Source organism: Rhea pennata, chromosome 16 (genome assembly GCF_028389875.1).
Source record: "Rhea pennata isolate bPtePen1 chromosome 16, bPtePen1.pri, whole genome shotgun sequence".
Lineage (NCBI taxonomy): Eukaryota > Metazoa > Chordata > Aves > Rheiformes > Rheidae > Rhea > Rhea pennata.
The window spans coordinates 11840794-11912882 of record NC_084678.1 but is presented as its reverse complement, the minus strand read 5'-3'; the positions used below and the strand labels follow the sequence as shown (position 1 = coordinate 11912882).

Here is a 72089-nt window from a genome sequence, read left to right as displayed (position 1 = left end):
AGGAAAAAGGAGGGTCCTTTTGCTTTGGATGAAAATATATATATATATATAAAATTAACTACTCTTTCTTCCTCAGGCTAAACATGTGGTTAATCTCACTAAAATTATTCAACAACTTTACAGGTTGCATCCCTATTTGCTTTAGCTTTTAGATTGATAAATGAGTAAGTAAAAAAGCTGTCAAGTATATTAAATTGCATTCTCAGCCTGGACTTCTACCTATCCTATGTTAAATTACTTCCTGCCACCAACTGAAACTGTACTGACGGGAAAATTTGAAGCACCTTTAAAATGAAAAAAGCCTTCAAAACTTTTGAGGATGTGTAACCCACCGAACCCAACATATTTTGCATCTAGACTTACATACACCATCTGGTCACAGTGAAAGGTCTTTCTTTGCAACATAATTCAATGTCAATTGAAGAGGCAATAGTTTTACTCAACAGCAGAATAAAGCTGGACAGATTATTAATACCTTGTTGCTGAATACTAGGTCATCACAGAAATTAAAAGTTTTAATCACATGAAATTACCAGCAAATTGATAAGAATTGGACACAGCATGTTCCCCATGATCTTCTAAGCTTCGTTTCATGGGCCTGACAAAAACATCTGGAGGATCTGGTGGCTTCATCCTTCAGCAAACTTCTCACAACTGGGCATTTTCCTGGTTCCTCAAGCAAAAAAACCCCAGCTTTCATGTAGTCTTAAAAAGAAAATTAGCTGTGTAAGCAGTCAGAATAAATTTTTATGTCAAAATAGACACGTAAATATCAAAAAATTTGCCCTTTTCTCTTCCTTCTATTTTTCTATTGAGACATGCCAGAATTATTTATTTATTTGGAAACAAAATGAGGTTTCTTATGTCACTGGAGAAAAGAACACTGTTTTTGTTTAAACTGATTTTTCCTTCTGAAGATTTTCCACTGCACAAATACTTACCATTTTTGACTAGCCCCGAATAGACCCTACCAACCACAGTGAAGCAAACACATGCAACCAAGTGCTGAAGCAACGTTGTCTCAGGATTGCTTAAAGCAGTACAAAGATTAAAGCGCCTGAGCTCTACCTTGCTCAATCGACAAGATTACAGACTCCTACTTTAAGGCACGTGTGGTACTGCATTGCTTGGGACCTGTGTATCCCAAGAAAAGGTCAAAGGGACTGACATCCTGTTAAGCAACATTTTCTATGACTGAGACAAGTGAAACATCAGATCAAAAGCGAGTGGGCTGAGTGAAGGATCAACTTGTTATCAATTTGAAAACACAAGAAAGACAAAGCTATTTCATCAAGAAAAATTAACTAGCTAGATAAGAGATAAATGATGAAACTACTTTGAGATACATCAATAGTCCTATTCCATCAGAATGCTAAACTGACTATAAAAAGAAATCTCTCACTGAATTTGGACAACTTCTTTTTCCCCAGCAAAACAATTTCCATTTTAAAGAACACCATTTGTTTTTCCAGCCCCAAATTTCTTTTTACAACCTCTCATTTTGTAACAAATTTTCTTTCTGAAGTTTTTTGAGTTTGAAATAGTTCAAATTGAAACAATATCTTAAAGCGTTTTAATTTTGTCAAATAACTGTTTTAGAAATTTTTAACTGATGTGTCACATTTCCCACTTTTCCCACAATTGAGAAAAACAGAACCACCACCAAATTCCGTTGTCCTTAAAACCTTCATGCAATGAACCAGGCTTTTTCACTGCACTAACGAACAGGCATCACAGGCAGGCATGAACATCACTATGTTACCTCTTTGTGGAAGACAGCAATATGAATCTTTAAGGAATCTGCTAGGAAAATAAGTTTTCCCACAAGCTGAGCTGCACCAGCTCAGCAACTGCATGAGTCTGTGCCCTTAGTTTTCACTTGAAAGGGAGACTGTCTCCACTTTGGAGTTGGGGGAGGGCTGAGGAGCAAAAATTCCATATTTTTTCCAATACTAAATTCTGGAAAAAGACAGCAACCCAAGGAGATGTCTAGATCTACAAGCCTAACTGTTTATTTGTCTCGGCAGCTACACCCCAGCTAGCGCTCAATGGCAGAGTGGTTTGCTTACCAACAACATGCCAAAGGTGCTTCTTGTTGATTAAGCTGCATGAGTGAGAGCAATTCCTCCATGCTCTTGACCAGAAGAATGAGAGCCACCTTTGGAAAGATTATGCGTAAGGGGAGCTGTTAAGCTCTAGCCCAGCAGGGTTTTTTCCCCCTCTACTCCATTCTAATCAAGAGTATTGGGCAGCAATTAGAACCACCGTCAACAGCTGCTCCCACGCTGCTGAGAAGCCTTCATCCTGCTGGGGCTCTGAAAAGTGGGACTCATGTTGCAATTAACACCACTGGGAGCTCTCTTGCAGGACTACAAACTATAACTGCACTGGGAAAAAGATGCTGGCCTGATTCATTTTCACAATTGTAAAGATAAGCTGCAGTATTCAAAACCAATAGTGAATTTAGAAAAAAAAAATGCTTAGGAAGCTCTCTAGAAGGGCAAAGGTACCCTCATCTTCTTGTATCCCCAGTGGTATTTTGCAAATATTTTTCAGTGGTGACAGTAATATTAAAAAAATACTTGGATAAAAATGTGGAAATCATTACACTTGTATATACAGTAAGCCCGACATTAGAACAAGGCATTCAGATACTGAATAATCCATGATTCTTTTAAGGACTAGGCAAAGTTAGCATATTCCGTATTTGTCATTCACACACATAGTAAGAGGTGATATACATCTACTTGTCAATACCTTGATTAAGCCTCCCACCTCCAATTTTGGTAGAAGGCAGGAAGCTGAATGTCTAGCTCCAGTGAATGCCCTGACTATGGGAGATCAGGACATAACAGCTGCAAAGTAGTCTGAAAAGGAGAGCATTTCCATGACAGTAATTTCCCAGGAACTTTCAAATATTTATTTTGTCCTCAAGTCTTGTGTGTCTGGAAACACAGACATGCAAAAGCTTTTGTAAATTAATGTAAACAGTGCTGAGCACAGAGTATTAGGATTCAGGCCCCTCTAGCTACCTGCAAATGTAAAGGAAGTTCAGGATTACTAGCACATAATTGTAGAGTTAGGAGAGCCAGCCTAGCATCTGACTTTTCCCTTGATTCAGATTTCCCTGCATATAGAAAGAGTAGGTGGATACGGCAAGATGCGTAGTATTTATATATCAGCTGATATCACATCTGAATGCAATTCTAGATTTACTATTACAACTCTTGCTTCATCTAGGCAATAACTACTTGCCTGCTAAAAGGCATCAGATTCTTTATTGTTAATATGAAACCGGACCTGGTACCCTGGAGCAATTGATTTCAATCTCCAGGTTCATATGGTTTTTCTTGCTGACAAGACTGGTTTGAAGGAGAGCCAAAGAGCCAGAGGCAGTTACCCTTGCTAAGAAGAACCTTGAAAGACATTATGATGATTGTTAGTAGAGTACGCACACACACACACACACAAAACTTTCTACAATAAACTGGCAGATAACTAGTTCCCGCAAAACTGAAGTGGCCAGAAGCACGTGGGCTTTATGTGAGGAGGCTACAGGAGGCAGTTTCTGTCCTATTGTGGAAGAGACAGGAAATCTCGAGTTTGCAGGAAGTCAAACAAGTTGGCTCTCAAGAGCCACGTTGCACTGCCAGCTGGTTATCCCTCGTATGCAAGCAGTGCTGTGCTGCTGGCTGATCATCTACACATGCAAATATCAGATTTTCATGTAGTCTTGGGACTCTCTTACACAAAATCAACAACAGCTTGGTGCATTTGGCTTGTGTATGCACCATCATCTGACCAGTTTCTTTGAACAGCAGACTTGATACTTTAAGGTAGAAAACATGCAGAATCACTAATTTTAAAGCAATCAAAAAGTTGGAAGCTATGTTACTCAGGATTTTTGGAAAAATTTAAAATACAGAATCAGAGAATCATTGAGGTTGGAAGGGACCTCTGGAGGCTCAAGCAGGACCTGCTCAAGCAGGTAATAGCAGTATTCCTGCTCCGCAGTCTTGAGTATGCTGGCAGACAGCTCTTGTTCCCAAAGCTGTTTCCACACGGTAGTTGTGCTGCACTATCTTACCATGTGCTGTAAGAACACAAATGCTTAACTGCTGCACGGGGCGTAATTGCAAATTTTCCAGGCAACATATGCGATCCTGGAGGAACAATTTAACTTTCCTCCTCTATTTTCCCTGCATTCAATGGACCTATGTTCTGTACGGATCCCTGCACTCCTTGAAAAGAAATTGCACACCCTCCTCATCTTAAGTTAAGCTTCTTTTTGAGCTCTAGTTTCTCTTAAAAGAGGATGACAGTTACTAAAAAGCGCAGTTTTTCTTACTGTTCAATTGCTGTATTTGCAGTTTTTTCTAGGAGGAGGTCTAATATGGTAGGTTTGTCTGTACTAAGCAGTTGCTTTAAATGATTGCACCAAATAGTTCCAGTTTTTCTGGACCTGCTACATTTTTCTGCATTTTGCAAACACTTTAGGGGGAAAAAAAAGAAAAGAAAAGGAAAAAGAAAAGGCAACAGCAGCTCGTACAATCCTCAGGGTGCTGGGCAGCTCAGGGAGCTCCTGACCCATGGAGCCTCCCAGAGACCTATGAGCCTGTATGATTTTCTCTGTCCTAAAATTCTTTGCATGTTTTTCCCCTCTGCTGGGGCTCAGAGACCTGCACAGATGCAAGTTCTTGGCTACCTAAAGCAGTTACCATGCTTAGCTGGGATTGATTTCAATCACTGTTGTTCTGAGATGAAACTGCCCTTATGAAAACTTAAAGCAAGATAACTCCATTGGTTTCCATTCACAATTTCTGTTATTCTGGCGCAAAAGAAAGACTTTGTATGCAATCACTCAACAAATATGACTTTTAGCTCTTGATTTTAATTTGTAAATGATAATGTTTAGTTTTCCCAGCACTGTTAGATCACTGCAAAACTGGCACTGTCTGATATAACTGTTGTTAGCAGTAACAGAGATGGACAGCATCTTACTTCTGACTTCTCTAGCATTTCCTATGCAGAAAAATTAAGAGTCTTCCAGAGATGCTCTGCATAAGACTTGGCACAACATATTTACCAACATCAGGCTTTATTAGAGAAAGGCAACAGCCACAGGCATGCCCTACACCCTGGGTTTTGTGTGTTTCTGGGTAACCAAGCTAAACATTTTGGGGAATACGGTTGCTCAGCCAGCTTAGTTTCTTAAGCACTCTTAAAAGATCAGATATAGCTTGTGCCTGTTCTTACCAGAATTCATACGTCTCTTCACTCTTTTGTTCCCTAAACAAAACAAATAAGCGAATTGCTAGCTTCAGAGATTTAATGCAGACTACTCCAGCTCAGCACATGGTTCTCTCTCTGGTATCCACATTTTCATAACAAACTTTGTTTCAGCTCCTAACATTTGGAATAAATGTTCTCCAGATCAATACAAACCCAGGGGGTTTAGCCCTCCTAGCTCGCCACAGAGCCTCTTTTTTTCACCTTTCACTTTAAGGATCTGGGCTGTGGAAGTGACTGCTCAGCAATGTGGGATTCTGATGGAAAAGACAATTAATTCCTGTTACCAGAGTATTTTGTATTTGTATATGTGTAAATAGTCTGTTAATAGATAGCAACAGATGGCCCTTAACTTAGCAACAACATAAATAACAAGTTTTATTTGATCTGATCTGAGGTGGCTGATGGAGCCATTTGTTTACTGGTGTATTTTTTAAATAAGATCATCCGTGGTGCCCAGAGCATTGTCTGGGTGCCTTTTTATTGTAGTTTGTAAAATTCCAAATAAAAAATAGGAGGCGAGCCGATCGTTCTTTGGAGCTTTGCCTGAGTAACAACCGGGTTCTGGTTGCATCATTAAGTATTCAAAACAAAGCAAAAAGAATCAAAATAGCAGATTTTCACAGCTATGAATTTGTGCTCGTAGCTTACACATATTTGTACTATTGCTGTTCACAGGGAATAAACAAGGGTATGGTGACAATTAGCCAACTAAGGACTGGGGACATGCATATTAGCGCAGTCTCTCACACTGCCTACACACACCCTCTACTCAAGTATATTTAGGTTACATCAAATAAAGCCACAGTTTCATATATGCTAGCACCCTAGGTTGCTTATCTACTTTTCTTCTCTCCCCTAAATAGGATCATAATCAAGCTGTAAATTTCTAATAGAACAACTTAAGAGAGATGGAAGAGCATTAGTGGACATCAAGGCCTCTTGCTTGCAGCATCCAAAAATATGTTGAATTTATTTACAATTCTAAGCTGTAAATTCCTCCCTCATTTCTGATTGCTCACATGCTGGCAGCCAAGCCCTCTGCATTTTGGCATGCAGGGCCACATGTGCGCATGCACAAAGTCATTCTTTCCACTAACAGTTGTCACTACCACACACACTCAGACATTGCCCCAGGACACAGTATAACTGCCTTACCTCTAACAGATGCAGCCAGCACAGACACAGAACTTGTGCTCACCCCCCCCCCCCCCCCGCAATACGAGTGCAATAAACACTCGCAACACTCACAATAATAGAGAGCAGAGAATACAGAATTAGTCTGGAGTGCACTGGCATTCAGATATCGGTATAGTTGCTTCCTAAGCAAATTAAAAAGCAGATGAAACGCAACTTGTGAAAATAGCTCTCCTTCCATCCCATCTGCTAATTTTTAAGCAAAATGCTTCTAAAAACCAATATGTGCAGTCAGCGCAGGCACACAATTCACAGTCTCCATTCCTGAAGCTTAAGTCGTCTTTGCAAGATAGAATTTTGCACGCACTGAGCATAGTTGTGCAAGCAAACGAAGGCATCGAGTCATTGCAGCTAGAGGGGACGCAGTCGCACTAGCCTCAGCCTGGGGGGGGGGGTTAAATGTTGCCTGAGTTTTGCTGGTGTCTCGAGCAGGTTTGGCAAGCCTCTCGCTCTTCCATGCATCTATGGCACTGTAGGCACCTGAGCTAGCCGTCAAGGCTGCCGCCTGGAGCCTTCTACACGGGCTACTCGAGTGACCAACTTGCTCAGACCTCTTGCTCAATACTCTGAAAGCTCCCTTAGATTTTCAGTTTAGTGGCTCTCAGGAAGATACCTCTGCCAGGTTTGGTCATCCCACCATCTTCAAATGATTCCTGCTCAAAAACATTTCCTTAATCCACTTGTAAACTTTACTTTGAATGAAAATTTACAGAAAATGGAAAAAGAAATGTGTTTTACTACTATCAACCTGTAACTTTACAGCACAGGAAGGAACCAACCCAAAACATCCTAAATTTTATCTGTGGAGTAAATTGCAACAGGAGTATGATTTTATTGCAGCTAATAGAAGAACGTCTCCCAGTCTTAAGTAGCACACATCTAGACTTTAAAAAACAAAACAGTTGTTCAAAGAGATTCACTTTTCTTCACTCATCTCTTAGCCCCTGTCTTTCTAGATTTTTCTCGTGTCAAGTATGTGGGATGAGCTGGTTGGTTCACAAATGATAAGTGCTTCAGTTTTATCCCAGGTGTGGAGGGTTGCTCTTAATCTTCCTAACCTGAAGTTTTCAGTATTCTGTTGGAATATTTTATTCTGAAAAGTAGAAATTATTCTGCTTTATTTCGAGAAAAACAAGAGAAGAGAGTAAATGAAGAGGAAAATATGTGATTTTTTTTTTAAAAAAAGTCTTCTTTTGACAGAAAGGTGCATAAATTTAAAAATCAACTTGAAATAGAAATTTCCCCTTGCAATTTCAAAAGCAAAAATATCCAAGTTTCTTCTCTACATTTTTAAACAGAAAAAATGTTTTCCTGTGAAATACTGAACACACTATCCCTCATTAAGCATCCCTTCCCATGCCGTGGCAGGTGACAGGGGGCCAGCCCACCCCCATACAACGTGCGTGGTTTGCCTTTAGTCTGCTTTCACATTGAAACAAGGTTTGTGAATGCGTGGGCTGTACACATGAGCTGTTCTTGCTGCCCTCAACAGCTTTTGAGCCTGTTGGCCAAGTCCAAGCAACTCAGAAAAACCTGCAAAGTGCAAGATCACACTTTAAAAAGTACCAGAAATCAGGTACCTAATAAACGCTCAGCTGATTTCCAGAGCGAAGCAGGGAAACAGAGTCTTTACGCTGAACCTAAGCGGATTCAAAAACAATAGTAAAATATTTATCCTCTCCTTAAAGTTAAGCCAGAAGCATGTGCTTAAGGGTCCACCTCAGCAGCAGTACGACAATCCGATGAACCTGAGACTGTACCCAAACAGCTACCTGATGTTAGAGCTGCAAACGAGCTCTTGGTCTTTACCTGTGTGGGGGGGGAAATAGCATCATGGCCACGTCCTCAGCAGCTCTCCCACTCACGGCTCTCGTTAGCCCGTTTTTCTGGAGGATGTTCCTTCAGGGCAGAGGACATGTCTCGGAACCATCTCTCTCCTGTGTCAGCCTTGTGCATTTCGTAGGCAGCACCAAAACTGCTGCGTGCACCCTGTGCCCTGCTCCTTCGGTGCTCTCTGTCCTTGATGCGGTGACATTGATAGCTGTATTTCAGACGCCTATGGCGACGGACACCCTCTTACAGCGAGACAAATTGGAAGTGGCACGTGGAGCATGATTGACACTGCATGTAAGTTCTTATTCTGTCAAAGCTTTGCAATGTTGTTAGTTGTCAAACCCAACCACCCTGCCATGGCTTTGCCACAATCCTACATGATGCCCAATGTCTATCAGGCTTTCCATCCGCTCCCGAGGACGGCTGTTTGCAAATTCCATTCTCAGGGTTGTACATATACCTTATGCATAGCCTAAAGTCATGCAGTCTTGCAAAAGTTCATTTGCTTTGCAGACTGTGCCGCAAAAATATTTTCACTTGTTGGACTTGCAAGAGCGGAGGTTATCCTAAATCCCTTTTTAAAAAAAATAGATTTAGAATGAAAACTACTCATACTACCAAACTCTGCATTTAATGAATAAAACTGAAAAAAAAAAAAACAAACAAAAAAAAACTTAGAATTTACCCTTCTCAAGATTTGGTAAATTTGCAAAGTTTAGCCAGCACAGAGATTACCATATCAGCTCACCTGATGATCTGTACAGTTCCTCATCCCGACCCTCATGAAGACCCACATCTGGCCACATGTAGCCAGAAACCTGCAGTACCTAGCTACTGAATTACCTCTCTGCAATGAAAAAACTCCCATTCAGCATTCAAGAAAAGTCTTGCATCTGCTCTGGCACAAGAAGATTTAAACCCCTCCAAAAAAACCCAACCGTTTTGTTAGGAGGGATCTTTTTTATTTTTTTTTTTTTCAGTGGGGTGTGGGAGGGGAGGGGGTCTCATTCTTTTGGTTAATTTTTAACATAAAAAAATGAATGCTCACATTATCCAGAGGACCACTGTAGAGATAAAGCTTAAAACACACTGGGAATGCTCTGACTTGTGCAACTTCAAGCTTTATTTGTGATCTTACAAGGTTTATTTTATACATGTTCAGCTGAGCCAGCCCCTGCTATCAAAGCTGACTTCACCAGTCTTGTGAACCCATTAAGGCAACTTCAGCAGTCATTTCCCACAGTTAACATCTACAGAATCAGAAATAGCTATGTATCCTAGTGAACTTACTAAAATGTATGTCTTAAAATGACACAAAACTTTTTTTTTTTAAAAAAAAAATCTAGTATGCATTAGAACATCTTGTTAATGAGAACTTCCCCACTCTTTCTGTTCAGGCATTAAAATGCAAAACAAACATATCCTTCTTAGATAATCAATAAGTCCAACATAACCAGTGAAAGAGCAAAGATAATTTGAACGGAGATTCAGTTACTTCCTTGGACTATAAGTGCATTTACAATTCATGCTGTGCATATTGGTCTACAAGGCATCCCTCTGTCCTCACCAAGGGTTTGGTTCATAGGTGTTGAACATCTAAGCATTATGCCAGCTATCATGTGCCTCAGAGTAAACCTTCCTTCCAGGAAAGCCAGAAACATCTTTTCCTACCTAATTAAATGAAAGAAGCCAGGCTCTTTCTCGTAAAGCTATCTGCAAAGGTCAATGGAAAGATTTGCAGTTAATAAGAGTTCGTTGAATCCTCAACTGTTTTTCAAATCTGCAAAGTTGAGAGAAGCATGTTTCATGCACCAAGTGCTCTTTGCTCCTGCTTTTTCGTATGAAATTCAGTTTGGGTCAGGCTAGGAGAAGGGGAGAAACAGAGCCTTGGAGAAGAAATGGGCCACAGATCTCCTGCACTGAGGTTTCAAAGCTGGAATCAAGATGCAGATCTAGCAAGGCTGCCACTCAAAGACGACTCCTCTTGTGACAGTGTGCACTGACCACACCTGCGCCACGCTGCGTGGTAAATGTTACGTAAACACAGAGATGTGTTAAATCATGCCTGATTTAAAGAGGGGATTGCACAGGTTTCCGAGGTACTATACTGTTTTGTTTGGGAGAACTCAGCAAAACTCAGGGTAAACTGCATGATTTACTGCCTTGCCAGTATCTGCTAAAATGGGACGGATACCATGGGGCTGTGGTATTTATCCACGCCCCACACAGCGCTGTGCCCACCTAGGTCCAAGTGTACTGGCAAAGAAAAACAAACAAATCTGGGAAACTGCATTAGACAAAGAGTGTATTTTGACTTAAAAAACAATCACAGGATATTTAACAACTGATATGTAAAACTTGAGCAGCACATTCAGCCTTTGGAGAGGTCAGTCGCATGAGACACATTCATGCAGCACTACCCACTGCCATCTTAGCTCAGGCTAGTACAAACAGTTCAAACACAGTACAGCCACATTTTTTCCTGAAGAAAGGCTGGGCTGGACTGCTTCTGGTTGTAAAGTTAATTTTTCTGTGTGTCTCTGCCTAGTCCCTCTTGCAGGGTACTGGCAAGGAGTCTCCGTTTCCTGAGTAAATTGCTCAATTTTGAAAATTCACATATAGGAGGGTTTTTTTGTTTTGTTTTTTAATTATAGTAGGTATATTAAGAGGAATCAGAAGAACAAAAATAACCAAGTATATGCAGAAGTCTTATCATTAAAAAGGATTTCATCAGAAAAACATCTACAAGTCAGGGCAGGAACTGCACCTTGCTTTGTGTTTGGAACGCAGCTTCTGCCTCCTCAGTACTACCAGAGCGCAAATATTTAGTTACTCAGTGAAAGAGGAAGAAAACGATGTTCTACAGTTGCATAACCAGGACTCCAGAAGCTTGGAGATGCTTGAATTAACAAACGTTTTAATTTTTAAAAGCCTGAGTGAACTAATTAAACTCCCCTGTGCTTCAATCCTGTTCCACTGTCCCCACAGGACCTTGTTCCTCAGCACAGGGGGAGATGGTGCTGGTGGAACAGGAAATCTCTCCACGCGTGGGATAACCCAAGCCTTATTTACAACCTGTTATTCAAAAAAATCTTGGCAAAATAAGGTTGTTCCTAAGTGTTTCGTGGGCCTTTTAATGGCCCCTGTTACTGCTCTATGAGATTGTTTCCTAGACTTTAATGAATTTATCTTTACACCACCTTTATATGATGAACTGTTTTTTATAGCTAGAATACAAAGCAAGACTAAAATCCTGAAGAATTAACTACTTTTGGATGCCCTGAGACACCCGAGGTCTAATGTACTTACAACAGTATTTAGTATTTTTATAGCTTGTTATATGTCCAATGTGCAATTCCTCAAGCTTAGCTCAGATTGGTGGTTATGAGGTAATTCCGAAATGAGAAGCCAAAAGCCTCAGACAAGGTAGTGAGAGGGTCAGAAACACGTATTTCTGGGTTAAACAAGCAGGACAGATATTTGATATGAGAAATTCATTTCAAGCTGTTCATAGAACGTAATTTTTTTAATCTTAGGGTTTTTAGACAGAATGTTTCCTAACCTTCATTCAGCATCATTAGTAACAGCAGCTCAACTGACCCAAGAAAAGTACATGTTATAAACACATTTCCTAATAAGCAAACCAGATAGCAAAAGTCTCTCTCTCAGTTAAGCATCTGATATATCATTTGCACTGATCCGATACTAGAAACTACAGAGTTTGCCAAAACCTTTCACACTAGATCCATTTTGCAAACCTAGAAGACTTTCTTTCATATCTAGCAGTTGCAGGCAGCAAGGCTAGGCTGGAAATGAAACTGAAAAGTTTCCTTAACATTAAATAGCATAAGTTGTTTGGTATGACTTCCCCAAATCTAAAATTTACAAAGGCATCAACTGCTGTTATACAAGTTTCTCCACAGGCCGTTATTGTACCTGAAGAAATGGTCCATGATACCTAGAACCATGCGCAATGTAATCTTAGTTTTCATCTAACTCGCTCATTAGCAATGGCAGACATGGCAAAAAGCTCTGTTTCCCAGGACCTGAGAATCAACTATTCCCAACACCTGTGCACTGCAGCCCCGTTACTAATCCTCAGGGCTAATAAGACCTGCAAGGCCAATGAGAACAAAATTCTCTCAACTAGGCATTCTTCTAATTGCGCAACAAACACCAGTCACGCAAAGGTCTGCGCGTTGCCCATCATGTTGCCCGTCTCTATTTTAAGGACTTGGAGAGCCCCCACTGGCACAGTGTATGTGATGCATTTAAATACCTCCAAAAACAAAGCACAAAGAGAAGGGGAGGGGAAAGAGGCACTTCCAGCAACTGCTCCAGGCGCCTAATTTCAGCCATGTGCAGAGCAATAGGCGGTGGAGAGAAAGGCTCCTCAGGAACATAATTTATAGCACCTAACCTAGCTACCTCAGGGACATGACATGAATAGTCCCACCTGCAAGCAAAATGCCCCAGGTAAACCAATGTATGTGTGGCAGCGGAGGAAACTGAATCCCCATTTCTCCATACTCCCAATTAGCATCTCACCAGCCAGATGGGCCTTCCTTCACCAGGTCCTGGGGAATGCTTTTACCTGCTGAGCAGTGATGGATTGCAAGAACCTCAGTTCACTGCCCTGTTTCCTCCCTGCCTCCCTCACCCAGCAAGCAATGCCAGCCCAAACTAGAACAAGAGCTTGTGGCAGAATTTATTTAAGCAGAATAACAACCCTCTTCTCTCCCTTGTCAAGGGCGAGCAAAATGTACCGAAGACAATACAAAGATCCAGCAACTTCAGTGGACTTCAACTCAAGCTCTCCCTTACCAAGCCTTTAGCAACTCCGTTTGCCCCTGCTAACAAGTACGATCGATATATATTTTCCTGCCATCTTTATGTTTTTCCCCAGCTCCCAACAGGTGAGTTACAGGAAATAGAATTTTCCTTTCTTGCAGGTGCTAAATAGTTCATTCTCAAATGCCTCATCAGCATCTGTCTTCTCTTGGCCTCTTAGATTGCTCTAGGTTAAATTTCCAGCCAAATGCAGCAAAGTAAAAATCAACTTTTTCACTATGATGTTCTCTGTTTGTGGGAATTTTAACAATTTACTGGTAAACCTAACTCTTAAAGAGTTGTAGTGATGACTAATCACAAACAGACATGTAGTCACAGCTGCCCAGATATTTATTTCTTGTCTAAACCCAACTCTGAATAACTTAAGCACCTTAATAGAAGTGGAATAATAAATGCAGTCCAAATATAGGCAGCAATCCAACCCAGCCATCACAGCTCTCTTTTAAATCCCCCATCTTTCAACAGTGCTCACTCCAATAGCTCTTACTATTGTATAACAAGAATGTAACTGCAGAGCGGACTGGGAGAGACTGGCATAGTTACCATATTTACTGCTTTTACCTACTTCTTTATTGTTTTAAACTGAGCACAGTCAGGTTTATCCTAAATTCTTTCCCCATACAAAGTACGAACCTTGCTCTGCTCTAGCAGACTTGGACAGAGATAAATCAAACATATATGTCTGCGCTGGACAGCAAGGAGCGGGGGGTGCTGCTGCTGCTGGCCTAGCCCTGGGTTTTCATCTCATTTTGAAGAGCAACCAGGCAGGACATTAGATCCACAGGTTCCCCAGGCAAGACGGAGAGCGCCCGTCACCAGGCTCCCTGCGAGCGAAAGGCTCGCCGAGGGAGCGCGGCAGCTCCGAGCTGCGGGTCGCAGGCGAGCAAAGCGCTCGCTCGTGCAAGGAACAGCGGGTTCCTTATGCACTTTGGCTTTAGCTCCTCGAGGGAATCACAGCAGCGTAAGAAAACATGTCAACAGTTAAGCAAACAGCTTTGGCTTAATTGGCAAGGTGATCACTTCCTTAACACCAACCCAAGGGCCAAGGAGGGGGGGGCGGAAAGACTTGGTTGTGCTCTCTGAGGATACAAGGGGTTGCCAAAAGGAAAATGGAAACAAAAAAGAAACATTAAGATATGTTTGGGGTTTTCTTACAGACCTTTCCAGTACACTTAGTTCATTATTTTTCTGCAACGTTGTTTAGAAACTTCTTTTTAATTAAAGCTTTTTTTCCCCCAGGTAGTTGTGATTCCAGCTTTGCAAAGACAAAAATCTGCAAAATATCAGTCTCCTAGTAAAAATCACAGAGGTTGACAGGCTACTGATTTTATCTCACATAGCACCAAGGTTTTTTTTGTTTCAGATTAAGTTAGCAAAGGATGGTCTCAACAGAAACTATATAATTTTGTCTCAATAGCAGCACATATGTAAGCAGCTCTAGCAACTATCAATGCTCTGCAAGGGAACGGATACTTGAGTGCAGAGTGGCACTTAAGTGATTTTTGGGAGAAGAAAAAGCTTGTATGTATCTCTACACACAGATGTATGTAGATGTATGTAGACACATGTATCGGCTCAGACTTCATTTAGAAGTTAGATATGAGCTAAAAATCTCTCTTCCAGGGTTTTCCTACTCTTCAATTTACTCTGATAGATAAAACCCTAAGTTTCTGACCTGGCCTCTGTCATAAGGATTGGCTCTTTTCGCTCAGACATACAGTGAAGGTAAACCCTGCTGTTACAGTCCATCAAATAAGTTTCTGTCTCCTCTAAACTGTAATTGAGGTTGTAACAGATGGCTTTGAATTTTGCAAGACCAAAGGTTGTGCAACAGCAGCAGCTTTATTTAAAGGGAAAGATTTATCAGAGCTCAGAGCCAGGCAGGAGTTTTGGAAGATGAAAAGGAATTTCTCACTTTGAAGAAAAGTCCAGTGGAAGGGCATTTAAAAACTAATCTTTCCATAGCCTTCTCCATTTCTTGTCAGTGCTTTTACTCAGAATTGTAAAACATCCATGCGTAAATAAGGACTTCCATCTCCTACCATAATATCAACACCTCTGTAGCCAGTGCCACAGAGTTTATTGTACCTAAAGTTAGGTAGACGGCACAGTCACTCAGGGCTAGGGCTGCTCCAACACATTCTCAAAACTTAGCCAGGAGTAAAAACATTTTGTGAGCCAATAGCAATGCTTTTGGCTTGTCCTGCGAATTCCTTCATTCCCTCCCAAAAGTAGGGGCACCACGCACAGAGGATAGGCAAAGGGGAGGCTCAGTAGGATGAGAGAACATTGCAAGCAATCCTCTAGTAAACGTGACTGAGGGAGGTACAAATCCCTGTTCCTTGGGCCCCAGAGCTCCTTCAAATCAAGAAGGATCTGTGTCTTGAAGAAGGCTCTCAGCCTTTGGTAGGTTCAAGCCCAAACATATTGGGATGATACCCAACGGTTTATCTGGGGACAGCTTCCTGTACTGGTCACTTGCTAAGGATTTGTTTGGTGACATGGGAGGGGAAGAGTCCCTTGTGGCCCTAAGAGTGGTTATTTCACTGCTGCATCTTGGCACGTCTCTGGGGAACTCTCTTCTGCTTCACTTCACCCAGAGCACTTCTCTCTGTTTTACATAGCCAGCTCCCTAGTTTTAAGCTTTTTAAGTCAGTCCAGCCCCCCAGGCACAAGGGTGGTACCTTCCCACTTTCTGGCTTGCCATGGTCTGTTTATCTGATCTAATGAAGACATTTATGGGTTGATGGCCTAACAGATGCTCAATTTTCTGACTGAATGAGGAAGTCAAACTGTTATATAAGAAGCCAATAAGTACCATTAATTCCTAAAGCAATAAAACACTACTGCACTTCCAAGTTAATTGGCATGATAGAGCCAATCTGCTAGGAGTGTATTTAATCAAATTTAATCTTTAGTTAGGGGCTTCTGTAGCACTTTGCACTATACTATCTGAGGATCTAAAACAGTAATGATTGCTATCCCAATGCACTGTTTCCCCTACCCATATCCAGAATCAAAATATATTGCTAACACAGCAAAACATTCTTAGAGACATTTGTACCTTTCACCATTTGCATACTTGTTGGGGGTTAGTATGTGCAAGTTAAAGTTAGGTTTCCTAGCAAGTTAAAGTTCGGAAGGTTGATCCTCTCTCTCCTCTAGAGTGTTTGGATATTCTTTAAAATTCTAAAAATAGTTGAAGGTTCCCTTATTAAAAAAAAAAAAAAAAAAAAAAAAAAGACCTGTCCCTTATGAGGTTTAGTCAGCACTCTCTATCCTAGATGTTTACTGGAGGCACCACTTTGCCATCCACCATACATTAAATTCAGGAGTGTTTTGTGCTAAAGCACTAGCACTTGATGGGGCACGTTTTATGGGTTCGTTACAGTGCGCCTTTGGAGTACTGCAAGGCATGAGACCAAAGGCTATATCCCATTGGCTGCCCAAGTCATTTACTAATGGTCCCATTAAACACTCCCTCAAGCTTTCTATTGCAGTTATCGTGCTTTCTCTTAAATTATTTTTTCGTTTTGATTTGTGTGTCTATAGGTGAAGATGATCATTAGAGAATCCCAACAAGGTGCTCAAACTGGGCGTCTGAAGGACACCAAGCCCAGGACTTTGGTTCAGAGGTGTCACACCTCTGCTGCCAGGGCTGAAGGCCTCCACCATGGGCTCTGCCACCCTCCACCTGTGTGTGCGTTAGCCACAAGAGGGGGACAGAGACTTGCACTGCATTGCATAAGCACAGTGTGTTGGTCAAGTGGAAGATGACTGGGGTGCCATATCCTGATCTTCCCAGAGCTCCAAAATTATCCTGCACAAGATCAAAGAGCCTGCTTTTTTCATGCTTAACATCAGTGTTCACACTCCCATCCACAGCAGAAATAAAACATTATTGTGGCTTTAAGGGAACGTGTGCATGGAAAATGCAGTTCTAGAATAATCCACCTTTCCTGTTGCTAGTTATCAGTGAGGCTGAGATGTGCAGACAACGAGCCATGTGAACTCCACCTCGTTTACCTTTGAGGGACACCTTTCCCTCCAGAACATTTCCATGCTCTCCAGCACTGTGCACTGTGTCCTCAGACAAGAATCAACAGTACCAACCTTTGTGCTACCTCAGATCACAGAGTTACCTGGAGGCAACAAAAGAGAAGGAAAACTCAGAGACCCCTAAATCAGTCCCCCATGATTTATCCTGTTGCTACTGTTTTAAAAAATGTCGAGTTGCATCTTCAAGAGTGGACCTGTCTCTGCAGCCAGTGCACAGAAAGCTGGCAATTGAGAAAACAGAATAGATGACAGTTTTTGGCAGTGGTTTCAGCTGTCTTGTTGGGTTTTTCAGATTAATCAGCCCCTTTGGAACACTGAACAGATTATCAGACCAGTCTCTCCATCCCGGATCTTTTGCAGTGGGAAAAAATATACAGTTATCATAAACTGAAACAGCAACATTACAGAGACAGCTCTCTGAAAGAAGCTCAGTCTTGGCTCTGAAAAAGGTCTGTACCAAGAGATCATCTGAAATTAATGGTATGTCTGCATCATCACCCCACTGTGTGGGTGGGCTCACACAATGCTTCCCCCCCCCCCCCATGTGTATTTTTCTGGAAGTCATGAATTGAAACAAAACTTCTCCCCATGCTTCTACTCCACCAGCTCATGCTTTGTTAAATACATCTTGTTTCTGTCAGATGTCAAGAAGACTGACCATTTTCTTTCAAGAAAAAAAAAAGATAAAATCTTCCTTCCTCAGTATCTAAAACTATGTGCACATGTTCAACACATTTTCTTCTAAACACAGAACCTTTTACTCTCTTAAAAATCCATCCTCAATAGCACATTTTCAGCATCTTAATTTTTCCTCTATAAATTTTGAATCAAGGGTACAGATATGGCTAACATCTCAAAAGTCAATTGGAATTAGGAGTTATGCTTCTGTTTTATGTTCCTCAGCACCATTGTTGCTGTTTAAAAAGATTCCAGCTCTCCTTCTTCCTGTATTTGAAACAGCAAGGAACATATATTGGCCTTAGACCTACTATTCACTTGTACAAGTAGTCCTCTGCACCTGGAAGAGTATCTACTGAAGTCAGTGGGTGTTAAAGGTTGCTTGTTCTGGCTTGGATGCAGAACAAGGTCTACGTTTTATGGATCAGAAAAGTATGTGCAGTTAATTATCATGTAAGCTATTCATTAGATAAAGCAACAGAATATTTTCTCATTGCCCATACTAGCAAGACGACTTCTGTAGTAAATGAGTTGTAGATTTTATAACAACAGTTTAACTGTTTGCTAATCTGGATAGCTATATATTGTGCTTTATAGTGTTGGGCCATAGTATTTGAAATTTAGGCAAAAATTATAATAAAGTTTCCTGCAAAGTTTCAGCCTTCTTTCCCTGCACAACAAGCTCCAACAGCTGACAATTAGCTGTTATGCAAGTTTCTGCTCACCATGAAGCATGCAAAGATTTCAGTTTGCCTAAGCAGCCAATACTGAAATTACGTTAATGTAGTTACCATGCTTTTGACCTAAAGACTAAGCTAGCGCTGATCAGCATTGCTTTCAATGAGGATTTCGTACTATCTGTGAAAATGCTGCATAACACAGAATAACACTTTGCTTTATCTCTTCCTGCATCCCACTGTGGCTTTTATTTCCATGCTGCACCTATGAAGAGCTTGAGCACTCACAACAGAGCTGGGCAGGTTTGAGCTGCAGCAACTCCAGCAGGCTCTGCCTGCACCCATCACTTTTCACTACATTATCGGGACAAGGGCTCTCAGCACCAAATTTTCAGGCACTCACGTCACTCTGGGATGCTTTATAGAGTTGATTTTCCTTGAAAAATAGATCCCAGTCCCATTGGAGCAGGCAGTTCATTTGCAGTACAGCTGGGAACAACAGATTTAAGGGCCAGACCAGTGAACCAGAACCACCAAACTGCATTCTGTCCAACACCCACAGCACAGGTATGACTTGATTGCTCCCATCAGCTTCATCCTAACTTGCCCTCCCATCCAGTTTCCCAGCTCTTCGTTTTGGCCAGTGATCTCCTTCCTCGTGTCCAGGCACCCACCTGCAGCCTCCGTGATGAGCTGTGACCGTCACCAGGTAAGCTAGGTGGTTCAGACAAGGCATGTCAGAGTTGCAAAGAACATCTTTCTGGTAATGGGTTTATCACAAGCAGTTTTTAAAGCAAGGCCCTGAGAAATCCCATCAGAGAAGAGATGACTCGGTCTTGTACACTTTACACATCCAGACATTCTTGCATATATGAGAATCTACTGTGCATTAAGATTAAAAAAAGGACCTCTGACTTTTCGTGCCTCTGCTCTATACTGTCATAAACAATATCATTTCAAGAGATGCTGTCAACTTATATTTAGCCCATTTTTTATTTTGTTTAAAAATAAGTCTTCTATAAAGCATAAGACAAATAGAATTAAGAAAACAAACCTCTAAAACAAAGGAAAAAATGCACTGTTGCATTTTAAACCCTTACCCTATAGCACTGAAAACTTGGAATTGTCCACAAACGAATATGAGACTGACATGATATTTATTATCCAAGCTTAAAATAGCGCAGAACAAACAAAATACAAATCATGGCAAGTAAAAATTAATTTAAAAAGTTCAGTTTAATAATCTAACAGTTTAGGGGCAATATGTGGTTTTTATTGGCAGTGGCCTTTTAATCTTGCAAATCATATAATTAAGAAAACTTAATTAGTAGAAGTAGTGTTTGAATATCAGAGCTGTGAAAATATCTCAGAAAAATTGCAAGTATTGGCTTGAACTTTTCTTTTTTTTGGTTAAGCTTCAGTTCTGTGTCTGCATGCACTTTTATTAATATAAATAAAAGGCAGGAATAAATAAATGGCAGGAGCATTCAGGAAACTGAAGTTAGAACGTTCATAAAATCCAGAATTGTAACTGCTTGCATATGGCCTGAGGCACAGCCAAGCAGGAGAAGAAACAGCACAAGGTGTCCTACTCCTTGGCGAAACCCAACCGTTGCAGGCAGGCTGGAGGCGAGAGCGGCCGCTATGCTGGGTGCTGCTCTCCCTCCACTGCCCACCGAAAAAGCACACCAGCTGCTCAACCATGAAGAGAGACTACCTAAAATAAAGACATCTATCTAATTAAGAAAAATTGCATGCATGTCTATTTGGATAGATCCCTGACTTGGTTCATACGCCCAAAAGAGAACAACCAAAAAACAACAAAAAAAAACCCACCCCAAATTCCCACAAGTTAGATTCAGCCTTGTGTTTGAGTTAAAAGGCATCAGCACAACATCCTGCTTCCTTGCAGGAGGGATACATAGGCTTCCCATAAACTCCAGGTCCTCCGAGGCAGAGCCTAGCCCAGCCAGCTTTTACTAGTACAAAACCCATTAAACTCGCATTTCCTTTCTCAGCCAGGCAGTCAAGCAGAATCTACACAACATGGAAACGCCAAAGACTTTGCACAAGCAAATGATGCAGTCACTAAAGTAATGAAATCTGCAGGCAATATTCACATTATCCTTGCAGTTCTGGAGAAAAGAAAAGAATTATACATATGTATATATGTGTGTATATATACACACACACATATGTGTATACATAGATATATATTTTTATACAATGCATATATGTGTGTATATATACATATATAATAATAATAAAAAAAACAACGCTGCTAAGAACCAAAAAGTCCTCATCTATGAAAATCCAAGGGGACATTTCTGTACCCCAGAAAACTGGGAGTCTGGTATCTTCACAACTGGGCCATTGTAGGTTTGCAGAAAAGTTAACAGTTTGCAGCAAACTGCCTTAAATAGATAGAGGGCCTGGCTATATTCTTCTTCTTGTTGCTGTTCTGCTTTGGGACAAGTACAGTATTTTTCTAAGTTGATGACTTATCGTTGCCTTCAAAAAAATGAAGAATGTGCGGTTACTCCTAGATTGATCAGATTGAATTGTCCCCCAGAAACAAAGCAATGATTTTCATTTGCTTTATAGACAGTCCCTGGTGTGGGAATTTGGATTGCAATCCAAAGCAGATCTGAATTTTTCCCAGCAAGCCCCAGGACCTTGGGTGTTTCAAGTCTCTCTTCTGACTTAAATCTGTGTTCTTAGCTTTTATAGGGCAAGACCCCTCAGTCCAGGGCTTCACCCTGCACGTTTTGCCTCCCTCCAAGCTCTTCTGTCTATCTATACTTGGAAGGAAATTAACAGCAATTATGATAAACCGTTAAAAATAAATAAATAGATGATCAAAATAACCTTCCTGGAGCCCTAATTCACGTTCTTGCTCTCTTCGAACAGAGGTCATCCCAAGCAAGATTAATAGAGACGGACCTCTCTTCTTGCCTTAAATCATACCGTCGCGTTACTCACCGCAGCAGGAATCGAGCGCGACTGCCAGGGTATCACGTACCGCGCGACGTACCGCGCAGGCGCCGCGGCCCCGCGAGGCGCGGAGCTCCGCGATCGGCACCGCAACAGACCGCCTGCGTGAAGGGCCGAGTTACGGGCCTTTCTGCACGGCTCAGGTAGTTCATCAAGATGCAATAGGAGAGCACCACTGGTTGCTGTCGTGGCTGGTGCTATATACATATAAATTCTTTTGAACCAAAAAAAGCTTTATACTTGATATCACAGTGGATTTTGCTTCCCCTCACCTTTTATTTCCTTCCCTTCTGCTTTTTTCCTTTACAGAAACAAATATTTTGGATTCCCACATATCTTAGAAGTCTCCTGCATAAACAGCTAATGGAGAGCAGTTATTCTGTATAGAAAAACATACTTTTTCAACAAACACATTCTTTTATTAACTCATTATCTTAAGAGCGCAGCGGTGCTTGGCAGTTAACACCCAACCTGAAATCACGACGTATTAAAGGTTTTAATCTCCTATAATTGGAAAAAGTTTTCCAAAGAAAACAGGAGTGTGCAAACAGCACCCTCCCAGTCTGAATGTCTATTACCCAAACAGATGTCACCAGGTTAATCCACCCCAGCAACTCTCCTCTCCAGGCAAAGAGGAGAGGCAAAGCTGCCTGCCTGGATGGGCAGAGCAAGGTCTGTCTGAGGAGCAGACATCTGTGCTAAAGCGTGTCCCGCTCATTTAACTGTCGTCTATTCCCACAAGTTTTACAAGCAAACAACCTCCTTCCCCCAAAATCTAAGTAGCCCTGAGCCTACAGTAATGCCTCCCAAATCCCCAGGTAAGCAAATTGCCATAATGTTAAGTCCGAATGCCAGGTACATTCTCAAATCTAGCAGAAGTTAGCTGTGGATTTATTCTCTCGGCTACAAAACTACTCAAATGTCTGGGAAACCCTGGTGAAAAGGTACAAACGAGGACAAGCTCTTCGTACTCATCAGAGGACCCAAGAAACAAGGCTCACCAACCAAGAAAGTTAACATTTGTTTCCGACAGAGATCTACGCAAAGGAACAGGGTTTTAATTTAGGGCTCTTTTCACCAGAATGATGACAGCTGTCATCTGCTGTGCAAGTGCAGTAATTACTGCACCTCATATGCGGAAAATGAATACCTGATGTTTCATTTACACAATATCATCTCAGTCCGCAGTCCTAGAGAGACATTTGCAGACGGCCAGCGACATTCCCACGGCTAGCACGTACCCCACCTCCAAAATCCTGCTGTTTACAGACAGCCCCCCAAGACACTGGGTAGTTTTCATGTTCCCTCCAGCAAAGGGCAAAGGAGTCTGTGATAATATTTATTATGCTAACGCTTCAAAATCCAACCTGACTTGTCCTGCTCTTTCGCAGGCAATTCAAAATAAATCGAATTTTGTTAAGTAGCATGTATATCCCGTCTCGCCTGGGATTTATCCCATTACTTCTAGTCCTAACTGGCACACACACAGAATAGATTGTTGTTCCACTCACCATTACCACATCTGCACAAGAAAATAAATAGCAAGTCACAGGCTAGGGGTTCAGACATCCTTTTTTGTTTTAAACAGAACTTGATCGGTAAATATATTCAAATGTTTATTGTAGACCTTAAAAACAGAGCTTGATTAGAGATCTAAGTTTCTCCAAGACTGAGGAACTTCTTTATAATGAGACCCGATCCGGTTTCCGAATAGGAACGGAATTGGATTTCGAAAGCTGAGCAGCCTGACGGAAGAACACAACACTTTCGCTTACTAATCAAATGGAGTCTGGTTAGCATCATTATGGGAACGAAACTAATTTTAAAAAGTATTTCCATCAAAACACATGTAATGGTACAGTAGAGATCAATTTTAAAATATACATTTCCTGATCATTAATACAGGTGAAGTAAAATTACATGTTTGGCAGAACTGCACGTACCAGCCTGGGCTGTATTATGAGGCAGGGGGCCAAGAGCTAAGTACTTCCAACCTCGGAAAAGTACCAGTAATTCCCGCACAATCTCACACTTTGGAGAGCAAAATAGTTTCAGTGTATTGTGCTGTTTTTTAATCAATTGAAGAAGATGTGGAAGATGACTTAGGATTAGATAAATCACTTGGCAACTTATTCCAGTCAATCATTTCCCCCTTTCTAGCCAAGCCCTGAAGATGTTTTGCCTACAACTGGTTTGCATTCAAATGAGTAAGCATGTGTCCCCCTTGCATGTGCCAGCCATGCAGCAACATGCTCGAATCTGGCAAAAAGGCACCTACCCCTCCAAGCTGCCTCATGATGTAAGAGTGCTTACAGCGGTTAACTAAACTAAATACAAATAAAATCAATGAAGAGCAAGGCTAGAAGATATCTCAAGCAATCTTCCAGCTGTTCCCTTTGTCCTTCCAGATTGGTATTTGTCTAACTTTTCCTCAGCTGAATCTGACATTATTAAATATATACTCTTACTGCTAAAATGTTTTCCTCACGTCTAGCTTTATATATTCAAGACACTTCTTTTGGATGCATGGATATAGAGAACAAGTTTTCCTTTTCTTTTTTTTTTTTTTTTTTTTCCTGTTTGAAGACTTATAATGCCTTCATGGCCTTGTATTCAAACAAGGCAACTCCAAATTCAGTCTTTCCTTTTAGGCTGCATTTCTCCCATTATCTTTGTCCTTTCTCTCTGGACATGCTTCATCTGGTCCACATCTTTCCCTCTGTGCCTTGCCCAAACCTCAATACAGTCCTCCAATTGGTGCTTTACCAATACCAATTGGAGTTTAAGATTACCTGTGATCCAGGATCCCTCCTGGGATTCCCTGAGAATAAAACCAATATTTCAGAGACCATTGTCCCCTTTAAATTAAGCAGAAAGCTTGAATGGATGGGAGATGCCTTTAATAATAAATACCAAGCTTTGTATCTGAATTTAAATGATGATTTCCAAGTGTTCTGTAGAGATATGATTTTTTTCATACACATCTTTTTTTACATTAATGCTCAGCTTCTCATTACTTGGTAGTTGTTCACCTTGACTGAACACAAGGTCAGAGGGCTGCTAAGGCCTCAGCCACAGTGGCTCGATTTAAGTCTGCCTTTGGCTTCTAAACTTAAAAGTAATGCAAGGGGGATAGGATTTTCTAGATTAATTTGCAATGTTACAAACTATCTTGGCTATTACAAAGCAGTGATTTAAGCAACTAAACTAATTTTAGATCACTCTCTATGTGCAAATTTTGCCACTGAAAAAACACATTAAATACTAGTCATCCTTCAATTTGCAGATTCCAAGAACTATTTCATCAGCAAATGTTTTTGTCAGGAGCACCACCGAGTAATTGCAGTGCCTTTATGATGCTGTGTTGTGATTTTTATCCATCTCAAAAACCGCATAGGTGTGATAGTATGTCGTGTGATGTGATACATCAAGAGCAGTGCTTTTGGTCTTTCTACAGCTATGGTCAACACATCATCAATTCTTCCTCATTCTCTTGAAATGTAAGATTAGAAAGACAGGTGGTAAAAAAAGAGCAGAGTAAGCAGAAAGTATAAGTAATGTTTTCAGCTGCTTGAGGAGTTTTTTACTCTACTTGTTGACCATCTTTTTTGAAACTCAAGACAAAGGGTGCCCTTTATATTACAGTATTGCCCATGTTATTCATCCCCAGATCCCAGAGTTAAGTTAAACAAGAAAAGAAGACTTAACTACAAGAGGTCACAAACATTAAGAGCAAGTAGCAAGTGTTTCGAACAGAGCTAGTCCCTTGGTTCTCTAAAACAGGGATGTTCATAAATGCAGATTCCTAAAATTCAGGGAAAGACATAGCACTGCTTTGACACCCATCCTCCCACGCCATCAACTGCAGCATATCACAAAAGCAACATTCCCATGTCCTGCTGCCAAATCTACAACTGACAATGTATCTACCAACAAAGTAGACTTTCAAAATAAGACAATGTATGACAGGTTGGGCCGTTTGCTTAGGAAATGTCAATATTCCCATTTGACAGTTGAGAACTGATCCCACCTGCAAAGGGAAGCCAGTTGCTCAACCGAGCACTCACTGTGGCAATTTTGGCATAATTAGCAGAATATATTTAGTCTTAACCTTCTTCTGATGAATTCGGTCACACCTGTTTATGTGAAATCAATTAAGAAACCTTAATCATCTTAGTTTCCAACACTCCATCCACAGGTTCAGGCCTGTTTCTTGTATTACAAAGTTTAAATTATATTAAAAAAGAAACAATTATCCTATAAACATGAAGAACTAAATTATGCTTTTATAATTAAAGCCAGTTACACTTGGTCTGCAGTCTTTTGGTGGTCAGACATACATCAAACAGTGCTGTCTACTTTGGTTTGGACAAGTGGAGGGCTGAACAGAATAACCCCGAAGGAAGGTCAGCATAAATGTGTCTACACAGTCCCTCATGCAGCCACATGCCTGAAGGCACACGGTTCCTGTGCCTGGATTCACTGAGGATTCATAATGACACAAGAATAAAGTCTGATAACAGGATCATCTGAGCAAAGGGAGCCCAGACTGTCTTCCCACAGCATCTAGAATCCCCTCTTCTTAAGGGGGGGCTTGTGGGAAGGATTTAATTTCACCTTACTTCAGGCAAATCCCTAAAGATGACATCTACAGCAGGTCAGAGGAATCATACTTCAGCAGTGCCTATATTCCTCCACTTATTACAAAGGGAGCCTCCAAGAAGCTCAGTGTAGGCATCTAGGGTTTGGTGACATGAATCCCACCGTTAGTGGGGATATGCAGACAGCACTGAGACACTGTGAAAGAGCAAGATGTATTTATACATTGGCTCACCTGTGAAGTCAGAAGCTACCCTTTAGTTAAAAAGTGTGTTACTGGTCTCCATTGGGCACGGTTTGTGGTTTATAGCATGAAAAGTCTTGGCAGTGTTTTGTGACAAAGGAGAATTTAAATCTCACATCTGTGTTTGTTTCTTGGATCTATTATTCTGGCAAATGAGTCATCCTCAGAAACCTTACATTACTTTTCATCACACATCAGACTTCATAAAGAGTTCTGAATTAGTGTCCAGAAACGGTTCAAAATGAAGTCAAAATTGGGTCTTAGGACTTTCGCAAGACTATCTAGTAGGACATAAACAAAACGTGCTACTATGTTGGAGTTTTTGGAGCTGAATCTGTTTAACATACAGAGCTGTCCAAGACTCCACTGAGGTCAAAAAGCATTAGGAAAAAAAAAAAAAAAAAAAAAAAAAAAAATCAGTGATGTTAACTAACCTGCTATGTAGCATGCATGAGAATTCATGCACGCCACTAGGCATCTTTGGATATTAAGATCCTACTCAGTATAAATAATCCAAATCTGCTAACAAAGTAGGTGCACAAGTTTCTTCCGCAGCAGCACACATTTAAACTTTAAAGCCATGTTCCTTATACTCTTAAAAGATAGATTAAACACACACACACACACACACAGAAAAAAAACAGAACAATCCTCTACCCCCAACACCAAGAAAAGGAAGATATCAAGTAACAGCTAAAAGTTTGTTTGAGATCAATTTTTGTTTTATAAACTTTGAGTTTCATTCTAATTGTTAGAGAGACACATAACAACTGGCTTCCACATAATTTTCTTTGGACTATCTCCCCAAAGCCACAATTAATGTAAATATCGGTGTCTCGTTAGTAATTTCCTTTCATCGGTAAACACTGAAATGCAGCGATCCAACCACAAATCACAAAACAAATAAGCTAGTAGTGCTGTTTCAGCCTACACTGTTATTATCAACCCTGTAGCATACAAACTGCAGAAGAGAGACGTTTTGTGAAAAGGAGAAGCCTTTGACTACTTGGAAAAATTTAATTACATGAGAAAATAGCAGATCTTTTACCCTTCCAACATCATGGACCATCACATCAACATCAGTTTCTAGCAGCACTTATAGGCAAACCTGCTCTAAGGAGCAGAGCTGTGGACATCATATCAGAGACCAAACTACTGTCATTTTCCTTTATGTGCACACATCAGGAAGGACTTACTCCTGACAGTTCATGCATTTTTTCTTCCATTTGCTTTTGAGGAGCCTCTAGTAATGGGCTACACTTGCCCACAGCATGTGATGACTCCTACACTTTATTTGGTCTGTGTGGCACAAGACAGATGCATAAGGAGGAAGGATTCCAGTATGCACAACCCTCTGACCTTCTAATTTGCTATTGCTATGTTTCTCCTATTTTGGCATTCACCTGCTGGTGTACAAAGTTACTGGAATTTTGCTATTTTCACTTTATAACTGCATATAGATTTAACAGCAAAAAACATATTATCAAAGAAAAGAGTGAACACCCAAATAACGAGTAGGCTTTGGTCTCTCACCAGCCAAGATCCCTTCTTGCCAAATCACTTCTCTGCCACTCAGTCACAAACTCCTTGCTCATTTAAGCACCACCTCCTAGGCTGTGACAGACCCAGACTCCTACCTGGAGAGGAGTGAAACACAACCTACGGGGCCTTCATCCATGCTCTTCTAGCAGAGCAGAGAGAAAAGGGAATGAATGGGAGAGGGAGAAGAGAGGAGATGAGTAGTAACACAATAATATGTAATGGTAAAAGATAGCTTTCAAAGGATAAAATGAAAACCTTTGCTTGAAACAATTGGCACACACAGCAAAACAAAATCTGACTGCATGACCGGAGCACCAAACTCTGCAGCAGGACCATTCCCTACAAAAGGCACCAGAGACACACTTTTGACTGGTTTGTGGACAACTGCAGCTGATACCACTTTGACCAAAGTGAAATCAGTTTTTAATTTAGCATTTTTTGAAGGGAATAGTTCCATCCCTGTTCTTCCATACACCTCTATCAAGTAGTCTCTCAAGAGTGGCTACAGAGCAGTGACTTACCAGTAGGCAGAGTTGTCATTCTCTGGATCAGGCCCCAGGATCCCATTCTCAGGCAGGATAAGCTGTCAGTAACAGCTGTGAGGAAGATAGATGGAAAATGAAATTAATCCCCTTGCCTTTCTAAGCAGAAACAACTAAGTAACATCCTTCTGTATCTGGGCACCTTCCAGTTCAGATTGTGCCTCTCTTCAGGGCAGCCATGCAAGATCAGCATGATAACTTGTTTTCAATCATAAGAAATGTCAATGCCAAGAGGAGAAATAATTTGCTCATGGCCATGCAAGAAATCTGGACAAGAGGAAACAGGGTGCATGGAAGTTTTGTAGACTACAGTGTTCTGCTGAGATACTTCCTGCTTTCTGAACTCACTTGCAGATTCCTGCATGGGTTAACTTAACTTGCTGAAAGAAGGAAATTTGCCTCCAGTACCCTAGAATTGCAGAGCCAGGTTACTCTGCCAAAAAATGCTAGTCTCAACCAGTTCATGGACTGGGCTGCAGTAGAGTCTGCAGCACAGACATTCATCAGATCTTCTCAGGTCAGAGATTAGCACCTGATCCCTTGGCCACATTTCCTTGTAGGAACTTTGCAGTGCCAGAGCTTTGCTCATCTCCACAGCCAACAATTTTGCAAGGCCCAAATTGGTTTGCAAAGACTGCAAAGCTTGTTTCAGCTCTTATATTTTCCCAGTCAAAGGGCTGCTCAGCTCCTCCTCCAGTCCCACAGCACGAGGGCTAGAAATTGAGACCAAAAGTTGACTCTCTAGGAAATTGATAATCTCAAAAAATGGAGCAGACACTTCTGGATGTAGAAACAAGAATGTATCATCCTTGCACACTCTTACATTCTCTCCCCTCCATCTTTTTCCCTCTAGACTATTTCAATATTCCAGCTCCCACCCCAATTTTCATTCCCTGTTCAGGTTTTCATTACACTCCTCGACCAAGAGCTGCACATTCCTTTCCATCTGGTGCTTGCCATATAGTTAGCGGTGCCTACATATTATTAGCGAAGGTTTGGAATCTCACTGCAGTGTATTTCTCAAGATTAAGCTCCTCCAGCTTCTTGTTGGTCCAAGTCACTCTGAATTTTATTACCCTCCTTTCTACTGCCTGACTCCCTGACTCTGTAGTTTATGATTAGCCCAATCCCTGCCTTTCGATCAGAAGATACTTCTCAGCGAATATTAGAATCAAGCCTTTCAGAACTGCTGATATAAGAGAACCCCCTAAGAAATCCCAAAGGGTGGAACTGGGGATGTGAAATACAGAAGCAATAAGCTTGTTCCCTAGCAAGCATGATCAAAATGATGGATCTTGCCAGAAGTGTCAGTTGCCCAATTTTTATTCTTACTAAAGCTACAGGGTTTCCTTCTCGCCCTTTAATTACTAAAACCTTACTCAAGGACCATGTTTCAAACAAACAAACATAAAAAAAAAAGTTAAAACAACGTAGCATGATCTTGACATACAAGATGTCAGAACCATTATAAACCCCTTTATTCCAGAATGATGTCTTTTGTGCTTCGAGGCATGCTTGCTATTCATAGATCTACTGCTCAGCTGTTCCAGTTTTTAGTTCTGCATAAATGCCCACTCATTATGTCCAGAGGGTTTTGCCTGTAGCTTTGTGTTTGTCGCCTTGAGGCAAATGTCTTGATGGCTTAGGGAACTCCTAGCGAATGACCAAATAACATCGGATTTTCCACAGCAACGAAGCCATTATGGGACAGCATTTCTATGTAACAGCACCCTTCAGTGTGCAATCATTATAACTAAGGATTTAACCAGGCTCTGAGGACATAACAAAATCACTTTGAAGCCAAAAAAACGCACAGTGAAATGTTAAGCATTAGATTTCTGAAATGCTTCTGAGAACTGCTCAAGTCAGGCAGCTTCATCAGTTACAGTAAACCAAACAAGGGGAAAAGGAGATTTTTGAATGCCTTAAGAATGAATTCAAGTATTAAGATCCATGCATGCAGATCTGCAGTAGTATACTATTGTTGCAATTGCATGGAGCCATCATAAGCACAGAGGCTAGAGTCCTGTTTAGCTTTAACATTTTTAAACGCAAAATCCTAGCTATTGCAGAATTTCTAAATATGCTGCTCAGAGTTTTGAGAAAAATCCATAGTTAGGCTATAGGAGATTACAAAAGCCCATGGAAAGATTCAGCACATTTTATTACAAGAGCTACCTACCTCCTAGCTAAAGGATCTTACAATTTATTTTACAACATGCAAACTTTTAGCTCTTGAACCTACCTTCTTGTTGCAAAAAGGTGTCCTGGTTTCAAGAGTCATGAATACGCCTCAGCTGAGACAAAACCTATCTTTCAAAGACTGAATCATTCATCCATGAATCCTGGTACTTCCTGAGCTACAACAATGCTATATTCCAATGCATTTATTGCAGCTATTGCAGGAATCCAGCAAATGAATGAAGCACCATGATACACGCCTCATGAGCTGGCTACAGAGCTGAGAACTTCCCAGAACTACCTCCTGCTTCGCTGTGAGCCTCCTTGCATAGGTTAGGCATCTCAGATAGCTCAGGACTATAGTGAAGGAGACAAAGGTACCCAAGTTCTTTGTGAAAGGAACTTCAAATATAGGGAAAATATGCTGATGGAACCGAGAACTTACATATGCAATATCTATTGAATCTCCCATGTCTTCCATGTTTTTGGATGGTAATTTCGTCTGGGGTAATTTTGGCTTCGGTAACAGTTATTTTAACAACCTTCTGTCCTGGATACCAGGTTGCCTGGTCATATTCCTGCTCTATCCACCCCCCAATATGCTTAAAATAGGGTAAGATCCTCCCAGTTGTACAAATAATGAACTACCCAAGCATCCCATGACCTTCACAAATAAAGCTGTGTAAATACTATAGAAGGGAAAAAAAAAGACTGAAAACTAATATTAGTTTATTTAGAATGAATCAACTTTTTGTATGCTTACATCACTCTTCATCATCACTTACCTGTTTGATCACAAAAGTTTGCCAATATACACACACAGAACGGAGTTTTCAAAATGCCCAAGCTTTTTTATTAAAAAAAAAAAACAGGAGGAGACTGTATTTAAGTCCATGCACCCATCTGAAGCGACAGTTTGTCTGTCCATTCAGGTAACTTGAATACCATGTGGCTTCCAAATCAGACATAGCTAAATAATGCATTTCACATTTCAAAAACACAAATTCTGCTCGAGAGCTGCCTCTTAATCCACTCCTCTGTCAGTAAGGAGTACTTTATTGTCAGTAATGAATCTTTCACTTGAACTGCTCTTCTGCAAACATCTCACTGGACCTGCCTCATTGCCCAGAGGATGCAGACCCCCAAACCTGGACCATTACAGCTGTAGTAGTTCTAGTAGTAGTTTCTGCTGAAGTAGAGGTCTGTGCAGACCATGTTTGCAACAGCAACAGAAGATTTATGATGAAAGGAATGAAGGACAAGCCATAAGTAATTGGTGAAAAAACAAGGTCAGGTGAACTGAAAGACTGATTTTTTTGAAAAGCAATAAAGGAAGTCAGGGTCTCTCCAGTAAAGGAATTCCTCAGACTAGAAGGGAAATTATGACATATAAGAAGCTGAAACCCATCAAAACTTCTTTCCCTCTCTACTCTGTAAGGTATTTCACCTACAGATGTATACATACACAATAGCTTGCACCAGAAGAGTCCCCCTGCATTAACCTCTGTGCCTTGCCTTGCCTTCCCTGCATCCATCCAGGCTGCCCTTGGTGCTAAAAACTGGAAGAGGAGATCATGCGGAAAGAGAGGCTGTTTTGCTGGAGAGGGGGATGGAAATAATCATATGCAGACCAATCTGTGCAAGGCAACCTGCACTCGTTGGCCGCAGATTTCACATGGGGCCTTTGTTAACGAGCTCCCAGTCACGACACGTGAGAAACTCCACCGGTGCTTCGAAGAGAGCAGGCAGGCTGCTGCCGGCAGGACACCTGCCTTCTGGACATATGGTTGCTTTCTCCCAACAAAGACGGGAAATGCAATTCAGCCGAGGACAGAGCACAGAGCAGCGTGGTTCAGAGAGCACAATGCCTTCAATTCCACGAATGCTCGGAGAGCAAGGAGAATAAGGCATGAGATCCTGGCTGGTTCCTTCCATCCTTCAAAACAAAGCACCCCAAGTAAGCTGTCATTTACTCAGAACAAATCTCTGTGGATGAAAAGCTGTGCTTTAATAAATCTGCAGAGCTGTTAAGGGTCGGATAAGGGTGGCATTTATAAGGCAGGAAGTTGAAGCTTCAGAAATGCTTGACTGCATGGAAAAATTAGAGGTGCAAGATCTCTTGTACAGAAACAAATGACCCTGTTGTATAATAAGGTAGTATGGCCCAGCATAGGATCATCATGGAAAAAGTGACTCTCAGTCACATCTCTCCCCACTTTGTAACCCTAACACACAAGGCCTATCGTATTATAACACAGCTCAGCAAAGCTAACTTCAGAGCAGCAAATTAATCTGACTGCCCCTCTCGCCCCAGATACAGCATGATTTTTACATCTCCAAGAAGGCTGGATTTATAGCAGCAGCCAGCAACATCACTGTCACAGCAGGTTAGTGCTGCCAAGAGAAGTAGCAGGAAGAATAACCTCTATACTACGCAGGCTTACAAAATGGTTCAACCCAGCAGCATTGCTGGACGGTGTTTTAGTTCAGCAGTGACTCACCATAAATGCTCACATGCTAATCGTGTGCTGGAAAACACTGCAGAAGTCTCCCTTCATTGAGGTCCTGCAATAGCCCTGCTGGGCTCTGGTAGACACAACCTGGAAGAGCAGTTCTGCATTTTACCCCAAGCTTCTTCCCTCCCAGGGGTGCAATTTCTTACCTGCCCTGGTGATGCTGGATTTTAACCCTAACGGAAGAAAGAGTCTTGACCTCCGTTTTTTTAGGTACATATTTCTGAGACAAAAGTATGTTCTTTGACACCTTTCCCTTGGATCATAAGGGTCAGCTAACACAGGCCAGAGGGAGCACTCTCCATTTGTAATGATTAAAGAACAGAGAAAGAAGTTTAGTTGCTTTCATTATTTGCTCCGCTTAAGGCTCACAAGTTTTCAGGTTTCTTCCTCAAAACAGAGCCTTCTCTTCTTCAAACTGATCTTTTGAGTAAAATAGGACTCACAGCTCCTGTTGTCTGCAAAGTACTTAGGACACAGTCCCAAAGTTGCCTGCATATGACTATACTTAGCCTCAAAAATAAGTGCAGGACAAGTCAACTAAAATTTTCAACAACCACATGCCAAATCGTCAGATCCAAGGATCAGCGCTCACACCCAGCAGAGCAGACTGGTTTGCTTGACTCGTTATTGTAATGGGCTTATTAAACTCTTGAGAGAGGATATTCCACAACATCCAGGCTCTGATGCACCGTATAATAAGCATTTCCACCTTTCTGAGTGAAGTTTTGTTGACACCCCTAAATACGCACTGATCCAGGCTGCATTCAGGGCTCTGGGAACTGCACGTAGGAGCCACACGAGCAGGCAGCTTTTCCTGCATCATTCTGGCAACAGCCATACAATCACACAGCCCATCCTGGATCCACATAGGGAGACACTTTGGAAGGCAGTTATATATCCCAGAGAAGAAGAGAAGGAAAGATAGGAGGAAAGAAACAGAAAATAGTGTTTTGCAGATTAAGTGAGCCATATTAGTACAGACTGGAAGCTGCTGTCTCCATGAAATCCTCTTTCAACACACCTGTGTACTTCCTTTTTTCCCCCCCACCTGTTTTTGAGCTTGTACCCTAGCATAAGATAGGGAAATCTGATTTTTCTTTTTTCTTCCCCTCTCTCTCTCTCCCCTTCTCCCTCCCCCCCCCCAACTAGCAGTTTTATTAGACTTCTTTCAAAAGGGATGCAAAGATGCAAAAGGGGAGGGGAGATGAGAGACATAGTAAACATGGTGGGGGGAAAGGTTGATTTTTTTTCCACCATCTGCAAGTTCAGTTCCTTGTGCAGCCAATCTACTTTTTGCATGCTAAGTACATAGCATAGGTTTCCTACTGGGGCACTATTCACCCCAGGACTGCGCCATGGGATCGCTTGCCTTCCTCCCAGCTCTCCTCTGCATCCCCATCAGACTCATGTTTGAGGCACAGGAGCATGTTGTACTTGATCTGCAAAGGCACCTATGTGAACGTTGTTTCAGTAACGGTGAGGGGCCCTAAATGCGTGCGTGAGCCGGCCACAGGTGACGTGAGGTGGAAGACAGTGTACTAAGATATAAATTCATGCCTCTCATAGCCAGAGCAAGCAGTTGCCATTGACTTTCCTGGTGCACGAAGGCACAAACTCCCCACGGACACAGGCACGCATTGCAGGGCCCTGGGCAGGAGCAGAGGACCACAGCCACAGGAGTCCTGCCGGGAGCGGTTCAGCAAGAGATTAACCAGCCAAATGCCATGAAAACAAAAACTCCCAGGAAATCCAGTACTGCCTCCCATCCAGGTCTCATCACCACCTACGACAGCTCCAGGGCTGCGCTGGAAGCAGTTGGGCTGGTTCAGTTAAACCAGCTATTAAAATCACAGTCGGTTCCTTGAGCAACAGACAAAAATAGCTTCCCAGCAGCTCCGCTGCCCCTTCCCGGAGAGGGGACGGGGCACCTGTCCCAGCACCAGCCTGGGCCCCAAATCCCCCATCCCAGCCGCACGCTCCCCAAGGCCTCCCAGCCTGACAGCTACAGGGGCAGCGTGCCCAAGCCCCCGCTCACACCAGCCAGAAGGGGCACTTTGGAGCTCAGCTTTGCCTCGTGCCCTCCCCAGAGCAGGGAGTTTCTCCGCTCTGTCTTTGGATGTGGCAGCTAGGCCCATGGCCGTAGCCACGCTTCGGGGGCGCTTAGCAGGCTCGCATAAGCTGTCTACAGCATTTCCTAACACATCAGGGCACAGACAGTGTCCAAACTCTGCAGTTTCCTGGGATTTTTTCTTATCATCTCCATGTGATTTTCTACTAAAGAACTAGATGCTATGGGAAGGAACACCTCCGGTGCAGGGTGCCTGGGCAGCCGGGCACCAAGTCAATAGCAGATAACTCAACGTGGCCTTTACACAAAATTCAGTCCCTTGTACTGGCTAAGCCTCCAAATAAGGTGAATTTCTGGAGCTCAGAAGCCACTTTCTGACCTCCGCGCCAGCATCCGAGTCACCCGCTGTAACTGGGCAAAGCGAGGGTGCCTTGGCTGTGTGACTCGACAAGCTTTTGCAAGCCACACCGCACCACAGCCCTGCTGCAGAGGCAGGTTCTCCTCCAGCGTGCGGCATCCGACAGGCTCAGGGAAGGGAAACGGTTCTTACGAAAGGGATGATTTCCCGCATCGCTGGCCCGCCGCTTGCTTTCTCTTGGCGGTCCTACTTATTTCTGGGTTTTTGTTTTACCTGCGTAGACGTGTGCCGCACTGGTTTTCCAAATGAGACAAAAATCGCTCTTGAAATAGTTTCAAGCCCAATTACAGATACTGTCATTTTGGAAGGTCCAGGTTCCTGATATCCTGTTTCGAAAAGCTCGTTCACCTATTTTCATCCTCAGTTTTAATCTTGTAAAACACATTATGCAAATTTATGGGTTTTATGTAAGATTATGGCCTGGGGCCATATCACCCCTGGCCCTAGCTGTGATCTTGTTAGATCTCCCAGCCGGAGCAGGCTGGGGCAGGCTGGGCGACCTCCGCCAGGAGCCGGGTGCTGCCGGCAGCCGAGGCAGTAGGTGGCCCCCGCTCCTGTGAGTCAGCACCCAAGCGATGTTCGAGCACGACGGACAGGATCCGCTGTGCGGCGGCTCACGTCGGAGCACAGGGAAACCCCAGGTCCCCGCTCCCACATGCGCTTTGCCGTGCAAAATGCAAAGTGACTCCAGTGGGAAAACCTCGGGGTTTATTTGAGGAGAGCGTTTGGGATGCCCTGAACAACCCAGGCAAATGGTGCTGTTTGGAGCAATCCGAACAGCTGATCTTGCCTGTAGTTTGAGCAACATGAGAAAAAATGAATGGAAAGAAAAACCTAACACTAGTTCAACATATTTCATCTGCTCTCAAACCTGCCTTTTTAACTGACACTGAGCAATTCATTCTCACCTTTACCTTCTCCTCCCTTTCTGGAGCAATTTACTTCCCCACAACTTGCCAGCAAGTATTAAAGAAGGACAGATAAACCATCATTTTAGCAGCACCTCCATTGCTCTTTAACACTAGTATCAATCATGCAAATCCTCAGCAATACCAGGCAGAAATGATTTTTACTTCAACCATTAGCAAAGATCACTAGCCTCTTCACCCAACTCAATAATTTTTCTAGAGCAAATCCCTGGAAACACCCTCTGCAGCAAAGTTAAGAGGAGTTGCCTCAAAATGGCCCTCCTGGGATCTTATCGCCTTTTATCTCCCACCAGATAAAGCTGCTAAGTACAGGCATTTGCTGGCCAGGACAATACAAAGATTTCCTATTGTTGGAGTCAGAAAACAGTACTTGAGGCTCTACAGGGGAGACCCCACCATTTACTTAGAAAGATGAATAATTTTTCTCCTCCCTTAACATCTTCATAACAAAGACCTCATAGACATGTAGATATAGCCTGTCTGCAGCGCCTGCACCCTACCAGCCACCCACACCCCTCAACAAGCCTTACCTGAGCCTAGAGAAGACACTAGCACGTTCCAGAGAAGTGGCTAGACTAACTCATGCTCAGAAATAAGTGTCTCAGGCTGGTGCCTGTGGCACAGCTGAACTCAATCAACCCAAAACTCAGCTGATCTCACTCACTTAATCAGATGACATCACAGCCTAATTCTTAAATGTGCTTCAGCCTGAGCTTCTAGGAATATGTGTGTGAGGTACCTGCTAGAAACTGGTAACCTCAGCAGCAAAAGAGAAATGGTAGCTCTCATTAACGCCTCTGCCCATGTTGCACTTTTACCTGAGTTATGTTACCTGATTATATTCTAGTTAAAAGCTATAAATTTTTAACCTAACATAATAAGACTTGATAAGTCTAAGAGCTTCTTCTTCTCAGGCAAGCAGGGCCAGTATCTTTCTTCATTGGTGTTTTTGGTAATACCCCCACCAGTGGTTCTCATTCAGTTATTGTAAAGAACCCAAAACTTGTGCAATGCACTTCTGATTTAGAAATACTCCAGAGGTGGGTTTAAGTCCCCTGGGTTGCTTGGTTTGGGGTCTGCAGTGTAATCCTCTGCTGCAATGATTGGTGGTCATTACCTTCTAGAGAATGGGCCCTTATAAGGCACCCAAGGATACAGGCCCAAATATCAGGCAGTCACTTTGGCAGTTTAGGACTTGTCCTGGGTCTCACTGGCACGTTGAACCATCTAGCTTCCTTTGCACCTACATGCATTTTTTTTTCTCTGGCATCTCCAGCTCTGAACACCCTCCAGCTTCTCCTGTGTTTTCACTGCATTCCACCACACCTTAGCATTAAATAGAGAGCACCATTCTGGGGAAATTAGAGATTCTTAATTAATTAGAATTACAGATTTAAGGATTCGAAGCTTGACAAATGAGTTCAGGTAAATTTTGCTGCAAGAACTGAAGAAAATTACTGCCCCCAGCTACCTGCCCTACCCCTGCCGGAGGTTAATTTCCATTTCTATTGCACAGCCAAAAGCAGAGCATGCACCTCCAGCCTGGCTGTTCCAGCTCGTCGTCCAGTGCCCAGCTCAGCCTCGGTGTCCCAGAGAACTGAGGCACTAGGCTGCAGCGAAGCACGGGCTTTGCTCTGCTGCCATGTCCATGTCCTCCTGTGGCACAGCCACGGCATACTGGCTTTTTGGTTTGCCCATCATGACCATTTCGGGTCTACATCCTTCCAGCCACAAGAGGTGCAATAGCCTAATATAATTCTCAAGAGCATCTGCATGTAGGCAGAATCATGCATTTCACTCAGTAGGCCTCAAAGCCTGCATTTGTCTCTCTCTCTTTCTTTGAGTTGACAACATGCAGAGAGTGAAGGAAAGGATGAGGGCTTGGCCGAGGTGGGCGCTGGTCCCAAACAGGCATGATGCTGCCAGAAGGCTGCAATGGAACCGCTTCCCTTTGCCCTTCTTTGTCCCATCTGCAGTAAGGATGCTGGCATACCTTTAGGCCACTTTGAGTTCTGTTACTGAAAAATTCCTTCAACTAACAAGGAATTAGTTCTAGGTTGCAGTGATCCCCTGAAGAACTTGATCTTGCAGCTCCTCTTAGCTTTCAGTGACAGTCCTATCATACATGGGCACCTGGAACTACTGTTTCTCCTTTAGTTTTATGCTGATTGACCTGAAAATATAAATACCACTCTGAAATATAAGCTCTACAGCTCACCTAAAGACATGGTCTGTTATTTTGTTGCTTGTAGATCTCCAATCTGCTATATTAGTAAACAAATGTCTGAATTTCAAGGCAAACTGAGTGCCTGTACGATTATGTGGTTTGAATTTAAGATCATGGGCAAAAATGTAGATCAAATGGAATATTCAGAGAATGTGTCATGGAACAGCCTGCAAGCAAGGCCTTCACACGAACCAGTTAAAAAGGGTGGTTTAGCCAACAGAGAGGAAAAATAGAATATCTGTGGCTAGACCTTACACAATGACGGCCCATGGAAACCAGCTGGAACACCCTTGCAAGACGCACAAGGACATCCAATGAACGCGAAATGGCATCTGAAGCTGGGAGAAAGCTTATTTTCATAATCCTGCGAAAGCAAAAATGAAAGAGAAAAGGCAGTAAGAGAGACAGAACAGGATTTAACAATTTGCTAACGATGCTGTTCCAGCATCAGCCCCGCGTAACTTCTGGTGATGGTCAGCCGTGCAGCTCCGGGTCGAACGTGACATAGGCAGCAGAAATAGCCGGCCACCATAGAAACGTTATGATAGACCACAAGCAGTTTGGACAACGTACAGGTTTTACAAAGGTTTTGGGGCAGATCCCCATTCACATGGCTCCCCGCGCATTGCCGGCGGCTCAGCACCAGGCTAAGGGCAAATTCCCCAAGGGACCCCCAGGCACTCGACAAGACGGGCTCCAGGTCATCCCTTACAAAAACCTGCAAGTATCGAGGAACAGAAACATATTACTGTCTTATTTTTCTTTCTTTTCCCAAGTGGGACACGTCTTTGTCCCTAGCATCCTAATGCCCTTTCAACAAAATAACATTTTTGGACAAAAATTGTAGTGGTGCCCTACGAAAACAAGGGAGCGGGGATGGTCGAGTGCGTCCCCCACGTCCCCTGGCCTCTGCCAGGACAGCGGCTGGGCACCGTTCAGCCAAAATACCTCCAAGGCTCTCCAGAAACGGCACACGCACAGCCAAGAGGAGAGAGGGCTGAGCAGGCTGCCGGCACGCACCCGGCCCACTGCGAGCTGCGCAGAGGGAAGATGAAGCGTCTGCAGACCACAGCCAGCACGCAAGAGGCAAAGCACAGCGGCGAGCAGAAACCAAACCAACTTAAATCTCACTTCTTAAGAGAAGCCAGCAGCTCTTTTTCTAGCTATGCTGGCTTTGCGGGGTTTTTTTTTATTTATTTATTTTTCCCTCCCCTCTCTTGAGCCACAAAATCTAGAAACCTGAAGTTAGACCATGACAAGGTCTGGTGATTCCAGGCGCTGGAGCCCTGAACATTAATCAGACGAGGAATTAATGCTCAGGAGCGATGGGGCTGCCAAAGCCCTCGGCGGCAGCAGGGGGACGGACGTGGCTGCGGCTCAGGACAGGCGCCGACATTCCCGACGTGGGGCTGCTGCCACGCGAGAGCCGGCTGAAAGAGTTTCGAGACTATTTTGTGTTAAGGAGCACCAATACACCATTACTGACTATTTAGGGGCACACATCAAATTGCATACCTCACCAAGAGGTTATTCCTGAAAATGGTTTCAAGTTCAGATTTTTTTACTTTTAAATCCTCAGAGTTTGAAATCAGATTTTCCCTTGATCTTGATATCAAAAACATGTTTTTCTGGGTGAAGAGTTAGGGATGAGATGGGGGTGCCCAAGTAATTTAGATATTTAAAGAAAACAAAAAGTGTAATTTCAGATTTTTTATTTTAGCCAACTCCTGGATATTTCAGGTTTAAGCAGTAACAAGCATAAAAGTTTGAGGATCAGAAAAAAAATTTGAAGTCTTTTGCATGTATTCAATTACCCCGTGCTGCCTAGCTTTCCCAGGAAGTTACTAACCTTTTTACTAAAAGCAATCATTTCAGATGACAGGTAAGTTCAGGTCAGAGTTTAACCATTCTCTTCAGCAAAAGGAGCAGAAGACACCGTTCTTGTTTCATATTACTGAGACAGCTTATGAGGTAGCTAAGCCCCAAAAAAGCAAACAAAAATAAGTGCCATCTAAAATATACAGAAGAAGAAAAGCATCAAGGTAATGGAAACTAAACATTTCTAATATTCCAAGCATAAAAATAGAACCCAAATCAGTACATTAGACAACTGACTGGCTTTGCTTGAGTGCCCGCAGGACTAAATGGAAACATCCCTATTTCCTGTCCCAAGGGGCAATGATTTCAGAGCCTGGTTTTGTGCATTAATAAAAAGCAAGATTCCACTGCCTGGTAGCTAAAATATCTTGCTGTTGTGTGCTGTGTAAACAGCCCAGCAGCAGAAGCAGCAAAACTTTGGTATCTCGTTCTCTAAACAGCAATTGTCCTTTAGCCCTCGTCATACCTAACGTTTTTCTGTACGCATATGATATATTTTAACAAGTTCTGTTAGTCATGGCACGTCCCGGCTGCGTTTGTGCCTGCAGATGGTCCCAAAGGCTCAGACACCGCAAAGGGTCTGGCAAACGCGGAGACTGGAGCGTCAGACCGCCTCAGGAGGGCACGGCGGCTGCGTCGCCCGTCAAAACCCGGCTTCCTTCAGCTCCCATTGAAACAGCAAACTCGTTTCCTTGAGCTTCCCTTTTTTCTCCCTGCACACCTTATCTTTTAGGGGGAAAAAACAGAAAATTTATAAATTAAGCATTCAGAAACGGTACGTATTACTGCTCCCCCACGGCCCCCAGAGCGGCGCACGGCAGCAGCGCTGACCGAGCTCTTCCTCGCCGCGGCTCGTCACGGCCAAGCCATCACCGGCGAGCTCTGCGGCTCCGCGCCAGCCGGGGACCCGCCGGGCGCGGCGAGCTTCGCCGCAGGAGGCCTGCCGGGGCTCTTTTGCGTTCGGGACCCCGGATGCCACCGAAGGCCTCGCATCGCTCGTCACCGCTGCAGCACGAGGTGATGTTTTCGTGCTGTAAATCAGCGCAAAAGCTGTACACTTCCACAAATCAGTAAAGTGGGGCTAAAACCAGACGGCAGATGCCTCAAGTTTCACGTAGCAGGACTTTGCAGACATTTATCATTACAGATGCAGGCTCTAATACAGTCCGGATCACCATAAAACAAAGCCGGCAGGACTGATTTTTACGAAGAGGAAGCTGCAAAATCTGTCTTGAGCTGCCTCCTATTTAAACGGGTGGCAAGCCGGATAATGACATCTTAGGGGAAAACGAAAAAAAAAAACTTCTTAAGAGATACATAACGTGTTTAATGGAAACCATCAGTTTTACTGGCAAACAGCTTCGTATTTCTTTTAATTTGAACAAAGTGCTGCAACTATGACTCAATACGTAACGTCCTCTAGTGCTACTCACCCACGTTCCTCAAGCGCAGAAAGAAAACAAAACCGCTTTCGGTTAACAAAACATTCCGTGCTTCTATCCAGAATACTTTTATTATACGGTTATCGTATACATCAGAATTGTAGCGGGAACATTTACAAATATGTAAAGATAGGCGAGAACCTCCATTATTCACATACACACTAACTCACACACTCGGTTCGCATGGCTAGTCTGTTATCAGGTGAATGATGCACAAAATTATTGCTTTGTGAACATAACACCTCAGATTAAATCTAATCTTCAGTGGCAAGAATTGATATTTAATAATAATAATAAAAAAAAGTCTTAAATACCCTGTATGACATACCTGTGCATAAACCTAAAGATATGCTTAGCTTACCCATTACCTTTGAAATACTTACCAAAATTAAAATTTGAAACCCATTTATAAAAAAAAGTATTAAAAAGTTCACCATTATTTACAAATCCGATTAAATTACACATAAATAAATATTTACATTCAACACACTGCTTCCCTTAATACACATAAAGCCTCCCTGGAAATATTTTTTGGCCTTAATAGGCAAAAACAGACGTTAAAAAAAAATGTGCCTATTCTTTCAAGTCCCCCCCCAATTTAAGAACAAGACAATATAAATATGTGAATAAAGCTGCAATATCCTTAGACACCGAAAATTCATTTTCTAAAAGCATTTTCATTTTGAACTATTCCTTGTTAAAAAAATATCAAGACAATATTCCACTGCAGCCAACATTACTGCAGTTTTTGAAAGCCTGAATATTTCCATAAAAATAAGCATGTCAAATGCCATCAGATAACTTTTGTATCTATCAGGATTTTTGTACTCTCCTACGGTAATTTGAAAATAAAGCAAAGAACAGAATAATCTTACTATTTTCAGGTGTTTATAAAAAATTTTAATGTACATAATTCTATATACCATTGTTTAATACTGCTTTATTGTTACTGTTGCATTTAGAGAGAATAAAACCCTGAAATTTTGTCAGATAACAAATAAGCTCCCATCTAAAATCTGTATTTTAAAAACAATACATGAAGCTGGTCACCTCTGGATACTTAAATGTGGAAAAAAAAATCTAAATATATCTCTTTGTACAGTTCCATCAAAAACCCTTATATAGCACCACTTTTACAGCAAAAGGTTTCAATACACTTGTACCAAGTACTTATCTTCTGGTAATTGCTTCCACAGATAAGGGATACTGCAGCTTTTAGAAAGACTTGTCTCAGGAATCCAGGGGGAGTAAAGATCCTGAATAAGATTTTTCCCTTTTTTAAAAAAAAATCTCTCTTAAAAAAAAAAAAAAAAAAAAGTAACAAATTTCTACATTCCCCCCAGGCAAGAAGATCCCAGTCTGTGTTTAGGAGGAAGAGTTTAAGGTCTGGTTTCTCTGCTTTTACTTTCTGTGCTTATCCATTTTATCCAGGGGTTTGTTGCTTTCCGCGGGGCTCTGGTCGCCAGCGTTCATGTACGTTTTGTCTGCTATTTTTAATGCTTCATTTAGGTAGTTCTGGACGGATGTCATGGCAGCACAGATGGCAGCGCTCCCAAAGCCATGTGTGATCAGGCTAAAATGAGTCAAGCAGCCCTGGATGCCAGGGTCCAAGATGGGGCTGGGGCGCGTGTTGCCCAGAGGAGTTCTGTCCTGAGTGAGGAGGTCGGTGAATTCCTTACAGATCTGCCTGCAAGACACAGAGCCGTCACCCTTCGCGCTGCCGTGGGAACTTGTGCAAACGCAGGCTAGAGACCTTGCAGAAAATCACTTACCGTTCCAAAGCAGTAATTTTTTTTTTTTTTAAAAGGCCTTCAATATCAATTCGATACATGGGAACTAGGAGTTTTCAGAAATTCATTACTCCACCAGCAGAGTGGTGTCCTTCATAGTCTAATTTTAAAATTAAATTTAGCGTCAGCTTCTGACAAGCCTTCTGTTTGATATGTACGTCATACAAGCACACCCACACTCCGCAGAATGAGCTCCCCATCTCTGCTGTCTGGCTAGCGCTGCATCATTTGCTCCAGATTTTAGTTTGGGGGGGAGGGGGGGGAAAAGGACCTGGGAATTTTGGGCTAGTTTCTATGAGAACTTCCACAGCTGCAGTTAAATGATTTAGAAAAAAAATAAATAAGCAGCTGAAGAAGAGATTCAGTTTAGCTGTGCATATCATACATACACGCTGTCTTTAACAGAGCCCTAGGCCCTGATCCTGCGAGCCACCACCACGCGTGCCTGGCCAAACAGGAGCGGTTAATAGCGCCCGAGCGCACGCTGTTCGCGGCTTGCACAGCCGTCCCCGCGCCGCGGTCGCGCGCGGCCGAGCCACCCCAACGGAATCGCCGCTTCACGCCGCGATTTCTCAGTCCGAGAAGAAGGTTCGCGACGTTACTTGCGCCAGCGCCGAACGGGAGCGGCGCGTGCCCGCCGGGCGCTCCCGCGGCCCCCGCGGCTCCCGCGCGCCCGGCCGGGTCCCGCGCGGCCCCCGCTGCGCCCTCCCTTCCTGCAGATCTACCTGTCCTGGCACGCAACATTTTCTTTAGTCTTTCCTACCAACTTTTTTAACGTGAACTGGTTCAGACTGCTTTAAAGTTACCATACGAGGTTGCTACTGTCATCACTGCTTCAAACTAAAGTAACCACTGGCACAGCTACCCCGAAACCAGAACCAGACCCAACGAGGTGCTTCATCTCCCCGACTAAAACTGCACGAGAAAATGTACCCAGCTCCACACGGTCACAGATACTCATGGTCAGACAAAAGCATCTTGGGGGCGGGGAGAGGAGGAGGAGAAGATAAATAAATCCAAATCCCCAAACTTACTTTGCAGCAAGAAGCATATTCTTCCTGGTCGCCATTTCGTTGCGGCCCATGTGTGGTCGAGTTAAATATTCGGCCACTGCTTTGGATGGAAACTCTGTCTCACATACATAACCGAAGTCACGAGCAAGATGCACAGCTTCACCTGGCATGGGGAAAGGGAACGCCTTTAGATGTAATTGCATCTATTTAGTATAAGAACTTCATGGATTTAAGCAAGGTATTTTGAATTCTTGAAGCATGCTCTTATTTTACAAACACTGGTCTTTTTCCACTATTTCATTTGCTACTATTTTCCAATCAATAGATACAGTCTGTCTTTGGAAATTTGCATCAAGGAAAAAAAAAAAAAAAAAAGACTGCTACAGAATTTATATAATTCTCCTCTGCCCTTACACTAGAGGAAAAAAAATCCCTCTCTCCAGATGAACTGCACAGTAAGCCAAGAACTTAAAGACCCCAAAAAACAAACAAAAACAAACAAAAAAAAACCCCAAAACCTCATCACTCACTGACATTTTAAAAACCTGTAACTAAACTCCACCCATGTAATAAACAATTTTAGGTTTAATTTATCTTCTAACAACTTCTCTAATAATCATATAGAAGTAAAATTGGAAGACGTATAGTTAGGCCACTTTTTCTTTATGGTGATTTTTTTCAGGCTTAAAAACCCAGCTGGCATGATCCGACAGCGCGTTCCTGAGACATGTGCGTGTCTACGTGCGCGTGGAAAGGCACTCTGATATTTTTGTTACTCCGACTCTTTTAACACTAACTTCCAAAAAAGTTTTGAAGTGGAACCTGGTGTATTAGAGGTAATGCAGAAATGCAAGAGAAGTAAGGTATTGTGCCATTTTTTACATTTAAATTGCTGCTTCCACTCCTATTAAATTGTACCACTACCAGGAGCTGCCTTAAACAAAAGCACGTAACATAACCCCACACAGACATAAATACACACATCCGTCAAGCTCAGCTAAACCGAGAGAGGGTCCACATAACATGCTGCAGATTAAAGGGGCTCCAGTTTCCTATCAGGAAGTCAAAAGCTATAAATCTCACTTTATATGCTCGTTTATTAGAGACGCTGCTGCGGACACCGCTGAGGTAGGGCCAGGCATTGCAGTCCCCGGACTGCAAAGTTTCCCAAGAAGGAACCAAACCCACTAATGGGCCGAGCTTCAGCTCTTTTGCTCCGCGGCACACCCCTAAAAACCCCAAACAACCCCATCCCCGGGGAAAGGCAGCCGGGGGGAGGAGGGTTGGGAGGCGCTGGGCAAGGAGCGGGCGCCGGGCTGGTGCTGCGGCGCCGGGACGGGATGGGGACGGGGAAGCGGAGCAGAGGAGCCCCGACGGCAACGCAGCCGGTAGTAGCTGCAGCGTCACTAACACGCTCACTTAAAAATAAATAAATAAATAGCTCTATCATGTCTGCTAATTTTCTAGCCTATGCTCTGCCTGCAGCATATGCTGTACACAAGGCGGGGGGGTGGGGTGGGGAGTTTGTTTTTAAGAGATATTCAAGACTGACCTTCCACCAAAGACGTCAATAATGTCACATTTGCAGCTTTCCTTCTACCAGCTGGAAGATTCAAGCCAATTTTATCCAGTTTTTCCCTTAATGATCTGCCACCATTTTTAGATTTTGCTCTGTAATTAGAGGGGAAAAAATGGCCTTCTTTTATCTTCAAAAAGACATTCTTATTATTTTTTAAGATGAGAAATTCCAGTTGCTAAAATTCAATAAGATTCTACTGGGGAAAATATAATAAAAAAGCATGCTCTCTTTTCAAGTGACCTACTTTTGAAGTGCTTTACTACAAACCAGCTAGGATGAAACACAACAGAGGTGGAAATCAGAAACATTTAAAACTAGTATCAAAACCAACAGTTGTAGAATGATCACAACCTAAATTATAAGTTTCAAAAAAATAAAATAATAACACAATATAGAAAGCATCCTTTCAAATGCTGAAATCAAGATCGCAAGATTTAATCTGAAACGATTTCATGGAGAGACAATTTGTCACTGGAATAAGAAAGCTCCATGAGAACTTTTTAGGGACAGAAAAATCAGACTTTTAGACAGAGCTGTCAGAACTGCTAATGGCACTTCCCTTGGAGAAGCAGAAGTGTAAAGAAGTTTTATTTCCAAAGCCTATTAGGATGCAGTGTTGTTAAGCTTTAAATAAAAATAAATAAACAAACCCCCAGAAGTTTGATAAAAGGCTTTGGAGCCACTACTTCCTTAGCTCCCCGTTGTGCTAACCGTGGCAGGCACACACAAGCGCGGGGCGGGGGGATACCGACAGAACTCGGCCCGCAGCCGCAGGGAGGGGGCGAGCGCAGGGAGGGGGCGAGCGCGGCGGGGCGGCAGCCTACCTGCGGAGCACCCCCCCCAGCAGGGAGGCGTTGAGGCACTCGGGGGGCGAGAGCCTTCTCTGCACCTCTGCTACCGTCACTTTGTATTTGGACGTGGAGCTCAGGAGGGAAAGTCTCCCCGGAACAGAGCAAAACACTTCATTGGGGTTTATGACCACCCCGATTAATCCATCCTTCTGGCAGGGGAGACTCAGAGCGCTGCTTTTCGTTAAGGAAATGGGACCTGCAGGAGGAGGAGGGAAAGCAGGTATTTTACGAAAGGCAAATATAAATAGGAGGTGGCAAGTGAGTTTCCTCTGTACAGAGGAGGAGCAGGAGAGGGGATTTCGTTTAGTGCTAAACGCTCGGCGCTGGCTCTCATCCGCTCCGCGGCGCCGCGCTGAGCTGCCGTGGGAAGGTGCCCACCACCGGCCGCGAACAATACCTCTCTCGTCCCACTAAGCTTCAAGGAGTTGCTAAATGCAATTAAGAATATTTTTAAATGCACACACACGCAAAAATCCTTCTGCGTACACCCCACAGCGTGCCACAAGTTAGCAAATTCATATGTATAAAAAGCCTGATACAGCTAGAGAGTACAAACCAGCATCCCCCAGCCACCGCCAGAGCCTCTTCCCGAGCAGGGAGAGGTCTCCAGCCTCCGAGAGCTGCAACCCGGCGCAAGAGGCGCCTTCCAGCTGCCACCCCTCGCCCGCACGGACACCCACGAAACCGCCGTGGGGACTGAGCCCCAGCAAACTCGCCCCAGACAGCGCAACACAGAGAACCGAAAGTAAGATGTTGGTTGCTAGCGGGTTCAGCTTTCTTTTCAGGTGAATAGGGACAACAAAAGCTTTGCAAAGAACCAAATTTCGCTTCCAGTTTTTCCAGCCCTTGTAAATCCACCCAGTTAACCCTCGGTGGCATGTCAGCAGCTCGCAGCGCTCCGGCTGGAAAGGGTTAAGGTGCAGGCTGGCCTCGCTCCCCGGAGGGGGGGAAGATTTTTCAGTGGTGCATCTGACAGCAAAATAATTCTCCCATGAGCTAAATGCAGCAATCAGCGCTCTGACAAACACTTCTGCTTTTCCTCAGCTAGCTTATTCGATTGAAGTCTTTAGACTTTAGAGGAAACTTCCACTGATTTTTTTTTTAAGCACAACTTTGTTTAAAAATAAAAGCATAAAAAAAAAAAACTTAAACGACTGTAGTCTTAAACGGAGTCAATAAGCCTCTTGCCTTCCTTAGATCCTCAGCTACAAAACCATTTTGATTAAGATTAAGCCGAACAGGTTTTTGCCAGTGAACTCGTTCACTACACAAGTGTTTCCTGTAAAAAACCTGAAGAAAAAAGCAAACTGCCTTTGAGCACAAGCAACAAGACCAGAAAAGCTCGTGTCACTTTGCACGCATGAATTCCAGGGCAGCATTAAATTCATCCCAAGATCCTGGTTTCGATTAAAGCCACATCTAACAGCAAGGGCATCTCTGCAGCAGCTGTCAGGAACACCCAAACCTTCTCATCCAGGACTGCCGGCCATCCTGCTAAGCCGGACCATTTGCAAACCCAAGGACTTCTCCCATCTGGACATTATGGGGACAGAGGGTCTGGCGAAACCCCTCCGCCCTGCCAATCCTGAAGGATCTTTCCCCTAAAATTAATAAGGCATCAATCCACCGGTGCATCACGCACAAATTAAAATTTAACTATTGACAGGGGAAAGTAAATGGTAATGCCAGCTTACCGACCTTTTCTAATGACTGTCTGGTCATGCATTAATAAATGTTGGTCTTCCACATTCTGGAAAGAGAAAGGGGAGAAAGTTTTGCACCTTGTGAAGTTTCGGAGGAACCGAGGCGGGCGCCTTTTGCCCAGGCCCGGCCGGCGAGGGCTGCGCCCGGCGCTCACCTGCACCTCCTCCATCTGATGGGCCATGTCGTGCAGCCCCAGGTTGTCGGCCAGCGCCGAGGCGTCCAGCCCGTGGCCGTGGGGCAGCAGGAGCTCGGAGCGGCGGTAGGCGTCGCGGCGGCCGCCGGCCGAGCCGCTCTCCAGCGGCGGCAGGTGGGGGACGAGGCCGGGCCGGGCGTGCGGGGCCAGCCCGGCGGCGTCCTGGCTCTGCCGGCCGGGCCAGGCGCTCTGCTGCTGGCTGGGCGGCGGCGGCGGCGGCTGGTGCAGCGGGTTGATGGAGAAGGGGTCGCCCAGGTGGGAGTAGGGGTCGCTGGACTGGGAGTAGGGCAGCGGCTGGTACGGCGGGGGGAAGTAGGGGGGCTGGAAGTCGGAGGCGCCCGAGTGCGAGAGCGGCGGGGCCGGGCTGTAGAGGTGCTGGCTGACGGCCGAGAGGTGCGGCAGCCGCGGGTTGCCGTTGCTGCTCCCATCGTGCCGGTCCTGCGGGCACAGGGGAGCGGGCAGAGGGTCAGTGCGGCCGCCTCCCCCCGCCAGGCCCCCTCCGAAGGCACCGGCAGGGCCCCCAGTTTGAGAAGCCAGCCCAGCTCGCAGGGAAGGACCTCGCGGACCAGCTCCCACTGGCGTCTCGCCCTACAACGCGGTTTCCCACGGTCGTATTTCAAAAAAGCTTTAAAAGTTTCCTTTAAAAAAAATAAGTCACCAACGCGGTTCTATTCCACCCAAACCTGAGGTGCCCCGGTTGGGACCCGCTGCCGGCGGGGGAGGCAGCTGTGGGCGGGGGAGGACCCGCGAGCCCCGCGGTGCCCACGGCCGGGGGACGGCGGGGCGCGCAGCCCCCGGCCCGGCCCGACGCAGCTCCCCTCTCCTCCAGGGCCAACTCCTTCTCCCCAAACGCCGCGGTCAAAGCTTAGATGTCTACACTGAGCTACTCCACGGACTTAACAAGCTCCTGGCTTCACGGTCATTAAAATAACAGGGCTGATTAATAGGAGGTGAATGGGGTCCCGACGGAGCGTGAAGCGGGGGCTGCAGCGGGCGAGCAGCCCGCAAAGCCGGGAGCGGCCGGGGAGCCGCGCCGAGCACGGGCCGGCTCAGCGCAGCGCTGCGGCAGGCTGGGGCCGCCGCGCCCCGCGCTGCGCTGCGCCCCGCCGCGCAGCGGGGCTCGCGCTGCGCCGCGCTTTCTTCCAGCGTTGCCGAGAGACTAGAGAAAAGTGAATTAATAGAATAATAATAATAAAAAAAAATCACACCTCCAAAAAAAAGGAAGAAAAAAAAAAAGGAAGAAGCGGGGTGCGGGCGGGCGGCCGCGCGGCCCCCCCGCCGCCCCCGCCGCCGCTCACCTCGCAGTCCTCCTCGTACTTGACGTTATCGGCTAGTTTCCACAACATGGCGTCCAGCGTCCGGCCCAGGTGCGCGCGCGGGCGCGGCCAGCAGCGCGGCTCCTCGCCCGCCGCGGGCGGCACGTCCGCGGCGGAGAGCGGCTGCCCCGCGCGCGGCTCACGCGGCGGGCATGAAGGCTGCTGGCGCGCTCGGCTCCGCGCTCCGCGCCCGCTCCGCTCGGGCCGTCCCCTGCCCGGACGCCCTTAATGGCAGTAGTATTATCATAGCTCCTCCCCAGGGACGGCTCGGCCGCCGCGGCGCTCCCCGCGGGCGGCCCCGCGCCAGCCACTCAGGAGGCAGCGCGCAGCCCGAAGCCACTCCTTCCGCGCCGCTCTCCGCGCCCGCGGAGGGCGGGGGGCGCACCGGGGGGCCGGCCTCCCCCGCGCGCTGCTGCAGAGCGCACGGGCCGCGGCCGCCCCGACGAGTCCCCCCACCGTCACCGCCACCGCGGGGGGCGGCGAGGGCCGTGTCCGCCGCGCGGGGGGACTCAGGCAGCTCCCTCCCCACGCGCGGAGCCGCGCGGCCCCGGCCCGCACCGAAGCGCGCCCGCCCGCGCCGAGCAGCCGCACCGCTCCGCGTTGCAAAAGCGAGAAAGTACGAGCGCCAGTATGGAACCACTTTGCATAATTGTCGGGAGTCTGAATTCCTGATTGCAACTTGTAAGCTACCAATGCTTAAGGTATAATTTTCTTAATTATCCGACAAGATTATTGCAGTTGTGTCGAATCCCTCTTAGGTAAAGCAGAACTGATTCGGCGGCCCGATTCGAGGCGGTGTGAGTTGTGCCACTGGTTCGTCGTTTTATGGCTTTCTTTAAAACAAACAAACAAACAACAAAAAAAGAAAAAAAAATCCAGTCAGTCTAATCTTTTCGTGGGAATCTGGCGCTGGGGAAGCAGGTGGGAAGCGAGACAGGCGTTTTGGGGCGCTGTAACCACGCTTTCATCTCAGCTTAGAAAATGTTGCCCTGCAAAATTGCTACCTTTCTGCAGGCATTTGATCTATGCAGTTATGCGTGTCAGACAAAATGAACATCGTTTTCAAAAGCAACGACTTCTCCCAGTGTTTTAAGGTGCATCCGGATCACTGCTCATTTGCATGAGAGGAGCAAGTGTTTGTTTATTGTGGCAGAGACAAAAGATGACCCTGGACAGTGCTGGCTGCGGAGATCTCCGCGGCTATCTCTGAGCCCGGGCACGAGTCTCTTGGGAGCTGTTACTAAGGGCCCGAGATAGACCCACGTCTCGAGATTTAAACCAGTTCACAGCTTCCCTCCTGTTTTTTTTTTTTTTTTTTTTTTTTTTTTTTTTTTCCTAAACATCAGGGATGGGAGAGAAAAAAAAACACTCGAGCCGACTAAATAAAGGATCTAAAAATAAAAACGAGGAGGACGGCGGTGCTGGAAATAACTGTTGGAGGTGTTATCTGCCTTATCTAACATGCAGGTGCTGATCTGCAACAGTTGCATTAAGCCCATCATCAGGAGGGACTCCGCATTATCATTTTTGGTGGAGTCTCTATTTTTTTTTTTTTAACAACGGTGTTTTTCTTCCAAGGATGTTTCTTTGAAATGCAGTTCGCGACGATTATTAGCAAGCGTGCTCGCGCTGCTCCTGGCGTCATTAAGACTAGGAATCTAAATAATGAAAGACAGGGGGAGCTTAAAGTTCATTTGTATTAAAGGGACAAGATGGATTTAAAAAGAAACGAGGAAAGGAACTGTCGAGTCTCTCAGGTTTGGAATCAGTTCATCTTCTTTCAAAAGAGACCCTGTATTGTAGCGATTGTGGTCATTTTTATTACAAACTCAGAAGCCTGGTTTTCTTTTTGCTCAGAAACGTCACACTAAAAAGTGACTCTAATTTTCTCATTCTTTTAGAATTTTTCAACGTCTCAAAACATCGTTTTGTTTACTTTGGTGGCTAGAAGTAAAAAGTTGAATTCATTTCCTTCTATTTGATGATTTTTTTAAAAAAAAGAAATAAGAAGATTGGAAGAGGATGAAGTATTTAGAAGAAATTATCTAAGCAAGACGCCCAAAATAACCAATTGCCTTCCTGGAAAACAAACCAATCTCTGAAAGAAGAGAAGAGGCTAAATGGGGGGGGGGGGGGGGGGGGGGGGGGGAGTTTAAGGCAAACTTTCCAAAACTTCCACTTGCTCCTGGATCTCTGCTCGCAGAACCGACGGTTCCCAGGGAACGGCGCTCGCGCTTGGACTCCGCGGGGTGCGAAGAGCTGCGCGAGGAGGCGGCTGCCGGGCAGGCTTTGCGCGCAGCCCTGCGCGGGGCTTGCCGAGCGGTGGCCCCGACCGGAGCTGCCTGCGCGCCCCGGCCGCTGCGCAGCCGTCGAGGGATGGTTTGAATAAATGCCAGCGCAAATGGCCAGAGAGGTGGGCAGCTCCTCACTTCCTCGGGCCTTATTCGGGTGTGTGTTGAGGGGGAAATAACGCTTTTTGAAATTCTCTCCGAAGAGCGGCTTCCTGCAGTCCTGCGCGTTCATAACCCGACCGCAGCTCCGCCAGACCTCGGCCAGGCAGGTCCAGGTGCCCGGCCAGGCATCGCGGCTACCTGCAACGGGACCCGGGCTGTCCCCGTCCTGCGCTTGGCAAACCCTCCCGATCGAAACTCCCCCTTTGCAGGATCTCTCAGGCTCGGGAAAAGCGAAGGAGCAGGTAACAAGGGCTTTGCAAGGACACGGCCCCTTCCTGCACCCCCCGGTCAGAGCTTTGCAGGAACCGACTAGCAGCCGGGGATTCCTGCTGACAGGTGGCAGCTTTATTCACTTAGGTTTTTTAAAAATTGGTGCCTGTAATGTGGGGGCATCACCTATTTCTAAGGGGGGGGGAGGAAGCTTCCTTCCGGAAATTCAGTGCCCCCCTCACACATTTTTCTTTTTACGAGGATGCAGTTTCCTGTACGGGACTGTAAAGCACGCCCAGGTGTGAACCCTCTCTTAGGAGGGGAGCCAAAGCCTGCTGCTGAGCCTGTCACATGCAGTAGTTTTTCTATTTGGTATCAATGAAAAGCGAGTGCGGGGATGCTAATTACGTCCTGCTTCGTCTTAAAATTAGACACACGTGCATCTGTATCAGTAATGGCACTGCCGCAACCTGTCCGGGTTTTCGCCTCGGCTCCTGCAGAGCTTTACGAAGGCAGCGCTGCTCCCGCTGCCTCGCAGCCCCCGGAGACTTTCCGTGCAACTTGCACACCAAGCACGCAAGGAGGGGCGGAAAAGCGGGGTGTCCCCCCCTCCCCGCTCGCCACCTTCCCGCGACGGGCAGCGGGGGCTGCGCGCAGGCTCCGCTCGCCGCCGGGCCGGGACCCCGGAGCCCCCCGCGGGCCGGGGCCGGTCCCGGGGCCGAGGTACGTACTTGCCAGTCGATCCTCCCCAGCAGAGCCATGGGCTGCACGGAGCCGGCAGCCGCCTCCGTGGCAGAGCCGCGGCTGCAGCGCACACCTGGGCGCGGAAGGAGCGCGCCTGCGCGGCGGAGCGCACCGCGGAGCGCTGCGAGGCTTCAGGAGGCGCGCACACACAAAATCCCCTCGCAAGGGCGGAGCAGGGTTTCCCCCGCCGGACTCCTTGCACCGATTTTTCTTGTTACTGCCTTTTTTGGTGCGGGTGGGGGTTGCTTCCCGCCGCTGGGTGCGGATCCCAGCGGGTCGCAGCCGAGCGGGGGCGTTTTCAAGGAGGTTTTGCCGCCGCGCGGCCGCTTTACGGTGCCCGGGGGCGGGGGGGGTCCCCGCAGCTGCTCGCAGCGCTGCCCGCGCGAAGGGGAGCGCAGCCCCCACCCACGGGGCGTCCTGGGGAGCCTCTTCCTCGCCTGCCCCCGGGGAAGGGCAGCGGCCGTCCCAGGGAGGCGCTTGGCTCAGCTGCACCGTCGCGGCGGCGGCTCGGGCTCTCCCTGCTCCTCCCGCAGCCCGGGGGAGCGGGGCCGGCGGCCCTGGCACCTCCCGCCGCCCCCTCGAGGCCCCGGACTCCGGGCCGGGGAGGCGAAGCCGCCGCGCAGCCAGCGGGGACGCGCCGTCGAGCGCTCCTCGCCGGCATCACTCCCAGCCCTGCTTCTGCAGCAGGCAAGGAGGAAGCATGCCCGCAGCCCGGGTGCTCCCCCCCCCCCAGCCTATTAATTTTCTTAATAAAGACTACTCCAGCTATGTTTCCTCACTGCTTGCTGCTGCCGGAGATGGAGGGGCAGAGTCCCCCGGCCATAGCGTGCCGCGAGCCTGCAGCAGAAAGGATGTGTTTAGGAATTCATGGGAAGAAGTGACACGCTTTGACAGCGGGCTCTCTCAGGCCCTAGGTCAGATGCTTCATGGCAGGAGGCAGAGGCTCAGCAGCAACGTGCAGCTGCCTCGGGCTCCGGCAAGGAGCATCTCTGGCTTTTGCCCACGCGGTCCATTGAGCTGGAGGGTCGTGGCAGGAGAACGATACCTGTGTGGGAGCTAGCCTGAGCTCTCCTGTAGCCAGACTACAGGACAGGAGTTAGGAAGACCTGAATTTTCAGTCTGTCTGCCTCCAAGAGAGGAGATAACCATGTGGCACTGCATCTGTATTTATCTCTTGTCTCCTCATCCATAAAATGAGGGTAATAATCCCAATGGGATCATGTGGGACCAAGGAAAAGGTGGGGGCATGCAGCTCTGCCTGATGATCCTGAGATACCTCCTCAGGGCTGTGACATTGTGCCTGCAGTAATGCTCTGATTTTTGTATTCTCTCCATTTCATTTCCAGTGGGAGCAGCAATGGCATGAACTTCATTGCTATTAGCCAAAATTTTGCTTTAAAGGAAGTTGTTGCTGGACTGTGTGTCCAACTGAACTCAGTTCATTAGCACAGCAAGCAGACTCTGCATCAAAAGAACACAATCAAAACCAAAACCACGGTAAAAACAGCACAAAGCTAAATGTGAAATCAGAATTCATATATTGTCAGGCTCTTTTCTGAAAGCAAATACATAAACACTTGGCACAAATTCATGCTTTAAAAAATAAAGCCTTGATGGCTCCTACACACTATGGACGGATCCCATATGAAACCTAGAGCTAATTGCTTATACTACAATCAGAATAAAAGACTCATTACCTCAAAAACAAAATTCCACAAGCTAAAATGACAGGAAAGCAAATATTTCATATACAGGCACAGAAGCTGTAAAGACATTGCTCAACGCCGTTCAGGCTGTGGCTAGTACAAGTCCTTCAATATCATCCTCCCAATTCTTTTGCCCTTTTGGAAAAAGGAGCATGCACCATCCTTACATTGAGCTGTACATCTTTTATCAAAAACTCTCCTTATCCATTCCTCTGCTCTCATAGCATATACAGCCTATATGGTACTTTAAACAACACAACATGTTTTAAGAAAAAAACTACTGGGGAAGTGCTGTGACTGCTTAGTGAAGGTTTCTCCACTGACAGAGAGATGGCTCCAGGAACAGAGGATCTCTTCCACCTCGCCTCCAAGAGTCCTGCACTCTCTCCGCCTTCGGGGAATGTATCAAACACTCCCCCCCCCCCCCCCCCCCCCCCCAACTATCCACTGCTGCATGCATGTGCGCACACACACATGCATCAAGTTTAAAATCCTAATAAATCAATTATCTAAACATTTACCTTCAAAGATGATTTTAAACACAATGCGTTTAAAAAAGGAGTTTAGAAGAGATGCAGATAGTACCCGTGGAATAACAAAGGGACTTACAGAATGGTGAGACACTGTTTTTCTAATCACCTTTCTTCAGTCATGTTAAAGGAATGATGAAATCAGAAAACTGACCTCGATGTCAAGAAAATGGGTTGTGTGCACTGAAGTTGAGGATTTTCCCCCTAGGCAACTGAAGTAAATAAATAAATAAATAAATAAACTTACTCTTTTACTTCCATAGTCCAGTTTCTTGAAAGCTTGTAATCCCTCTAAATATTCTATCTTCCTTAGAGTCTTCCATCAAAACTTTTCTGGACAAAATCTGAAAGGTATCACAAACAGGAGAAAAAGTTTGGAAGAAGAGAAAAAAAAATTTAGAGATAAGGACATAATCCCCAAACTCTTCGGTGTTTTATCATTTAGCATCAAAGAAGAGCACAAGAACACTATTTTTCCTTGCATGTCACCTTTAACAGATTACCACAGAGGTTCATTTAATTGCGATGAATTGGAAAACAGTTTTTGGTGGCACCATGCTTCTTCCTTTGTAGTCCTGCTCCATTACTGATACACTGGTGAGCTGCAACACTCTTAAAGGGCAAGAAAAAGCAAAACCATGTAAAATTTTTTTTTTGTTTTGCACTGCTGGCAAAAATTACATCAGTCTCTACACCTAATGCACTGTGTCATTTATAATCTCACTAATAAGGCACCAGTGAAGGGCTGTCAGCATTATAAAATATCAGGTGCCAGCAAAATCCTCCAAATTCCTTCCAAATCTGCCCCAAGCTTCATTCTCAAAGAGCTGATTTTGCAGGGGTATCTACAGAGACAGAGGTCCATTGATAACATTACACAGGTACTCTGACAAATATACTTAGGATCTGGGGTTTTTATAACTCTGTTTTTCCACACTAAATTGTTTGCCCAACTTGATGAAGCACTGTTGCTACAAAGGCATAGAGGAGATACTCAGAAGTGTAAGAATTCACACTGCTTAGAAAACTACTATCTACTCTACCTGAATTGCATGCAAATATGATTGCAGAAGGGCACAGACATGGGATGCTCAGACGATTTTCCTTGCACTAAAAACCCTGCGCTCTTTAATATTCAGTAATAAACCAGAGGCAACACATTCCAGGGTGGTTCAGTGCAAATCTGAATTCAGGCATTCCTTCAGACATCTTCACTTCCGGGCTTAAGACTTTTTTTCCGTCCTTGTCATTTTCTCCTCCCATCTGCATGCATGCTCTCATGCTCCAAAATTTCCCAACATTGCTGTTATCAACACAGTTGAGCATAGCAACATGACCACGGTCAGGCGTATATGGCTCTCCATGCCTGACCCCTCACTCCATATCGGCCGATGTTAAATCTTCATCTGCTATAGTAGCAAAAAGTGCCCGGTACATATCAGTCCTGAGAAGCTTAGTATAGAGGTATTTGCTGGATTTGTAGCCTTTGACATAGAATTTGCAGGCAAGATCATAATACTAGTACCAAACTATGTCACTGGGAAGCACCAACACGCTATAAATTAATTCCACCAGTACAAATATATCAAAGAAGAGGCTGACATGTTAACTTGGTGCCACTGGTTTTATACTGTATAAGCCATTATTTACCCACCCCATAGCATACAAACTTGCAGAAAAGAATGATAAAAAAGGAAAATGTAACTACTTGCTTTGGCTAATTCAGCAGAAAGGCAGCCGTGGGCCCACACCTGATCCAGATCTGACTTGTACTGTTGGATGACTCTGGAATCATGGCCAGAGAGACACAGAGGGAAGCCTACAAGAGGCCATGCGAAGAACAAGAAGAATCTCTGAGGGCAGTGAAGATGGTTCTCACAACCAAGGGTCATATCAGCTCAAGATAGATGGTTGATTTTCAAAGGCAGGTCTGATCTTTAGAAGAGAGGAATAAGGCCACCACTTGCTTGTGCTATGCCACATTAAAATTGAAAGCAATCAGAGGAGTGAAACAAAGCCAGCTCAGCTGAACAGATGCAAATTGAGCATCAGACATGGGCTCAAACCAGGTCAGGCTGCACCCATGCAAATTGCGGGTTACCCCAGAGCACACCGTGTCCACACGTAGGGCGTGTGCTAGCGCACTGCCAGAATGACCTGAACCTCCAGATTCAGTCCACGCTGCTAGGCTCTGCCTGCCCCAACTGGGAGGCTGGCAAACTCCCCCATGCAGGCTCAGCTAGGCTATCCAGGAGTGCCCTTACCAAATGCCGAACGTGTCTCTCTTTGGAGACTTTGCCCACACAGCTAAATGATAGAGTTGCAGGGAGAAGAGTAGCCCAAGGGGAGATTTGGCAGTATAGCGAGACCGATAAAACACTCCTCTTGTGTAAACAGAGAATACACCAGCTAAAGTGCTCTTCTGTCAGCATAGCTTATCCCAGCATAGTTTTGCCAAAGGAATCCTTGCTTGCGTTTCAACAGGACCGTAAATCTGCTTGTAGCACGTTAGTAGCAGCTCAGAGCACCATTGCTGCAAGCAGCACAAATCTCATCGCTTCTTCAAGTTTGCTCCAGTGTTTCCAAGGTGCTGTGTTGCTCTGATAAAGCAGGTAGTGTATATCTTTTGCTAACCAGCCTTTAAAGTCAGCGTAGCTACCCTGGCACCCAGCAAAACACAGCTATGAGACCAGAACCCACCAGAGACCTCTGCTCCCTGGGGTGACCTAGACTCCTACTCATGCTGAGGGAACCAGCTGCCACTTATGCCTGTGGCTTTTCCCAGCAAAGAAAGCCAGACCTCACCAGCCTCGCCATGCCTTCCAGAGTCTGAACCTGCCCTTCTTAATAATGGTGGCATATAAATAGTCACAGGGAGGCTTTGCGATGAATAGGAGGGAGGGATCGTTTCACACTTCTGCTCCCACAGCTGACAGCTTTCTGGGGCTCTGGGCGAAAGAGTCAAAGTCTATTCACTTGGCTATATGAAACTGTTTGCACCTACTGGGGTGAGGAAGGGCCTGAGTTCTTGCTTTAGTAAATCTCCAGCCCGCCTTTCCTAAAGGCTGTATTTTCTCTGGAGACCGTGTTGCCAATAATTGCACCTGCACACAAGGAAGGGAGAATTTGTATCTTTAGGAGTGGGTCTCAAACCAGCTGAGTATCTGACTCACCCTCTGCTACGCTTTCCTGGTCTTCATTAGCCTTGCACTACCCCAGCATGTAGGCAGCATATTGTCTTCTTATTCCTAAAGTCTGGGGGTGGTAATATTGTTTATAATTGGGAAGGTGGAAATGCAGAGAGGTGCAAAGCATATCTGCAAGCTGCAAACACCTCCAGCTTGCTCTGCCTCTGCCCCAAGCCAGCCAGATGTGATCTAGGAGCTGCATAAGCCCTCACTGTGCCCGAGATACTAATTTTTCACTGAGGCAGGCATACTGGCTCTGGCAGACCTGCCTGGCAGCCTCCCAGACCCTGCTGACACATCTAGCCAGCTCCAAGCACGGCGAAAAGCTCAGGTCTCTGCAGACATGCCCCAAGGGTCTTGCTCAACACAGGAAGTCTGCAATGGCAACAAGGTGATACTCGCTCTGCTGAGAGCTGCAACCATGTTGTGTCCTGCTCTTGGCAATAGCCATCCATCTAAAATGGAAAGTTCTTGGGCATGGGCTATTGGCCCTAATGCCCTGTTCAAGTTTGGAAAGAGGGTTGCAGACATGGCTCACAATGTGCATGCCTCGTCAGCAGGGTTGCATGAGACCGTGCCTGAGACCTCCCGGCTCCAGTCTCAGGACACTCCACCTGATGCATGCAATTGATGCTCCTTGTAATTTTACCAGAGCTGGTGCCATTGCAAATGCCATTCTCTTATCTGCCTAAATACAGATCCTCTCTTGAGTTGTTAACAATGTCATGTAGCAATTTGTTACCTAAGCTCATTAGGTTGTATAAAGTATCTATGTTAATAGGAACATAAATAGGGAAATCTTAATTTCAAATCTGCATTAGCTGGTAAACTAACCTGAGAAAAAGCAAACATGACCTGAGAATACCCAGGGATTTGTTCTGGGGTAAGGTATAGGATGCATAGAGCAGGAACAGGGGCATTAGGATGCCCAGTTTACACTCCTAGCAGATCAGTTTTAAAAACTTTTTAAAAGACACTCCCAGCATAAAAACTTCTGCTACCTTCTTCCAGTTCTTAGACATCCTGCAGTGGCAATCTAATTTTATTTCTATTTTCCCCTTTATTGCAGATAGGTGACTAACACAAGTAAAAGGACTGTGGCTACCCAAAGGAAACAGTGATGTTGATTGAAGCCCAGGTGTCCCCAATGAACAAATTAAATTTGCAAAATGCATTTAAAAAAGAATCAATTTGTATTTCATCCAAATTCATTTTCAGCATCATTTATAGTAGTAAATGCTTTTTCAGGTGTATTTGGTTTTGGTTTGACTCCTTTAATGCTGTAGTGTAATATGGGAGAGCATTTTCACACCCTGTTACTCATTCCTGAAAGAACCTGGCCAGTGGCAGAGCTTAGACCAGTGTCCCATCTGCTCTGGTCACTCCGCAGCAGCTTTAACAGGAGCTGTGGTATAAGCTGTATTTATTACATAAGCATGTGCGATACATCTATATAGCTATACAGATACACCTCCACAACACTTCCAGTGCCCACCGATGGAAGTTAACATTAAATTACAAAAGCATGGAAGTTAGCTGCTCCAGGTTAATTCTCGGAGTAAGGCTGTGCTTCCAGAAGATGCCTAATGCAGTTTTAAGGCATCTGGATGCCAGATGAACAATTTCGTGTGGACACAGGTGCCAGTTCTCTCTGCTGCTCCAGTATACGTGCACTTTTTTAAAAAGGGTGAATTGGCCATGACACTAGTGGACTCTGTAACGCAGCAGGGTGAAGCACCACGGTGGTATATATGCCACCCCGTGTGCACCATCTCAGTAGAGCTAACCATGACCTTGCACTCCCGATGCCCATGAGATGTGTGCTGCGGGGTGCTGTGGCAGTGCCCAGGTTCGCTTATAGGGAACACAGCCTGAGGCTGCATTTCCGGGGGCAGCTGCACCAACCCATGGCTCGCTAGTGCCAAAAGGGGAGCGATTTTCCTTCTCTCTTTTATTCTTTGCCCGTTCTGTGCTCCCAGCAGCACGATGCAGCCCCTGGCACTTGTTGGACCCTTCCACACCCTGGTTTTGTTGCACGAATTTTCTGCCAGACTAGTGATTTGAAGTGGCCTATGCAGGATTGGCACCGAGCTGCTAGCTCAAGCCTTCGCTCCCACTTACTGCAACGTGTCCGTTTTCTTTATGTGCTAGCCACACAGGCCATTAACATGTATTTCCCTCTCCCATTACCTTTCTCTTTGATTAGAAGGGGAGGCTGTTTCTAAAACTTCTAAAAAAAAAAACAAAACAAAAAACAAACAAACAAACAAAAAAAGACAATGTGGCACAAGCCCTGCTGTAAAATCCCTTGGACAAGGAATACTCCTCATGAAAAATGAAAAATCTGGGAATTGCTCCTGCTCCCTAGCAGCCCCTCAAGGCCCCGGAAGCTGGTGGCTCAGTCCTGCCTGCTGTGGGTACAAGCCACCGTCCCTCCAGAGACCGATAAAGGGGAGGTAACAGGCCCTTCTGAGCCGATTTAACTATTCCTAGTTTTTATAAGATAGTTGTGATATTGTGGCATTGGTTGGAATTGCCTGGCCTTAAAAACAGTCATTTCTAAGCCTTTGCATTTGTGAGAAGTTTCTTCCCAGTGCAAGTGGGGCCAGAAGCACCGCTTTGAGCCTGGAGCCCAGGCTGAGACCGAGACGGAGGGAGACATTAGGGACAGTTGAGGCATGCACTCAGCCCTCTGCATTTCACTGGGGGGCTTTTAAATGCAAATGCTGCCAAGTGATGGCAGCCCCCACCCCTCGGAATGGCCATCTTGTGTCATTGACATTTATTGTGAAATATTTCAGGTTGTTAATTAGGCAATAATGACCAATGGGAAGGGCATTTCCTGGCTATTAACTGGAGTCTCCTGACCTCAAGGTCAGTATCAGTCATCCAGGAATTATTAAAACATGTAGGAGGAGGAGAAAAGCAGGCCAAGTAGAGCAAAACTCTTACCTTTTAAGGTGGTAAGTGCTTTTCCATTGCACAACCTGTGCATTACCTGGTCCTAGACTCGGTGCTGCCACTTGCTTTAGCTCTCTGGATACTGCCCCTCTGTTTCTCTTGCTTTCATTTCCCATTAATCTCTATGATCATGAAGAAATGGGACATTAAATATTCAAGCATTATCTCTCTCTCTCTCTCTTTTCTTTTAATATGGTTAAAATGTGAAGACACAATTAGCAATAAAACAGGCTCCTGCTGGGCCTGTATGTACTAATCCCTCTCCACTTCTAAGGGGAGGATTTACACCTACTCCTCCGGTTTAAAATTGGAACCTTTCTCCCATTTCGCCCCAATGGCTTGACTCTCCCTTGCAGGTGGCTGCATTTCAGTACAATGGACTCTCCGAGTTAATTAAACTAATGCGAATTACTGTATTTCCTAAGGGGTGACCATATGAAACACCTTGTTTGTGTTTCTACAGAGAGAAGTGCCCAAGTGCAAGCTACCTATGGTTAGAGTATTGCCAGCAAATGCATTAACCTCTTCAGCTTGGCCTTGGGCCAGAACTCTCTGGCCTCGTCTGAAGGACGAGTAGTAACAAAAATTAACATCCCCATGCCCTACTTATACACAGAGAATTGGACAAATAAACACCACTTCAAATACTATTTAAAAGTGCCTCCAACTGAACAAGGAGCCAGAAGGGAGTGCAGAACCAAACTGAAGTGGGGTTGGTGGGACCCCTCCATCGCTTTTCCTTGCAGGGAGGTTGCTGTTGCTGCCTGGGTGGTGGCCAAGTCACTTTTATTGATCTCTGAGTCAATAACATCCACCACCCAAAGGCCAGAAGCCTGACCTTGTGACTGATAACTTTACTCTCTCCCTTCTCCAAATCGAGCTTATATTTCTTCCAAACATTTCCAGGCAAATCCTCTTATGATTGTACCTTGGTAAATGCAGAAATTATAGATAAAAGAAGCAAGTAATTCTTATGAGAATGTGTGCAGTTGTTAAAGGCAGAGACACTGTAGCTGCTCTATGGTTTACTCATGTATGGAGCTACCAGAACAGAAAGATTTATCAGTTCCTGAAGGACTCCATAAACGATCACTCTGATTCCTCTCCAGATTCATGTTCTCTGCTAAGTGATCATGCATGGATTATTAAAAACCAGACATGGTGCTTTAATTCACGTCCTTATCCAAAGTAACTTGCATGGCTAAGATCAGCCAAAGAAATAGCAGAGAAAATGCTGATATGGAGGAGAATGTCAGGTTGAGAGCTCTGAAAGTTCATCCTTTCAGAAAAGCTCTGCCCAAAGTTTATAGGCTTTTTGGTTGACCTATCCTTGGCAGATCTGCAAGTAGACAAGAACTGCTGTGTCCCTCTAGAAAGAGGTAGAGAAAGGCAATGCAGAAAACAGAGTCAGTCTGCAGTAGCCTTGGTGAGAATGAGACCACAGCCCCTGGAGCTTACGACCCTATCAGCTTTGTCCTGGAGCCTTAGCTGGAACTTACCTGCACTTAATCCATCTTCCCAAACCCAGCTAAAATCTGAGGCAAAAGAGGAGGCAGGGAAAGCTTCACCTCTGCTCCACACTGAGCGAGTTAGTGCTAGGTGCTGACAGCAGTTGGACAATTCTTCCTAGAATACTTTTCCATTAACGAGTAGCCAGATAAAATATTGAAAAATTAACCCAGTCAAGTGAATGTTTTTACATAGCATTTGCTATTCCCTTTCTGCTAAGGAAAGACAAGACTGTCTGCACAGTGCATTCCTCTAGCTGCGCTTTCACACTCAGCTGAAACTCAGCGTACCGGCGGGCTTTAGCGAAGCTCTAACTGCTGTTTCATACCATATCCCAACGATCCATCAGAGCATTAAACCTGGATCCAGGCGCAAGTCAGGGTGTTCCTCTGCTTTCCTGTCCAGCTTCATCTCCCTTTCTCAGAAAAAGTAGATAAGTCTTGTTATCCTGTCTGGTAAACCCTGATTACTTACTGTGATTTTTCAAACTGACCATGATATGTTGGCTCTAGAAGTAGTAGAATATGAGTGGCTTTTCTGGAGGTTTTTTGGGGGAGATCAAAATTCACTTGCCTTTTTTTTTTTTTTTTTTTTTTTTTTTTTTTCCCCAGGTGATATTATTCCCTTGGGTGGATGTGTTAAATGAGCAAGTCCAGCAGGGGAATGAGAAGACCTGTTATATTCTGCTGTGAGGAGGTTTTCCCGTTCTTCTCTTGGAACACATTAGAAATCAGACAAAGCAGGATTTATATGCAGCCTAGATTGATGAGCTATGTTATGCTTCCCCTTAAAAAAAAATCACAAAGTGATCCACACCCAGCACAAATCAGAGAGGAATAAAGGCTTTTAACAGACAGTTGCTGCTTGTGAATTCTTTAAAAAATATTCCATCCTGTCTCTACAAAAGGTTGGTGATGAATTTACAAACGTCCTAATCCCTCTCTAATCCCTTAAAATGCCGAGCTCTGATCGCACATGCTGTTTTGTGATTATGTGTCTTCAAGGGCTTGTTTGGATACTTATTAAGAAATACCAACCCACTTTTGTCATAGAAAGCCAAATTTGCTTGATATGTTTTGGTTGCATTTTACATTCTTCCGGGAAAAAAACATCAGTTCAGTTTGAGGCTCAGAAACGCAACCCACCCTCCTCTCCTTTCTGCCTCTGCGGCTTCTCCTTTATAGGTGGGGGTAGCAATGGCTCATCTAATTTCCGAAAACATTTGGGGACCTGTACATGAAAAGCTCTAAAGAAATGCACAGCATATTATTACATTGTTTGGTGGAGCCTTTAGCAAGCACTTAATGGAGACTACGGCTGTTTTAAGTTGTGTGTGATATTTCTATGTGCACAGATAACCAGGGCAGAGCCGGCTCTTAACTGCTCATATGTGTTTAATTAGAGTTGTGTTTTTAATCCTTTTAATTTGTATCTCTTTCTTAATAACCTCAGCTTGGCAAAGGTTGAAAAGGAGTAAGTTTCATTTAAATATTGGGTAAAACTTGGTAACAGCAGAGCAGATTGTTTAGCAAAAGGTTACAGCACGTTCTTTAAAGACTATAGGTAACAGTTTGGTTCTATTAAACTGTAGCAAGCTAAGCCTAGGTTTTTGCCCTTTGAAAATCATTTCAGAGAAACTTAAAAATACATGGGAGAACAAGTATATCATACAAGCTTGCTATGGGAAGTTTAAGTAGATCAGTGTGGCTTTCATTTGCCTACAACGTTAAGACAAGTGATATCACAGCAATATCAATTAACGCTTTTGCAGAGCAGGTCTTAATGCAATCATAATACAAATTCATGCTTACGTTTTGCCTATAAGGAGCAAAAATCATTTTAGACTACAGAAGCACTTACTGATGAAAGGAAAAGTCCTGAGAGATTAAAACAAAAACAAAACAAAACAAAACAAAACCAAGAAAATCTACATACCTTACAGGAGAGCTCCAAGCTGAAGTAACCAAAACAGTTTCAATAATCCAGAGATCTTGAATCCAGAGCTAATAGTGAGGAAAAAACCTATTCCTCCAGAACTGGATGCTTTGTTTCAGATATACTTGAAACTTCATTTCTGGAATGGATTTCTACCGAATGCTGTGCAACTTCAAAAGATAAAAAAATTCACTAGTTCCTATCTTCATTATTTTTGCCCAGTGTACTAGTGGACCTTGGCCTCAAAGAATATAATAGCGAGAGACAATAGATTCCTCAGCCAAATGGCTTCTGATTTAGAAGAAACAAAACAAAGAGATCACATAAAAATATAGCGATTTTCAAAGTATCACTTGAGATATACTCTGTGGCACATCCTGTTTCTTGACAGTTTTGCTCAGCCATCAAAATCCAATATTTTTGTGTTAAAAATGACTGCAGCGAAGAATTGTCTCTGGCCTTCAGAAGACAACCACTCAAACTCCTTCTAGAAGGCAAAACAAGGTGCTTGATGCTTTTGGTGTATCCAATTACTAGCAGAGATTACTTGTTTTCAGCTTGTTGAATATTGGAGGATCTCTAGATACTTTTCAGTGAAATCACTGTAGAGTGAACATAAGTCTGTTGTGTTTCTTTACTACCATTCACAGGTCACTTGGCTGCTGCCCATGAATCCCTGGGGCTGCTGTAGCTGGCTGAAAGCAGCAATGTAGATTAAAAAAAGGTCAGGTGTGAAACGAGTGACTTAATTTGTGCTCTGGCAAATCATAGCATCCTTATCCTCAGGACAACTGTCTTGCAGACAGCAAAAATGCAAGAATACAGACAACCTCATTTTTCCATTTCTGGAGATGCAAGAAAATAGCCTAATTCATAATTAATCCTCAACTTCTGCTGTTACTACCAAAGTTGTTGCAGTGAAAATACCTATTAGGCTGCTCATACCTCCTTCGCTTTCGATACGATTCAGTACAAATTTGGTTCCAGCTGCAGAAGGTTCAATATGACTTTCAGACAGCATTCCTTCCCCTGTGAGTGCTAATTCCTATGCTTAAATTAAATATGAAGGCATGTCTCAGCACGAAACTTGTTGCAGCTGTTGCATATCTGCATTAAGGGATCTTCCACAGTAGTTGTGAGCAGCATGTCTGCACTACTTTGATTCTTTTTGACTACTCTAATTTTGCCTCAGATTGTTGTGGCCACATAGCACCAGGGTGTTTTGAAATCAACAATCCGTGTTCTGGTCAAACTTCTTGCTCAACATTGCTCCATGTCTGTGCTGTCCGTGTTTGATGGAATATTTCATGCTGTGTATTATATGGTACTTACCAGAAGGCATCAGAGTTCTCAGACCAGATTACAGTTTTCATAACTCTTTTGTTCATCCCATCAGTCAGTTATTTTCATACAGACCATTTTCTAATGCTGTTGAAAAGCAAGGGTAGTCCTTGTGATCACAAAATGCCACTATCCTAGAAAAGTGCACAAAGCTTACCACATCGGCAGAGAGTTGCAATATCTTGGTGCAGATGGACAACAGGCTATTGATATTTGCAAATATCTCGCTTGCCGTTCTGCTAGACAATAGCTAAATGATGCAATACTAAGAGCTCAGCTTTCAAGGAGAACCTATTGGAGAGATGCTGTTCCTCAGGGCCCATGAGGGCAAACAACCAGAAAGTTCTGGATTTCTATGATGGGGCTCCTTAATTTATATTAGGGCCTCTGATAAGACCCATGACTATTTTTTTCACGAGGTACCAGGTGGTGCATTTCATCAGGTGTGAGAAATATACCTGTTTGGTCACAGAAGATCTAGCTAACCATAGGACAGGACACATCAGCAGTAACTTGAGAAGCAGAGGAGAGCTCATGATGCCAAGATACTTGGAGACTCGGAGAGGGTTTTTCACAATGAGACACACAACTATATATAGGTAGGGACTGGGCCAAACAACATGCTTTCTTAGAAGGAATTAACATACGTGGTGCAATCCTATCTGATGTATGCATGCAGGGATGCAAAGTATTGTGCAACAGACGCAGTACTTTCAAGGTTACACACCTGCATGTGCGGGAAGGTCTGAATTGTTTTCTGCTTTTCAAGGCCTAGATGGTGGCAGACTCTGATCATGAAGTGAAAGGGTAAAGGGAATAACCTGGATTTTGTATTCTGGTTGTTCCACAGTGAGAAAAAAATCCATCTTAGGCACAGCTGTAATGAGGAGCACATCCCAAAGTGAAGCAGTATCCCGTGCAGAGCTAAAACTAACACTGTGGGCTGATGCTCCGCCATACCAAGTGGTCACACCTAAGGTCTTAATTATCACTGCACCCTTTCTGCTGCTCTCCTCTTCAGCTGTATTTCCAGAATCTTTACTGCAACTATCTATCCTTGTTAGTGATGCAGACAATTTCCTTGACTACGTCCCTCCCTCCCTTTTCTAGCAGTATTGGTTGGATGGATATTCAAACCAACATTATCGACTATACCTGAGTCAGAGAACTATGGCAGCTGTCAGGGAAGAAATACAAGAGGATGACATCTACTCACTGGCCCTGCTAATAGTGATAAAACACTGTCTTGTCTAAATTTTGGAATATTTTTCCTCAAAAAAAAAAAAAAACAAACAAACAAAAAAAAAAACACAGTGGTGAGTGCTGGAATACTTCGCAGACAACAGCCCAGATGTTCCTGCTAACAGCAAATTTTGCAAACTTCCCCAAGATTGGCCAGCAACTGTAAAGACCTGCATGCACCACCTCTACCTGGAGTGGTGGCATTGCCTCAGGAACACTTCAGTGCAGGAGAAGGTGCACAGAGCACACCCAGACCCTCCAGCGAACTGGGGTAGAACCAACACTGGAAGGGATCTGCAAACGCTCTTCAGCTCTAACATATACACATGTTCCTATTTTACTGCCAAGTCAACCCAACTGAAGCCACTTAAACAACAGGCTGAATAACATACACTGAAATACCAGAGTTCACAAAAAGTACTGCTTGCAGATACAAGTGTCTTCAAAGAACACAAACTAACCTACAGCACCATGAACAGAAGTAGTCCTGGCCAAACCAGAGTTCTGCTTTCAATGGCAACGTGACTTCCACCAGGATGGCATACTGCTAGAAACGACCGACTTGCCAGTGCTGCTCTGGGCAGCGGGTCACCCACCTAAAGGCCACTTGTTCGGACCTCTAACACCAACAGAAGATAGGAGCAAAGCTTACCAGGCTGTACCATGACCAGCTGTGTTTCACGTGTCAGCAGAAAGGAGCATGAAAAAAGACACACCGAATGCCAGTGCTTCCCTAACACCCTACTTCCTGAAATGGTCTGAAATCCTACTCCGCTGCCAACTGTTACAGTAGGATTCCAACCTTGCAAGCATTGTACCATCTTCTCAAGAAATCATTCTATGCCTTTGATATGTTAATTCTCTATAAGGCAAATTCTCCCATTAGAATATAGTCCATTCTGGTCTCCATGCAATCTGCACTATCCGGTTCAAAGTTAAATTAAAAATCCCAACCTGCGTGAATGTTGCAATCTCATTATAAAATCTGCAAATCTATTTTTAATGTCTTAATGTTGCTGTAGTTGAACAAGGCAAATAGACTTGTTGCACTGCATTTGCTTTACACTTTTCTAGATTCTCATGCACTAGTTAAATATTCACTCTGCAGTGTTTGTATTTCCAGTACAACAAGACCCTAAAATAGAAGACAAGTTTTTCTTTTCCTCTTCTGTTTTTAAATTTCTAACTACAGCCAACTTGACTTGGGGATCTCTCTAAATCAAACATGAAACATCAAACATTGCAAAGAGGGTTGCTGAAAACTTTTCAATGAAATAGCAGTGGCAGAAAATAGGATTTTAATCCTGAATGCACTATTTACAGTATTTTTAGGTGATGAGGGGACAAAATATTTTCTTTCATTTCAACTTTGAGATATACTAAAATGCTAATTCCAGTAGTAGCTCATTTTTATGAGAGAGAATACTTGAATATAGTTGGAATCACACAAGCAGCGTCCCCAGCCCAACTATTCCAAATCAGCATTTTAGAGAACATTACTTCAGGGAGTAGTTTGTGCTTTTCTTTCTGATTTGGAATAGAAATGAGTTCTGAAGTACTAGAATTTTCTGTAGAACAAATATTCTATTTCCTGACCAACTCGCTTTGAAAAAATGAGTGATTAAAAAAAAATCAAATAAATCCAGCTATTTTCACTTGAGAGTCATCCTATTAAAAGATAGGCACTGTTTCTCCACTGTCTTCTCCCACCAGAGATGTTTTCCCCCTTTTTGTAGTTCATCTCTATTCTTACTGCTATTTCTCTCCTTATAATTAAGATGCATTCCCTGATGTTAAGAGGGGAAACCAACTGCATACACATGCAAACAACCGAAAAAGAGGGAGAGAACAGAGACAGTAGATTTATCCTGTAATCAGTCTTCAGGACAAACAGCAAACTTTTATGCTACCCAGCTTGCATGCGGAAGCACTTTCTGCATTCTGGACCCCTATGTAATGCTATAACAACATCTATTTATTATTATATGGAGCTACAGGAAATTAGTTCACATTTTTGTATGGGGCAGAAGGGAACGCTCTAGCAATGCTATTATTAACTAGAGCCAATTATTAAGCTTGAAAAATTGAGATGACTTACAGCACAGTTAGGGAGTTTCAGAAACTTTGGGCAGCAGAGAAAGCAAACAAGAAGGTTTAAAAGGGAAGAAGTTCAGCTTCGGAGCAGCGAAGACGTCTCACTGGGATGTGCAAAGCAGCAGGGAGATGGACAACGCAGTCACTGCTTTACAAATAGCCACCAGCCATCTGGGAACATGCAGCATCCACTGCTCAGCGCGCATCTGCTCCATGAGCACATGCTTAGCACGAGTCCTGATGCCCCGCTCAAATCCTTCGCTATCCGCTATGGAAGGGTTCCCTCCGTTTTTACATGCTTCTCTCCTTCTCCTGCAATAATTACCAGCTTCAGCCGCCAGCTTTCTCTGGGCTGTACTTTTGGTGCCACCACATGGATAACGTGACCAAGTGCAGCTCATACATAGTCACTATAATATTTTGGCACAAAGCCAAAAGAAGGGGGAGGGGCTAAGGAATAGATAGGATTTAGTGACTCAAAAGTATAGACTTTTTGACTCAGCAATTCCTATCTTAGTTTGAAGCAGATGCCTGCTACAGCACCAGATCTCCTACCCGGGATGTTACAGATGCACCTCTGCCCAGTCACTGCTTTGGAAACTTCATGCACTGGGAGCACTCCTTCGTGCATGTTTTTGCAGACTAGATGAAAAGTACATGGTGTGTGTGAGTAAATCTTCACCCATTCAGTCAAATTCCAATTATCTTTTGCCATTTTTAAACACAGGAACGCTAAGATTGTTCTATCAACATTGCTCTTTGCAGCTGGCTGCAGACGCTGCAGCTAGTCCAACAAGTATGTCTGAGATTGTTTAATGATTCCTTAAAGAATAGAAACATGCAAACCAAAAGAGGCTACGAGTAGCATAAATCTCAATGGGGAAGTAAATGGCCACAACTTAAGAGATCCAACCAGCCCAGCATGCAGGCTGCTGACCACAATTCAAAGGCAAGCAGATTTTATTTCACTGAATTAAACGAGTGCTTGTTCCATATGAGGAAAGCAAAGAAAAAATGTTCTTGCAGAAACAAATCCTGCTGTGCTGGATCAGTTCCATGGAGTAACTAAACCAGGATTGTCTCGGGAATCACTAATGTCAAATATCTCAAAGAAAGATGCAAGATACAAGATACAGCGTCGTCCTCATCTCTAAGTGAGAAATGTTAAGGGAAACATCAGCAATAAAGCCACCTAGCTCTTATAAATTCACATAGGCACTATGAAAGATTAGAGTTCAGCTTTATAAGTTTCAACAAACAATGCAGTTTTAATGACCTGGTTTTCATCTTGGTTAGTATCCTTTATTGGTCTCAATCAGATCCCAGCAGAGAATAGGAGGATCAGCTGCAAAGCACAGTTAGGGGCACACTAAAACTACATGTAATCATATTAGGAATACTATGTTTTCGTAAGTGACACATAGAGCAAGGCCCGACTGACAGCTGCTGCTCACGCAAAACCACATGGCTTGAACCAGTGGGATGGGAGCTCGGACAGGGCTCTCAGAACTGAGTGTAAAAGGGGAGCTGCTGGGGGGTGAGAAGCGCATATGCATGTCTTGCATT

The 72089-nt window shown here is 44.3% G+C and overlaps 1 protein-coding gene across 1 annotated transcript; it reads right to left on the bottom strand.

The window, feature by feature from the left end:
* Positions 1 to 43129: 43129 nt before the first annotated feature.
* On the bottom strand, positions 43130 to 50669 carry TFAP2C (transcription factor AP-2 gamma). Its single transcript, XM_062589192.1, has 7 exons — positions 50593 to 50669; positions 49256 to 49732; positions 49096 to 49147; positions 47371 to 47593; positions 46520 to 46638; positions 44989 to 45130; positions 43130 to 43851 (listed from the first exon to the last, which is right to left on the bottom strand). Exons 1-7 carry the CDS (start codon positions 50638 to 50640, stop codon positions 43566 to 43568), a joined length of 1347 nt encoding a protein of 448 aa, XP_062445176.1. The 5' UTR covers positions 50641 to 50669; the 3' UTR covers positions 43130 to 43565.
* Positions 50670 to 72089: the final 21420 nt, after the last annotated feature.

Bases quoted from the DNA above. Each gene is read 5' to 3' on its own strand.
- TFAP2C (XM_062589192.1), bottom strand. From the start codon at position 50,640: ATGTTGTGGAAACTAGCCGATAACGTCAAGTACGAGGAGGACTGCGAG. The intron at 46,639-47,370 runs GTAGGCTGCCGC...CTCTAATTACAG, and splicing joins CTGGGGGGGGTGCTCCGCAG to AGCAAAATCTAAAAATGGTG. The intron at 45,131-46,519 runs GTCAGTCTTGAA...TCCCCATGCCAG, and splicing joins ATTGACGTCTTTGGTGGAAG to GTGAAGCTGTGCATCTTGCT.